This window comes from Eschrichtius robustus, chromosome 11 (genome assembly GCF_028021215.1).
Source record: "Eschrichtius robustus isolate mEscRob2 chromosome 11, mEscRob2.pri, whole genome shotgun sequence".
Classification (NCBI taxonomy): domain Eukaryota; kingdom Metazoa; phylum Chordata; class Mammalia; order Artiodactyla; family Eschrichtiidae; genus Eschrichtius; species Eschrichtius robustus.
Genome location: NC_090834.1, coordinates 65,028,766 through 65,088,367, shown reverse-complemented (window position 1 = coordinate 65,088,367; position 59,602 = coordinate 65,028,766). Strand labels below are relative to the sequence as shown.

The following is a 59,602-nucleotide window of genomic DNA, read 5'->3' as shown; positions in this document are numbered from 1 at the left end:
TCAAAATACCACATATTTAATTACAACATATGCTTGAAAAACATGAAACCGTTTTTGTGCATCAATTTAATTTGACCTCTTAAAAAACAACAAAATTTTCTTGGGTTTAAAAACAAAGCTTTGGCATATCAACACTAAGGACCATTCTGTTTGGATTAAAGAATAAAATATTAAAAGTAAAACAATACAAAAAAGGAAAAATAGGTTAAAGTTGTTGTGACATATGGATAGGATTAGACTTGAAAATCACAAAAGCCTTCTAAGAAACCATGAAGGAAAACGTGTGTAGAGTTTACAACATAAACTGAAAGATTTCTGTGAGATAATAATATCATGAATAAAATTAAAAGATAAACTGCAAACTGAGGAAAATATTTTAGGGAGACATCAGACAAAAGTTAAAATACTTTATTACTTTATGATTCCATATAAAACACTATGAAAATTGTTGAGTCCAAGAAATAATGGGCCAAGGACATGAAAAGACTATTTACAAAGAAGAAATGCAAATAGCTACTAAATATAAGAAAAATATTCAATATTATTATGACTAAATACAATTACAACAATGAGAGATACAGTTTTTACCTGGGAGATTAGCTAAGATTTTAATAGCAACATCACAATAAAAAATAATAACTAGTATTTTATTGAGCATTTAATACATGTCAGGCATTACTATAAGGGTTTTATATTATTATATTGTCCTGATAACATTATGAGGTAGACACTATTTATCTCATTTTGCAGATAAGAAAACTGAGGCAAAGAGAGGTTAAATCACTCAATTAATAAATGGCAGAATTAATTAGTTGTATAATGTATAATGATGGTGCAGAGAAAAAGACATTTTTGTACAGTTCAAGTGAGTAGGAAAGTTAGTACAATATTTCTGAGAAACAATTTTGTCAAATATATTAAATGACTCAAACATTCATATGCTTTGACCCAGTTCTCCATAGTACGGGTAAGGGAGAAATTCCTTTTTTTTACTAGTCCTTTCTCCCCATGAGGAGTAAAAATTTAATTTATAACATTTGAGGATGTTGATTGGTCCGTGATTACTACTGGGTAGGATTACTGTGCTTGAAAAGGTCATGCACATTTCTACTTCTCTTCTTCCTGGGACTGGACTGTTAAGTTGAACAAGGTCCCCCTTAAGAACTTTACTTGCTCTATTCTCTCATTTTTGAATAGTTCCTAGGTGTACTCATCATCACTTTGTTCTTGTGTATCATGTTGCCAGCCAGAAGGTAATATGATGATACAATATGGATTTAAGCCATAAGGGAGCCTTAAATGACTGTAGACTAGACCACATAGCCCAATCCATGCTTATCAGAGCACTGAACTTCAGTGACATTAGGGACTAGCTTGGTTAATAAAAAGTAGTGTCTTATTTTTCATTACTTCACGTTTCTTTTGTATAACTCTAAGGAGAGGAATGACTAAGAATAGAGTAGTATTAGGAGTTCCTGAATCCCCGAGGCCTAATATCATCTACTACTCACAAACATTATCCCAATTTCTAAATCCAATTCTAGGAGTCCATTCTAAATAAATACTCTAAATTGCAGAAAATATTCACAAGAAAAGACATTTATCACATCCTAGTCATGAAATAATGGTTAAAAACAGACATTCAGACCGATGAAACATAATAGAGAGCCCAGAAATAAACCCATACATATATGGTCAACAAGGTGCCAAGAATACATTATGGGGAAAGGATGGTTTCTTCAATAAATGGTGTCAGGAAAACTGGATATCCACATACAAAAGAATGAAATTGGACCCTTATCTCACACCATATACAAAAATTAACTCAAAATAAATTAAAACAACTCCTGGAAGAAAATATAGAGAAAAAGCTTCTGGACATTGGTCTTGGTAATGATTCCTTGGATATGACAGTAAAAGCAGAAGCAACATAAGCAAAAATAGACAAGTGAAACTACATCAAACTAAAAAGCCTCTGCATTCCAAAGGAAACAATTAACAAAATGAAAAGGTAACCTATGGAATGGGAGAAAATATTTGCAAACCATATATCAGATAAAAGGTTAATATTTGAGTCACTCCCTCTTGCAAGAGCAGGAATCACAACTAACTGCTGGGCAATCACTGACAGGAAGATACTAGAACTCACCAAGGAAGATACCCCACATCCAAAGACAAAGGAGAAGCTGCAATGAGATGGTAGGAGGGGTGCAATCACAAGATCAAGTCCTATAACCACTGGGTGGGTGACTCACAAACTGGAGAACAATTGTACCACAGAAGTCCACCCACTGGAGTGAGGGTTCTGAGCCCCACACCAGGCTTCCCAACCTGGGGGTCTGGCAATGGGAGGAGGAATTCCCAGAGAATCAGACTTTGAAGGCTTGTGGGATTTGATTGCAGGACTTCGACAGGACTGGGGGAAACAGAGGCTCCACTCTTGGAGGGCACACACAAAGTAGTGTGTGCATCAAGACCCAGGGAGAAGGAGCAGTTACCCCATAGGAGCCTGAGCCAGACCTGCCTGCTGGTGTTGGAGGGTCTCCTGCAGATGAAGGGGGTGGCTGTGTCTCACTGTGGGGACGAGGACACTGGCAGCAGAAGTTCTGGGAAGTGCTCCTTGGCATGAGCCCTCCCGGAGTCTGCCATTAGCCCCACCAAAGAGCCTGTAGCCTCCAGTGCTTGGTTGCCTCAGGCCAAACAACCACCAGGGAGGGAACTCAGCCCCACCCATCAGCAGACAAGCGGATTAAAGTTTTACTGAGCTCTGCCCACCAGAGCAACACCCAGCTCTACCCACCACCAGTCCCTCCCATCAGGAAGCTTCCACAGGCCTCTTAGCTAGCCTCATCCACCAGAAGGCAGACAGCAGAAGCTGGAAGAACTACAATCCCACAGGCTATGGAACGAAAACCACATTCACAGAAAGATAGACAGAATGAAAAGGCAGAGGACTATGTATCAGATGAAGGAACAAGATAAAACCCCAGAAAAACAATTAAATGAAGTGGAGATAGGCAACCTTCCAGAAAAAGAATTCAGAATAATGATAGTGAGGATGATCCAGGACCTTGGAAAAAGAATGGAGGCAATGATCAAGAAGATGCAAGAAATGTTTAACAAACACCTAGAAGAATTAAAGAACAAACAAACAGAGATGAACAATACAATGACTGAAATGAAAAATACACTAGAAGGAATCAATAACAGAATAACTGAAGCAGAAGAACGGATAAGTGATCTGGAAGACAGAATGATGGAATTCACTGCCACAGAACAGACTAAAGAAAAAAGAATGAAAAGAAATGAAGACAGCCTAGGAGACCTCTGCGACAACATTAAATGCAACAACATTCACATTATAAGGGTCCCAGAAGGAGAAGAGAGAGAGAAAGGACCCAAGAAAATATTTGAAGAGATTATAGTCGAAAACTTCCCTAACATGGGAAAGAAAATAGCCACCCAAGTCCAGGAAGCGCAGAGAGTCCCAGGCAGGACAAACCCAAGGAGAAACACACCGAGACACATAGTAATCAAATTGACAAAAATTAAAGACAAAGAAAAATTATTAAAAGCAAAGGAAAAATGAAAAATAACATACAAGGGAATTCCCATAAGGCTAACAGCCAATTTCTCAGCAGAAACTCTACAAGCCAGAAGGCAGTGGCATGATATATTTAAAGTGATGAAAGGGAAGAACCTACAACCAAGATTACTCTACCCAGCAAGGATCTCATTCAGATTCGACGGAGAAATCAAAAGCTTTACAGACAAGCAAAAGCTAAGAGAATTCAGCACCACCAAACCAGCTCTACAAAAAATGTTAAAGGAACTTCTCTAAGTGGGAAATACAAGAGAAGAAAAGGAGCTACAAAAACAAACCCAAAACAATTAAGAAAATGGTAATAGGAACATACATATGGAAAATTACCTTAAATGTGAGTGGAGTAAATGCTCCAACCAAAAGACACAGGCTCACTGAATGGATACAAAAACAAGACCTGTATATATGCTGTCTACAAGAGACCCACTTCAGACCTAAGACACATACAGACTGAAAGTAAGGGGATGGAAAAAGATATTCCATGCAAATGGAAATCAAAAGAAAGCTGGAGTAGCAATACTCATATCAGATAAAATGACTTTAAAATAAAGAATGTTACAAGAGACAGGGAAGGGGGCTTCCCTGGTGGCGCAGTGGTTGAGAGTCTGCCTGCCAATGCAGGGGACACGGGTTCGAGCCCTGGTCTGGGAAGATCCCACATGCCGAGGAGCGACTAGGCCCGTGAGCCACAATTACTGAGACTGCGCGTCTGGAGCCTGTGCTCCGCAACAAGAGAGGCCGCGGTAGTGAGAGGCCCGCGCACCACGATGAAGAGAGGCCCCCACTTGCCACAACTAGAGAAAGCCCTGGCACAGAAACGAAGACCCAACACAGCCATAAATAAAATAAATAATTAATTAAAAAAAAAAAAAGAGACAGGGAAGGAAACTACATAATGATCAAGGGATCAATCCAAGAAGAGGATATAACAATTATAAATATATATGCACCCAACATAGGAGCACCTCAATACATAAGGCAACTGCTAACAGCTATAAAAGAGGAAATCGACAGTAACACAATAATAGAGGGGGACTTTAACACCTCACTTACACCAATGGACAGATCATCCAGAGAGAAAATTAATAAGGAAACACAAGCTTTAAATGACACAATAGACCAGATAGATTTAATTGATATTTATAGGACATTCCATCCAAAAACAGCAGATTACACTTTCTTCTCAAGTGTGCATGGAACATTCTCCAGGATAGATAACATCTTGGGTCACAAGTCAAACCTCAGGAAATTTAAGAAAACTGAAATTATATCAAGTGTCTTTTCTGACCACAATGCTATGAGATTAGAAATCAATTACAGGGAATTGATAAAGCAGTAAAAAACACAAACACATGGAAGCTAAACAATAACAAAGAGATCACTGAAGAAATCAAAGGGCAATCAAAAAATACCTAGAGGCAAATTGCAACGAAAACACGACGATCCAAAACCTATGGGATGCAGCAAAAGCAGTTCTAAGAGGGAAGTTTATAGCAATACAAGCCTACCTCAAGAAACAACAAAAATCTCAAATAAACAATCTAACCTTACACCTACAGGAACTACAGAAAGAAGAAAAAACAAAACCCAAAGTTAGTAGAAGGAAAGAAATCATAAATATCAGAGCAGAAATAAATGAAATAGAAACAAAGAAAACAATAGCAAAGATCAATAAAACCAAAAGCTGGTTCTTTGAGAAGATAAACAAAATTGATAAACCTTTAGCCAGACTCATCACGAAAAAGAGGGAGAGGACTCAAATCAATAAAATTAGAAATGAAAAAGGAGAAGTTACAATGGATACCGCAGAAATACAACGCATCATAAAAGACTACCACAAGCAACTCTGCCAATAAAATGGACAACCTGGAAGAAATGGACAAATTCTTAGAAAGATATAACCTTCAAAGACTGAACCAGGAAGATATAGAAAGTATGAACAGAACAATCACAAGCACTGAGATTGAAACTATGATTAAAAATCTTCCAACAAACAAAAGTCCAGAACCAGATGGCTTCATAGGTGAATTCTATCAAACATTTAGAGAAGAACTAACACCAATCCTTCTCAAACTCTTCCAAAAAATTGCAGAGGAAGGAACACTCCCAAACTCATTCTCTGAGGCCACCATCACCCTGATACCAAAACCAGACAAAGATACTACAAAAAAAGAAAATTACAGACCAATATCACTGATGAGATGCAAAAATCCTCAACAAAATACTAGCAAACAGAATCCAATAACACATTAAAAGTATCATACACCATGATCAAGTGAGATTTATTCCAGGGAGGCAAGGATTCTTCAATATACACAAATCAATCAATGTGATACCCCATATTAACAAATTGAAGAATAAAAAGTATATGATCATCTCAATAGATGTAGAAAAAGCTTTTGACAAATTCAACACCATTTATGATAAAAACTTTCCAGAAAGTGGTCATAGAGGGAACCTACCTCAACATAATAAAGGCCATATATGACAAACCCACAGCAAACATCATTTTCAATGGTGAAAAACAGAAAGCATTTCCTGTAAGATCAGGAAGAAGACAAGGATGTCCACTGTCACCACTATTATTCAACATAGTTTTGGAAGTCCTAGCCACAGCAATCAGAGAAGAAAAAGAAATAAAAGGAATACAAGTTGAAGAAGATGTAAAACTGTCACTGGTTGCACATGACATGATACTATACATAGAGAATCCTAAAGATGCCACCAGAAAACTACTAGAGCTAATCAATGAATTCGGTAAAGTTGCAGGATACAAAATTAATCACAGAAATCTCTTGCATTCCTATACACTAACAACGAAAGATCAGAAAGAGAAATTAAGGAAACAATCCCATTCACCATTGCAAGAAAAAGAATAAAATACCTAGGAATAAACCTACCTAAGCAGGTAAAAGACCTGTACTCAGAAAACTATAAGACACTCATGAAAGAAATCAAAGACGACACAAACAGATGGAGAGATATACCATGTTCTTGGATTGGAAGAATCAATATTGTGAAAATGATTATACTACACAAAGCAATCTACAGAGTCAATGCAATTCCTATCAAATTACCAATGGCATTTTTTAGAGAAGTAGAACAAAAAATCTTAAAATTTGTGTGGAGACATGAAAGACCCCGAATAGCCCAAGCAATTTTGAAGGAAAAAATGGTAGATGGAGGAATCAGACTCCCTGACTTCAGACTATACTACAAAGCTACAGTAATCAAGACAATATGGTACTGGCACGAAAACAGAAATATAGATCAATAGAATAGGATAGAAAGTCCAGAGATAAACCCACGCACCTATGGTCAACTAATCTATGACAATGGAGGCAAGGATACACAATGGAGAAAAGACAGTCTCTTCAATAAGTGGTGCTGCGAAAACTGGACAGCTACATGTAAAAGAATGAAATTAGAACACTCCCTAACACCACACAGAAAAATAAACTCAAAATGGATTAAAGACCTAAATGTAAGACTGGACACTATAAAACTCTTAGAAGAAAACATAGAAAGAACACTCTTTGACATAAATCATAGCAAGATCTTTTTTGTCCTAGATCACCATGTCCTAGAGTAATGGAAAGAAAAAGAAAAAGAAACAAATGGGACCTGATGAAACTTAAAAGCTTTTGCATAGCAAAGGTAACTATAAACAAGATGAGAAAACAACCCTCAGAATGGGAGAAAATATTTGGAAACGAATCAACTGACAAAGGATTAATCTCCAAAATATATAAACAGCTCATGCAGCTCAGTATTAAAAAGACAAACAACCCAATCCAAAAATGGGCAGAAGACCTAAATAGACATTTCTCCAAAGAAGACATATAGATGGCCAAGAAGCACATGAAAAGCTGCTCAACATCCCTAATTATTAGAGGACTGCAAATCAAAACTACAATGAGGTATCACCTCACACCCGTCAAAATGGGCATCATCAGAAAATCTACAAACAACAAATGCTGGAGAGGGTGTGGAGAGAAGGGAACCCTCTTGCACTGTTGGTGGGAAAGTAAATTGATACAGCCACTATGGAGAACAGTATGGAGGTTCCTTAAAAAACTAAAAATAGAACCACCATATGCCCCAGCAATCCCATAATTCAAAAAGACACATGCACCCCAATGTTCATTGCAGCACTATTTACAATAGCCAGGTCATGGAAGCAACCTAAATGCCCACCAACAGACGAATGGATAAAGAAGATGTGGTACATGTATACAATGGAATATTACTCAGCCATAAAAAGGAACAAAATTGGGTCATTTGTAGAGATGTGGATGGACCTAGAGACTGTCATACAGAGTGAAGTAAGTCAGAAAGAGAAAAACAAATATCGTATATTAACGGATATATGTGGAATCTAGAAAAATGCTACAGATGAACTGGTTTGCAAGGCAGAAATAGAGACACAGATGTAGAGAATAAACATATGGACACCAAGTGGCAGGGGGAAAATGGCAGGGGGTGGGGGTGGGGGTGGGATGAATTGGGAGATTGGGATTGACATGTATACACCACTATGTATAAAATAGATAACAAATAGATAACTAAGAACCTGCTGTATCAAAAAATAAAATAACATTCAAATATAAAAAAAGATAAAGACGAAATTACAAAATGTAAATGGTATTTACAAACTGTAAATGGTACTGTACCATTTACAGTAAATGGTATTACCCCACCATTTTGCATGTCCTTACATTGCATTTCCACATATTTATATACATACATGCTGTATCTTGAAGATAAAGCTTGGATCCTACTAAAAAAAAGAAAAAGAAAATATATATGTATAACAGAGTCACTTTGCTGTACAGAAGAAATTAACACAACACTGTAAATCAACTATACTTCAATAAAATTTTTTTAAAAAGTTAATATTTGAAATATACAAGGAACTCATACAAGTCAATGTCGAAAAATCAAATAACACAATTAAAGCATGGAGAAAGGAACTGAATAGAAATTTCTCCAAGAAGACATACAAATGTCCAACAGGTACATGAATAAGTGCTCACCATCACTAATCATGATTGAAATGTAAATCAAAACCACAGTGATTACCTCATCCCTGTTAGGATGGCTATTATTAAAAAAACACCCAGAAGATAACAAGTGTTGGTAACAATGTAGAGAAAAGGGAACACCTGTACATTGTTGGTGGGAATGTAAATTGGTGCAGCCACTATGGAAAACAGTATGGAGGTTCCTCAAAACACTAAAAATAGAACTACCCTATGATCCAGCCATTCCACTCCTGGGTATATATCTGAAGAAAATGAAAACACTAATTTGAAAAGATAAATGTTCATAGCAGGATTATTTGCAGTATATGGAAGCAACCTAAGTATCCATCAACAGACGAATAGATAAAGAAGATGTAGTATATACACACAAAGGAATATTACTCAGCCATAAAAAGTAATAAAATTCTGCCATTTGCAACAACATGGATGGACCTAGAAGTTATTATGCTTAGTGAAATGTCAGATAGAGAAAGACAAATACTGTATGTTTTCACTTATATGTGGAATCTAAGAAATAAAACAAATGAATGAATATAACAAAACAGAAATAGACTCACAGATATAGAGAACAAACTAGTGGTTACTGAAGGGGAGAGGGAAAGAGGGAGGGGCAAGAGAGAGGTAGGAGATTAAGAGGAACCAACTACTCTGCGTGAAGTAAATAAGCTACAAGGATATATTTTACAGCACAGAGAATATAGCCAACATTTTATAGTAAATTTAATTGGAGTATAATCTATAAAAACATTGAATCACTATGTTGTACACCTGAAACTAATATAATATTGTAAATCAACTATAATTCAATACAAAATGGATAAAGAAAATGTTGGATATACATATAATGGAACATTATTCACCCTTAAAAAAGAAGGAAATCCTGCTATTTGTGACAACATGGATGAACTTAGAAGACATTATGCTAAGTTAAATAAGCCAGACACAGAAGTACAAATACTACATAATATCACTTATATGAGGAATCTAAAATAGTCAAACTCATAGAAGCAAAGAGTGGTATGGTAGTTGCCAGGGGCCACGTGGGGAGGAGGAAATGGGAAGGTATTAGTCAAATGATACTAAGTTTCAGTTATACAAGGTGAGTAGGTCCTAGAGATGTACTGTACAGCATAGTTCCTACAGTTATTCAAAGAACAATTTCCTTTCCCACAATTGTTTCTGAAATTCCACAGGGAATAACTTACCTGTTCTCAGCACTGTCAGCTTCAAAGTAAAGTCTGTCATTTTCTTTTTTCCCTTCTCTTGTTGCCTAGGTGTTATCTGAGCACCATTTCTTCTGTACCCTACAAATAATGGTTATCAATATCAATAATAATAATGATGACAATAATCTTCCTTTGGTACTTACCAAAAGTGGCTTTGCTAGTGCCTTAGGGACCAATGCTAATATATATATTCAAAATGTACAGAAAAGATTAAATAAAAAATGTCCAAAATGTTGAGAGTGGTTTACTCTGGGTATGGAATTATAGGTGGCTTATTTTTCTTCTTTTCTAATGTTTTGGTGCTTTAAAGTTGTTCTTTAAAAGGCCATATATAAATTTACAATATAGGAAAAATATAAAAATAGGAAAATCTCAACAGTATTTAACTGAGGATGCTTTAAACCAAGGTCACTTTATTGCTTCTACTTTTAGCCTTGATAAAGTAAGTGGTATAGGACTAGCCATCTTGCTAGAAGCAAATATAAAACAAGGGACTTCCCTGGTGGTCCAGTGGTTAAGACTTCGCCTTCCCACACAGGGGTTGCGGGTTCAATCCCTGGGCAGGGAGCTAAGATCCCACATGCCTCGTGGCCAAAATACCAAAACATAAAAAAAAAAAAAGAAGCAATATTGTAACAAATTCAATAAAGACTTTAAAAATGGTCCACATCAAAAAAGAATCTTAAAAAACAAACAAAAAAAACCCCAATATAAAACAAAGTATAGAACAGTCACTTTCAGACATTGGACAACAGCCAGCTCAGAATGTAATCCTGTATAAGAAGATAAGCAAAGGTGAAAATAGACTGAAACCACCCACTCTATATTGGAGAGTGGGGCAAACAGATATGAACTATGTAGGCGTGTACATTTACAAAATCTCTCTGGAAGGTAATCTGAAAATACTACAAAATTCCAAAATAAGCTTTTTTTTTTTTCTGAACAACGCTAATTTTAGGACTTTATATTTTGGAAAGCATTATAGATATGCAAAATTTTTTTTCAAAGGATATTCACATATAGAAATGTTTCCAGAAAAAAACACCTGAAGTCTAACAATAGGTGATATGTTAAATAAATTTTAGATTTCCTACTTAACATAATCTATACAGTACAGAGAAACAGGTAAAAGTGAAGATGTCTGAGTCACACAGACATGGGTTGGATCCTTTTCCCCTCGTTTCTTAGATCTGTATCTTTGGACAATTTATTTAGCTCTTGCTTGTATGTGACAGTTTCCTAATGTAGAATGAACATAACACCACAACTTCACTGTACAAATGTAAAGATTTAATTAAGAACTTAATGGAAAATAGTTTGCTCAATGTCTGGCAGCTACATTAAAAAAATGCCTGCTATGGTTATGATGATGACGATAATGATGATGATAATGCAACAACCATAAGCCATTAAAAGGTAAGTAGATCGATATTTTCCACAGAAAGATGTCTGACACACAATTGAGTTTAAAAAGTGGGTTACAAAATAACATATATGGGTGTGTGTGTGTGTGTCTCTCTCAGTGATTCCTTTAAATAACATCCTTACCACATTGATAAACTTTTAACACACAACAAAACTAAGGATCCAGGTAGAACTGTAAAGTATAGGTAAGGAATGGTTATCTCTCTATCTGTCAAAGGTAGGATTTGTATATTTAATGTACATGTGTGTGTATATGTGGGTTGGGGAAGAATGCGGTTTAATCTCCAGGCAGGAAAGGAGATACATGAGTGAAAAAGGAGCCAAATAAGATGAACCGTAGTATCATTTGTATTCCAAGAAAGGTCAGGGATAATTATTCTTTCACACTCTAAATTTTCATATAACTTTGTCAACTTGACTAATTAATTCTCTTTAATACAAAGAGAAAATAAGGAAGAAAAATGGGTAGGAAAAATAAAATAATGGGAACAAAAGTTAGAAGCAAGCAGGGAGGGGAAGCTGAACATAGAGAACAGGAATCCAGAGATGTGGAGAAAAGCAGCAGGAGGAAGGGACTACAGGAAGAGATCTATAAGTCTGGCTGTTTCCCCAAACTAAAAGGACAGGCAATGAATCTTTTATACCTCTGAGGCCCTAATAACATTGTAACCAGTATGGCTTAACCAGTATGGCTTTTCCAGGTATCTTCTCTTAATGACTTTCTCTCACGTGCACACAACTGCATACATGGGAATTATTTCTTGTCATACACACACAACAATGCTACATATACCTACTCAATCAGCTTCTCAAGCAATATCTCACACAAACACGCAGACATCTACACATCATGGATATACTCACATGAGTATTTTATATTCTTACGTACTCACTCTCATGGCCACCAAATCTGTACCATAACAAAAAGAGTCACAGAGGAGGTACTGAGCCAATTGGATACTGACCAAGGCTGGGTCATATGGGAAGCCACCATGCCTGACTTGTATGGGAAGAAGATTGGAGTATGGGGTATACAAGTGATGGCACCAGCAGTGGAGGCTAGTATCCTCCTCTGGACTAGAAGGACAGCACTGAATGTAGCTGGACCCACTCTTCTCCATCTGCTCTAACTCATCAACGGGATTGGAGGCAGCAGTTCCAGCATTCCTGGAACAGTTTACCATACAGTCTGGGTTCCTTCACATCCCCTAGACCCAAAGCATGTTCACAGGCAAGAAGCTCTTGAAGGCATTCCTCAAAGCAAGATTCCTAGTATCCTTCCAGCTTTCTGCCTGTTCAAGGGGAGGTGGTGGAACAAATGCAAGCTGGGGGAAACAGTGAAGACCAAAGGGCTGACAGCAGAGGGTAGGGGAGAATCAGGCAGAGCTGCTTTTCAATAGCAAGAGGAAAATAATGTGACCTCTCTGGAAACAGCCTCATCGATGAAGGAGAAAAGTCTGGAAGAGGATTTGGGGGCTGGGATTCTGGAGAAGAGTGGAAATAGAATTGTCTCTGGGAGTCTAGAAAGGAAAAAGTTAATGGATAAGGGCGTGAATGACAAAGTTCATCTTTCCCAACACGATGCTCACCTCTCAACCCTCAATCAGTGTTGCAAAATCCTATAGACGGAGGTCCATCACAAACTTTCTCACTCTCACCAGAGGGCAGAGATAAAGCTGAGGAGTCACTGGTGAAGGAACTGAGGATCAAGTGCCAGAGGGAGTGATTTCTATAGCCTGCATATCTACTCTAAAGGACATCACCAATTGTGGATAGGCTTCTAAGCAGTGTCTCCCAAGGTCTACACTAGAGTCATTCTATGAGTTCGACTCCATCCCAAGCCTTTCTGCCCTAATTAATTCAAAGTACAAACTCCAATTCTCTTAGGTCCCAGTTCTGAACAGAGGATTTTCCTTCCAGGGAATATTTAAAGGTGAAGTCCTGAGACTCATGTAAACAGGGCATTCCCTGGAGCTTCAAGATCCCTCAACTTTATTATCTTTCCATCCTCTGAGACACCTTAGGGCACTTTGTTGTATTTGAAATCACAGACTAAAGCCTTCAAATCATAATCACCTCTCTTAAACTTTATACCAGTCACTCAAATGATGTCAGCAGATATAGTCTCAGAGGTTCATAAGTCATCAAAACTTGTGTTTTCATTTATATGATAATTAAATAGAAATGAAAATGAACAGATATTGTATTATGCAGATGCCAACTTTCTTATTGAGTTATGCAACTTGGCTGAAGGGCTTGCATTTCGTTTCAATTTATGGTTGTTTTAGTGCCATGTGATCACCTTAAGTGGTGGAGTGTAATTTGGTTAGTGCTGTCCTAATATCAACATGACAACAGGGTGTGCTGTTACATTAAATTTGTATACTTTTTACTGAACAGAAAGTCAAAGCTTTTCTTTTGTGGAGATAATTTACAGTCAAAAGACAGTTTTGTAGAATGAAACTTTAGTTTTGTTTCACTGATGGTTAAGATTTATATTCAGGAGCTCCAGTTGAAGCTGGGGACAGGATTGTCAAAAAGATTATGGCACACCATCCAGAGTTATCCCTTGGTTTCCTAGCTCTTTCAAAATAGGTTATTTTGTCCAAGAAAAACCATCAGTTCGGCAAGGTACTTTGGCTCTTTTTCTTTTATCTTAGTGACGTTGTTTTTTTTTTTTTTCAGGGAAGAGACAACAGGAAGAGTTGTACATCCAAAGAACTAAAAAGAAAAATCTACACTATCATGAGATGGGGGAGGTGTCGCAAGAACGAAATACGACTCAAATGTTTTTGTCGATAATAAAGAGAAATTAAATTGCATAACTTTAAAGATGAATTCAATCTATTGTTTTATTACTAGAAGTGTGATATTCAAATAAAGAAGATAAGTCTTTTGATCTACTATATCCTTGCCAGATGACACTAGAAATGAATATACCATCTTATAAAGTATTGTTTTGCAACATTGAAAACATTCCAACTAAACAGCACAATCATTGTCTAACAACCTTGTAAAGGGGATTCTTGAAATGGTTGGTAGTGTTTGTGGGCAATTCCTAAGTCCTCCAATTCTGAATTATATAATTTTATAGGCTATACACACCTATATTTAGTGTGTAGTGACTTCATACTGAAAAAGAGAGACAAACTATGAGACAGACAAATCAGACACAGGTGACAGAATTCCTCCTTCCGGGACTCTCTGATGACCAACACACCCAGCAGCTGCTTTTCATCTTATTCCTGGGTGTCTACCTGGTCACTGTGCTTGGAAATCTACTTCTCATGTTCCTCGTTCAGGTTGACTCCCAGCTTCACACACCCATGTATTTTTTTCTCTGCAATTTATCTCTGGCTGACCTCTGTTTCTCTACCAACATCGTTCCTCAGGCCCTAGAGCCCTGCTATCCAGAAAGAAAGTGATTTCATTCACACGTTGTGCAGCTCAGCTTCTACTCTTCCTCAGTTTTGGGTGTACACAGTGTGCCCATTTGGCGGTGATGTCCTATGATCGGTATGTGGCTATCTGCAACACTTGGCATTACCCTAGCATCATGACTTGGAGGGTGTGTGTCCAGCTGGCTGTAGGATCATGAACCAGTGGCATTCTGGTGTCTGTGGTGGACAGCACCTTCACACTAAGGCTACCCTACCGAGGCAGCAATAATATTGCTCATTTCTTTTGTGAGGCCCCTGCACTGTTGATCCTGGCATCCACAGACACCCGCACTTCAGAGATGGCCATTTTCTTCATGGGGATTGCGACTCTCCTCATACCTGTTTCTCTAATTCTGGTATCCTATGGCCACATCATAGTGACTGTGGTCAGGATGAAGTCAGCTGCCGGGAGGCTCAAGGCATTCTCTACCTGTGGCTCCCACCTCACGGTGGCCATCTTTTTTTATGGGTCAGCAATTGTCACCTACATGACACCAAAGGCTTCCAAAGAACAGGAAAAGCTGGTTTCTGTGTTCTATGCAGTGGTGACCCCCATGCTTAATCCCCTCATCTACAGCCTGAGGAACAAGGATGTGAAGGGAACTCTGTGAAAAGTAGCCACAAGGAATTTCCCTTGCAGACTTGGAATTTTCCACTGACAGTGAGACCTTCCTGGCTGCCTACTTGTAAGACTCGCTGAGTCGGTCCCTCAGCAAGACTGGAATATGGTACAGTTTTTATCCTTGGGACTTGTCCGTGGACTCACTCTCCATCCTTTAACCAGCATTACCTTTGTAGAAGAAGAAGGACAATAATTCATGGAGCATTAGGAAGGAGAGTCTGCTTCCTTCTGGTCAGTCTTTTAGTACCAGGGGATTTAAAAAATCCCTTGAGAAACACTCCCATTTTATAAACCTGGGAACCTGTAAAATCTATCTTTTTAAAATAATACTATATATTACTATCTATCTATTCCAGATCCTACTCCAACTCCTTTATCTTTTGGTATTTCTGAATCCCTTTGCATCATCAAATAACCAATAAATTGACAAACAGTACTTAGTCACTTACTATGAGCTAGGTGTTACATGTATGTGTATGTGTACATGCAACTGCACGTGTGTTTGAGGTGGAGGGTGAAGAGCATGGGTATGGTGAAGCAGAATACATGAGCTCTGCTGTCCTTCTTCTCACACTGTTATTAGAGACATGAGCATCCATTGGGGCACATCTTTACAATGGTAAACACAGGGATTTGGAAACCAACAAGAAATAGTGACATCTAAGGGGTGGAAGAGTGAGAAGCTATAACCAATCCTAGGCCTAAAGGAGCAAAAGGAGGCAACTGGAACTTGGAGAGGGTAGCTGTATATAAAAGACCAGCAGACAGGAGCTGTGGACTTAGGTATATGGAGGTGAGGAAGCCTCATGAGCTTAAATATTTCAAGCTCATTCTCTACCTACCTTCCAATTTCCTGTTACTGTATTAAAAAAAAAAAAATCCAGGATAATCTCCCCATCTTAAGAACCTTAATTTAAACATATCTACAAAGTCCTTTTTACCATGCAAGGTAAAATACTTACAGGTTCTGGGGACTAGGATGTGGACATCTTTGGGGGGCCGTTAGTCTGCCTACCATACCAAGGTCAAGTAAAATAAATGTAAAAGCGAAAAGCTTGCTAAACATTTTATAATAGTGCCAATCTGCCTAGTTGTGTGATTGCCACCATGCAAATAGAACCGCTGATCTGCCTTTTCATTTGCAAATTCCTATGGGGATTTCAGAATGTGCTGCCCTTCTGGAGCCCTTGCTATGCGAGAGCTGAAGGATACCCTGTGTGGGAGATCGAACTGGTCCTGGTACCTCCCTGGCACACAGAGGGAGAGCTGTTTGTAGAGCTTGAGGAGAGGACATGTCTATGGAGTAAATGCTAGTTTACGCTGTTAATTGTCAATAAATTCTTATGAATAGTTTACACAAAGCTATGGTGCCCGTGTCCCAAGTCTGCTCTTTGCCAAGAATCCAGAACCGGATTATGTTGCCTGACAAAATCAAAAGAGGGGCTGTTAAATTGGTTGAGGGATATGTAAGTTTAAAAAGGACAGTTGATTTCATCCAATCACAATAACATTACCAAAAAATCTAGAAAGCAAAAAATCTTTGGGTTATTCACAGCAGTTTCCCATCATTTATCCACTTATACTTAACTTGGAATTCCTTTACACCCTTTCTGTCAAGTAACTCTCATATCCAAGGTGTATAATTTGAGATTGAGGTAGTCATCAATGCGAAGTAGTCTTTCTCCAGATGAGGCACAGACCAATTATGGTAGCAGAAAAAGTCCTCAATTGATAGCCCTCTAAACATGTGTACCTTACAAGACAGTGGAGGATTTAAAGTATCTTTTTATTTTCTTTCTTTCTCATTAGAATATAAATTCCACAAGGCAAGAAATTAGTCTGTTTTATTCACCCATGTGTCTTCAGGGTCTAAATAAGCTCTGACACATGCTGAACGCTGCATAAAAATTTGTTGAAATTTTGAATTTGAGTTTTGAAATTTTTGAAAATTTGAAAGTTTGAGTTTAAACTCAAAATTTGTTTAAAAAATGAGCGAAAGAATGAAACAAACTCTACTATTTATTATCATTACTTTATCTCATAAACAAAAAGATCTTTGAGCTACCAGTAGAGTTTTTGGACATATAGAAGAAAGCAAAGCAGAAAATTATAAAACGACACGGATGAAGAAGTTCAAGAAAAGTTAAAACAAATTAAAAAATGGCAAATTGTAGTGAAACTGTCAACCTTCGATAGGCTGCTAATTTGTGTAAACTAGTAGCATCCTCAGAGACATTGGTACCCCAGTCCCAGAGAATACTGGACCTACTGAAGTTCATTCATCACTCATGTTCTTTCATTCCCAGTGGAAAGTCCAAAATCCCAGTGGGTATACTGTGGCTCCTGGAAAGAGTAGAGACAAAAGACTTATTTGAGGAACGTGCTTTTCTTTCCTTTGTCCTTGCATTCTACCCCCTCAGTTCCATCTAAGTCAGTCATAGTTTCTGAGGGTCCTGGGTCCTGTGGATGGTCCACCTCAGTGCAGTCTTTACTTCACTATTTCTTAAGCTGTAGATGATGGGGTTCAACATGGGAGTCACCACCCTGTAGGACAGTGACAGCAGCTTCTTGCTCACAGGAGAGGTGCTGGACTGGAGTCTGAAGTATGTGAGGATGGCAGTGCTGTAGAAGAGGGAGACAACCAGGAAGTGGGAGGAACAGGTGGAGAAGCCTTTGCACTTCCCCTTGGCTGAGGGCATCCTGAAGATAGTGGAGAGGATGCAGACATAGGACCCCAGGATCAACAAGAAAGGGAAGAAGATGAATAGGACAGTGGCTGTCAGAGCCTCCGGTTCAAACAGAGAGGTATATTAGCACAGCCCAGTGCAATGACAGGGAGGTTGTCACATAAAAAATGGTTCACCTTGTTGGGGCCAGAAAAAAGGAAGCTAAAAATCCATGTGGTTTGCACAGTAGCCAATGGAAATCCTGAGAACTAGGAGGCAGCTGCCAGCTGGGCACAGGCCCTGTGACCCATGATGACTGGGTAGCGCAAAGGGTCACAGATGGCTACATAGTGGTCATATGTCATTGTGGCCAGGAGGCAGCATTCAGCAGCTCCAAAGAAGAAGAAGAAGTACATCTGGGTAGCACAGCCAAGGTAGGAGATGGTTGTGTCTTGGATGATCACGGTCCCCAGCACCTTGGGCAGAAAAACCAAGTTGAAACCTATCTCCAGGAAAGACAAGTTCCTGAGGAAGAAGTACGTAGGACTTTGGAGGGCAGAGTCCTCTGTAGTGACCAGGATTATGAGGACATTTCCCATTAGGGTAACCAGGTAAATTATCAGAAAAAGGAGAAACAACAGAGCTTGTAGCTCAGAGGACAGGGCTGAGAAGCCCACAAGAACAAACTCATTGACAATTATCCAGTTTCCCCATGTTATTCTTCTGCCCAGGATTTCATTGGGCATCCACACTCCAGGAAGGTGGAAGTCCCCGTATGTTATTTAGGCCTCTATTACACCCTTAGAAAGGGAAACTCCTGTGGCCTCATTCTTCGACCTCTTGTTATAGTTGTTGAAGGTCAAACAGCTGTACTTTCCAAAATGTAAAAAACAAGTCTGACTAAGGGATTCACAATTTTTTTTGAAGAATACTAACTTTTTTTCAGACTGAACTCAGGCACACCGTATATATCTATAATGTCTCAACTTTTCTTTGCTTGACAGAGGATGTTCAAAGTGACAGCTTCACTTTTGTCCTCCTATTCTATCTCTCTTCAGCAGTCAGTGGTGCTAAAAAGAAGCCAGGCCAACCATTTCTGAAGGGAGGGGTCTTAATGCACAGAAGGGTGGTGAGGTGAGCCAGGGCATGTTTTCTGCAAAACAAAAGGGTGGGAAGGAGAAAGTCAAGGAAAGTGAACCAACAACTACCAGTGATCCCTGAGCAGGAGACCTGAATGTGTCCTAATCTGGAGCAGCTCATACTTGGGAAGAGTTCAGCATATTAGAGACATCTTCATTTCTAAACTCAAACAATTGTAGTTTAAGCAAGAAGATGCATAATATAGAAGTTGCGGTTTATCTTGATCACTGGGCTAAATATTCTCCATGTGGCTATATGTGATCAGACAAAGGGAACACAGACTCAAGATACTGTCAGACAATAGAGAGAATCCAGCTGTGTTCTGTATACACCCTTTCATTAGCTTCCACTGGTTGACTTATGTCTTGACTCTCAAGAAATATGAAACAAATTTTACATATAAATAAAGACCAACTCAAATATTCAAGCTTGACTAATACTATTAAATCCTGTGAAAAAGAATCAGAAGGTTTCACCACTGCATCAATAACTAAGCTTCAAAACTGGGACTCTGAAAATTTTTCTGATGACTATAAACTTAAATGAAGGAATAAATCTAAATCACGTAATATGGTGACTGGCTTATAATACATGCTTAATGAATGCTAAACATTACAATTATTATGATATGAAGCTAAATCTACCTTCCAATATCTACTTCTTATCTAACCCATTGCCCAAACTCGCTGTAGCCCTTTCTTTTCAATCCCTAAGGGAAAAAAAATAATTTATTCAATAAATATTGATTATCTTTTGTGTGCCGGACACTGCTCTAGATACTGAAGATAATATGTTAGTAAATAAAACAAACAAAAATCTCTGCCTTCATACAACTCACCTTCTAATAGGGAAGACAGATTAATAACAAATTATGTAAATAGAATATATAGTATGTTAGATGGTGACAAGAATAACGGAGAAGAATAAAGCAGTAGAGAAGATAGGATTTAGGGTGTGGGGAGTGTCATAGAAGGTTTCACTGAGATGGTTTTTAAGTAAAATCCTGAGCAGGTGCAAGACATGAAGTCAAGGTAGTGAAGGAAAGAAGAAGGTAAAGAGTAAAAATAGCGAGAAAGATTTATTTTAAAATTTTTGCTGATTCCTATTCATTTTAGAAACCTCAAGCTGGCCATCACTTCTTTTATGAAAACTTTTTTTGATACCTTATTTATTTTTATAGTAAGAATGAACATTTATTGAGCACCAAGTAAGTACCAGACAGTACTCTGAGCATTTTGCAAGTGTTATGGTTGTCTCACAACTACCGGAAGGTGTAGGGACTATTATTAGTTTCACTTTACAGCCAAGGAATCTGAGGCACAGAGAAGTGGAGTAATTTTCCCAAAGTTAGGCGGCCAGCAAATGGCATCAGGATATGCATCCTGGTCAGTCTGACTCCAAGCCATGGATTTGCCTGTCAGGTGGCACTTTCACCCACTCTCTAAGAATGGGAATGAATCTAAGCTCACAGATGAGACTAAGGTGGAGCGTTTGGCATAGGATGGAAGCAAAGGAGAAAAAAGTAAGACAATTTCTAGAAGGACAGAGCATTTCTAGGTATTAGCACCACTGGAGACCTGAAATACTTTTACAGTCCTTATCTTAGAATAATCATGAATACATGTCTTCATCTCATATTCTAGGTGGTATACTCCTTGAGAGAAGAGATTGTGTTAATCAACTTTTTATCCCAACGCCTTGCAAGGTAGATGCCCAGTAAATTGTTATTGAATGAAGAATGAAGAAGATATGGAAAATAATCAGGGAAATATCTATATAGGCAGAGTGTAGGCATAGTGAGCCACATTCATAAGGAATTTAGACACAAAAGACTACATACATCAACAATACAGCCTTAGATTTAAAGAGTGATAAGAGTCATAAATTACGCTCCTCATCTTCTTCCTCCCTAACCTCCTTGCTTTTATCTACCTCATTTCAGGAAATGATACCACCTGGCTGTGTAACCCAGGAACTGGGATAAAAATCCTTTAATTCATCCCCCAAATTTGATTATTTTTCTTCCTAAACACTGATTCAGTATCACCTTCTCCATCCCTATCACCACAGCTTTCGGTTCTGGTTCTTATTTTCTTTGGCCTGGAATACTGTAGGAACCCGATTCCAGCTCATTCTCTTCAAACCATCCTTCACTTGTATGTGACCTGACAGCAACTCGGATAGGGTTATTTACCTGCTCAGTGTCTTTCAATCACTCCCTACTGTTCCTGGAATAAGTACAACCCTTGACAAGGTCTTTTTCTCTGATTTCTGCTTATTTTTCCAGTTTGAAATCCCCTACAGAGCTGATGCTCTGATCACACCAAAATACTTTCTGTTCTGTGCACACATCATATTCTCTCACCCCTCCTTGCCTTTGTGCATGTGGCTCTCTATCCTCGGAAACATCTTCCTGCAATTATGTATAATTTTTCTGCTCATCTCTCATCAGAAAAATCATTTTCTTTGTGAAGTTTCCTTGTCCTCCCTTGGCCAAATCAAGGGATTATTCTTTTACTCTCTTTTAACACTTTGTGTAAACTGCTATTGGAGCATTTTTATAATTGTGTATGTGTGCATCTATTTATGTTATATAATTATTAACATCATGAGTACAAATGTATTCATTCATCATTGTATCTTTTGCACACAGCAGAGTGCTTAACTCTAGGTGTTTAGTAATTAATGTAGCCTAAGGTTTAACTTTTTTCAAAGCAGTTTGATGATACTATTGGATCTCTAGTTGAGCCAACAGTCATATAAGATGAGTGTGTGTGTGTGTTTTATAGGTTTTATCTTCCAAGGTATATATATTTTGTTTAATTTTTTTGCTATGTGCTGAAAAGACATTTTTAAAGCTTTACTCCATTATAACAGCTTTGCATCACTCAGTGTGCCATAAATGTCCAATTCCTTCAAATATTTAATCAAAATATTTCTTAGGACAGAGCCAAATCTTAGGGGCACATCACTTAAGCTATATTCCCAAATGGTTTGACACCAATTTTTAATCTCTACTCTTTGGGCAAATAGCAAAGCTATCTCTTTTTTTCTATCAGCGACTTTAAATCATTTCAGACATGTGTTGGGTATAAATAAACACAGCTATGGGGGCTTCCCTGGTGGCGCAGTGGTTGAGAGTCTGCCTGCCGATGCAGGGAACACGGGTTCGAGCCCTGGTCCGGGAAGATCCCACATGCTGCGGAGCAACTAAGCCCATGCGCCACAACTACTGAGCCTGCGCGTCTGGAGCCTGTGCTCCGCAACGGGAGAGGCCACGACAGTGAGAGGCCCGTGCACCGCGATGAAGAGTGGCCCCCGCTCGCCGCAACTGGAGAAAGCCCTCGCACAGAAACGAAGACCCACTGCTCTACCCGGGCGATGGAGGCGCCGGCTTCGTAGCGCGCCCGCCGCCGCAGCAACAGCGCTCCTGGAGGACCCCGCCGTCGCCGGGCTCCCCGCTGCCCTTCCTGCTGCTGAACTACCCGAGCGGCGGCGGCGGCGGCGGCGGCGGCGGCAAACACCATCCTAATTATCTCATGGCTAACGAACGCATGAACCTGATGAACATGGCCAAGCTGAGTATCAAGGGCTTGATTGAATCTGCTCTGAACCTAGGGAGAACTCTGGACTCTGACTACGCACCTCTCCAGCAGTTCTTTGTGGTGATGGAGCATTGCCTGAAACACGGCTTGAAAGCTAAGAAAACTTTTCTTGGACAAAATAAATCCTTCTGGGGGCCTCTAGAACTGGTAGAAAAGCTTGTTCCAGAAGCTGCAGAGATAACAGCAAGTGTTAAAGATCTTCCAGGACTTAAGACACCAGTAGGCAGAGGAAGAGCCTGGCTTCGTTTGGCATTGATGCAAAAGAAACTTTCGGAGTATATGAAAGCTCTGATCAATAAGAAGGAACTTCTCAGTGAATTCTATGAACCCAATGCCCTCATGATGGAAGAAGAGGGAGCTATAATTGCTGGTCTGTTGGTGGGTCTGAATGTCATTGATGCCAATTTCTGTATGAAAGGAGAAGATTTGGACTCTCAGGTTGGAGTTATAGATTTTTCAATGTATCTCAAGGATGGGAACAGCAGTAAAGGTAGTGAAGGAGATGGCCAGATTACTGCAATTCTGGATCAGAAGAACTATGTAGAAGAACTCAACAGACATCTGAATGCTACTGTAAACAACCTTCAGGCAAAAGTGGATGCATTAGAAAAATCCAACACTAAACTGACAGAGGAGCTTGCAGTTGCAAACAACAGGATTATTACCTTGCAAGAAGATATGGAACGAGTTAAAGAGGAAAGCTCCTACATATTGGAATCTAATCGGAAGGGCCCTAAGCCAGACAGAACTTCAGAAGGGCAAGCACTGAGTGAAGCAAGGAAGCACTTAAAGGAGGAGACACAACTACGACTGGATGTTGAAAAAGAACTGGAGATCCAGATCAGCATGAGACAGGAGATGGAACTGGCTATGAAGATGCTGGAGAAGGATGTCTGTGAGAAGCAGGATGCCCTGGTGTCTCTGCGGCAGCAGCTGGATGATCTCAGGGCTCTTAAGCATGAACTTGCCTTTAAGTTGCAGAGTTCAGACTTAGGAGTAAAACAGAAAAGTGAACTAAACAGTCGCTTGGAAGAGAAGACTAATCAGATGGCTGCTACCATTAAACAACTTGAACAAAGATTGCGCCAGGCTGAGCGAGGCCGCCAGTCTGCTGAATTGGACAACCGGCTCTTCAAGCAGGACTTCGGAGACAAGATCAACAGTCTGCAGCTGGAAGTGGAGGAGCTCACCAGGCAGCGGAACCAGCTTGAGTTAGAACTAAAACAGGAAAGAGAAAGAAGGTTACAAAACAACAAGAGCATCCCAGGAAAGGGTTCCCAGAAGCCAGAACCCAAAACGGATGGGAAGCACAAAATTCAAGAGGAAAATGTTAAACTAAAAAAGCCCCTGGAAGAAAGCCACAGGCTGCAGTCTCACCCTGTGAATGAACAGGAACAGCCGCTGCCCTCTGAACAGCCACAGACGTGTCAGCTGTGCCAGGAAGACTGCAGCCTAACAAAGAATGTGTGTAAGAACTGCAGAGGAACCTTCTGTAATGCCTGCTCAACAAACGAACTGCCTCTTCCTTCAAGTATCAAGCCTGAGCGAGTTTGCAATCCCTGTCATGAGCATCTGATGAAACAATATTCCAGCAGCCCATTGTAAGACTGGAGGCTGAGATCTGGACCAAAATGTCTCTACCTGTGTTAGATGTCAGGATCCCCTAGAGCCCAGACTTTAGAATCAACTCAAGAATTGACAGGAATGATTTAAATAAACCGGGTCCAGGGAGAAAAGGCAGTGGTTGGCAGTGCTGGAATTCTGCTCATTTTCTCTAATGACTGTATGAATAAAAGTTACTCAGTTGAGCTTCTCTCTGCTAAATCTAAACAACCCCACTTTGGAGCGTTTGGAAGGGCTGTTCATTTTTATGAATAGTGATAATACTACTGGGGTGGATGTTATAGGAGAGAGGGTCCTTGGCAGATAAGAAAAAAAAAGGAAAACGATCATCCCTCTGTTACATTTTCAGATTCAAGAGGAAAAGATAATTGTTAACTGAGATTGAAATGACAGATGTTACATATTTTCCCAGATGCTGCTAGACACAAACATTATTTCTTCTTTACCCCCACTAACTACCTCTTCTTTAAAGTATCTCTACCAAACTGTGAACCCAAACTCAGGGAAAAGAAATTAAAGAGTAATATAAATTTTGAATGTACTTAAAACTATTATAATATATTATAGTTTTAGGACCAGAATTTTCTAGTTCTGGCCTAAATGTGTTTTTATTATCAGAATAAGGAGGAAGAACATTTGGTGTTTTTCCACTTAGTGACTTCAAAACTAAATATCTGCCCTTTTCAGAATCCCCTACTACACAACAAGCCAGCTCTTCCCCACTCCCTCTTTCCTCTCAGTCATGGAAATTATAAGGGGTTTTAAAGATAGGGTTTGACTTTTGCAAGTAGGAAGTACTGAAGCAAAGCTATGTCAGGTGTAAAGTAAAACAAATTTAATTTGTCTTGGCTGAGAATAATTAGCTTAGAATATTTATTAAATACTTTTGTGAATAAGGGATCCCTTATTCCAGGCTCAGATTCAGAACTGGTAGACAGGTTTCTTGGAAAGTAAGATACTTCAACATCTCTTAGTAACAAACCCTTTGGGGAAAAAGAGGGAAGTGCATTCAGCAGGGGAAGGAAAAGAAATGGTTTATGCTCTTTTGATTATGTTACATGTGTCTAGATTGTTTGATTCCAGTTAAGACCTAAGAAGATATGATTCTGTAAGTGGCTTAGAATTATGGGGTGGAAACATCCTGGAACCATATTTGATAAATTCTGCCTCCTGAAAAGGGTTACAGCCCAGAAAAGAGTTGTTACTGCAGAAGTCTGACCTGTTACTTGGTGAAGCTGAGTTTTAAGAGTAGTGGGGAAAAATAAAATCTAATAATTCTAAAAAAAAAAAAAAGAAACGAAGACCCAAAGCAGCCAAAAATAAATAAATTAATTAATTTTTTAAAAAATTCTATAAAAAATAAATAAACACAGTTATAGGTACTGTCATCTGCAACATATCTCTTTAACATAGTAACAAAGGTCTCATGAAAGAGTTCATCAAATGCCTTAGTGAAACGCAGATAAACCATATTAATATTCATTCTTTAACCCAAAATCTAATGTCAACTTCCTAATAAAACCTTTTCTGACCATTCCTATCCCCAACTGGATATAATTAATTACTCTCTCCCTTGTGTTCCTCCAGGATTTTAAAATACTCTTATAGCAAAGATCAATAAAACTAAAAGCTGGTTCTTTGAGAAGATAAACAAAATTGATAAACCATTAGCCAGACTTATCAAGAAAAAAAGGGAGAAGACCCAAATCAATAGAACTGGAAAATGAAAAAGGAGAAGTAACAACTGACACTGCAGAAATACAAAGGATCATGAGAGATTACTACAAGCAACTATATGCCAATAAAATGGACAACCTGGAAGAAATGGACAAATTCTTAGAAATGCACAACCTTCCAAGAATGAACCAGGAAGAAATAGAAAATATGAACAGACCAATCACAAGCACTGAAATTGAAACTGTGATTTAAAATCTTCCAACAAACAAAAGCCGAGGATCAGATGGCTTCACAGGCGAATTCTATCAAACATTTAGAGAAGAGCTAATACTTATCCTTCTCAAACTCTTCCAAAATATAGCAGAGGGAGGAACACTCCCAAACTCATACTATGAGGCCACCATCACTCTGATACCAAAGATGTCACAAAGAAAGAAAACTATAGGCCAATATCACCGATGAACATAGAAGCAAAAATGCTCAACAAAATACTAGCAAACAGAATCCAACAGCACATTAAAAGGATCATACACCATGATCAAGTGGGGTTTATCCCAGGAATGCAAGGATTCTTCAATATATGCAAATCAATCAACGTGATACACCATATTAACAAATCGAAGGAGAAAAACCATATGATCATCTCAATAGATGCAGAGAAAGCTTCTGACAAAATTCAACACCCATTTATGATAAAAACTCTGCAGAAAGTAGGCATAGAGGGAACGTACCTCAACATAAAAAAGGCCATATATGACAAACCCACAGCTAACATCATCCTCAATGGTGAAAAACTGAAACTATTTCCACTAAGATCAGGAACAAGACAAGGTTGCCCACTCTCACCACTATTATTCAACATAATTTTGGAAGTTCTAGCCAGAGCAATCAGAGAAGAAAAAGAAATAAAAGGAATACAAATAGGAGAAGAAGAAGTAAAGCTGTCACTGTTTGCAGATGACATGATACTATACTTAGAGAATCCTAAAGATGCTACCAGAAAACTATTAGAGCTAATCAATGAATTTGGTAAAGTAGCAGGATACAAAATTAATGCACAGAAATCTCTTGCATTCCTATACAATAATGATGAAAAATCTGAAAGTGAAATTAAGAAAACACTCCCATTTACCATTGCAACCAAAAGAATAAAATATCTAGGAATAAACCTACCTAAGGAGACAAAAGACCTGTATGCAGAAAATTATAAGACACTGATGAAAGAAATTAAAGATGATACAAATAGATGGAGAGATATACCATGTTCTTGGATTGGAAGAATCAACATTGTGAAAATGACTCTACTACCCAAAGCAATCTACAGATTCAATGCAATCCCTATCAAACTACCACTGGCATTTTTCAGAGAACTAGAACAAAAAATTTCACAATTTGTATGGAAACACAAAAGACCCTGAATAGCCAAAGCAACCTTGAGAAAGAAAAACGGAGCTCAGGCTCCCTAACTTCAGACTATACTACAAAGCTACAGTCATCAAGACAGTATGGTACTGGCACAGAAACAGAAATATAGATCAATGGAGCAGGATAGAAAGCCCAGAGATAAACCCACGCACATATGGTCACCTTATCTTTGATAAAGGAGGCAAGAATATACAGTGGAGGAAAGACAGCCTCTTCAATAAGTGGTGCTGGGAAAACTGGACAGCTCCATGTAAAAGAATGAAATTAGAACACTCCTTAACACCATACACAAAAATAAACTCAAAATGGATTAAAGACCTAAGGTGTCTGTAAGGCCAGACACCATCAAACTCTTAGAGGAAAACATAGGCAGAACACTCTATGACATAAATCACAGCAAGATCCTTTATGACCCACCTCCTAGAGAAATGGAAATAAAAACAAAAATAAACAAATGGGACCTAATGAAACTTAAAAGCTTTTGCACAGCAAAGGAAACCATAAACAAGACGAAAAGACAACTCTCAGAATGGGAGAAAATATTTGCAAATGAAGCAACTGACAAAGGATTAATCTCCAAAACATACAAGCAACTCATGCAGCTCAATATCAAAAAGCAAACAACCCAATCCATAAATGGGCAGAAGACCTAAATAGACATTTCTCCAAAGAAGATATACAGATTGCCAACAGACACATGAAAGAATGCTCAACATCAGTAATCATTAGAGAAATGCAAATCAAAACTACAATGAGATATCATCTCACACCGGTCAGAATGACCATCATCAAAAAATCTACAAACAATAAATGCTGGAGAGGGTGTGGAGAAAAGGGAAGCCTCTTGCACTGTTGGTGGGAATGTAAATTGATACAGCCACTATGGAGAACAGTATGGAGGTTTCTTAAAAAACTAAAAATAGAACTACCATATGCCCCAGCAATCCCACTACTGGGCATAACCCCTGAGAAAACCATAATTCAAAAAGAGTCATGTACCAAAATGTTCATTGCAGCTCTATTTACAATAGCCAGGACATGGAAGCAACCTAAGTGTCCATCAACAGATGAATGGATACAGAAGATGTGGCACATATATACAATGGAATCTTACTCAGCCATAAAAGGAAACGAAACTGAGTTATTTGTAGTGAGGTGGATGAACCTAGAAGACAGGAATAAAGATGCAGACCTACTAGAGAATGGACTTGAGGATATGTGGAGGGGGAAGGGTAAGCTGGGACAAAGTGAGAGAGTGGCATGGACATACATACACTACCAAACGTAAAATAGATAGCTAGTGGGAAGCAGCCACATAGCACAGGGAGATCAGCTCGGTGCTTTGTGACCACGTAGAGGGGTAGGATAGGGAGGGTGGGAGGGAGGGAGATGCAAGAGGTAAGAGATATGGGGAAATATGTATATGTATAACTGATTCAGTTTGTTATAAAGCAGAAACTAACACACCATTGTAAAGCAATTATACTCCAATAAAGATGTTAAAAAAAACAAAAAGATTTGGGGTTTCAGTGGCCATTTCTTTAGTGGTCGTTTTTTAATGTTTTGATTAAAAGCTTGGAGTTTTTTGTTGACTCAAAACACTCAGATGATGGAAAGCATGTCTGAAGGGCAGATTGTAATGGATGCTGTTGGAGTTCCTCCTTAATCCTCTTGATTCATTTTGCCCAGCTCAGTGCAACCTTCTGTGTCAGCTTCTGCAATCTTAACTTCTAATAGCTTGTAAGTGAGACCTTCAGAAGAATGCCCCCGGGCACTGGCGACCTGGCTTTAGTTCTCCCTCTTCCCTACAACTGGGAGTATGAAAAGGCCTCCTTCCTATGACCTGAAGCAGAACAAACTCTGTGATTTATTTATGCTCTGGAGATCCAGAAGGGAACTGGGATTTCCCCTGAAATTATTTTGCTTATCTTGTTCTCCATTCCCCTTTTACTTTTCCCACTCATTTAATGGTTTCTCCTTAATAAATCACTTGTACTTGAATCCTTGCCTCCATATCCGATTCTGGGGTAACCTGGCCTATGATGGAAGTATCTGGTCACAAGGGAAGATCAGTTACTGCATGTTTTGGTGGATGTTCCTAAAAAGTGAAAGGGGACTCATAACAGGGATATGAAGGAAAAAGCTTTAGGCTTGACTTTTCTGGAAAAAAAATCTCTCTTGTACCTCTTTTATGGATCTCCCCTAGACTTTCAGAACACCTGTACTCTACCATAGGAACTGGTCTAGCTCTAGAATCAACCCCCCACTCTTGAGTGGTATATTTCTCCACATGCAATCCACCATCAAGTCCTATCAATTTTTCCTGTAAAAGATATTTTGAATTAATTTCTACTAATACCACTCTATTACAAGTCATCATCATTTCTCAGCTAGATTATCCATTCACTTACTTATCTTGCATACACTATTGAAAAAAAGCGAAATAATTTCATTGTATGTAACTTTTAATTGGGCAAAGCAAATCAGAATAGATTGAGTAAAGTGATAGTCTTCAATATCTAAGTAAATGTCCTGAGATCTTGACATCAGGAGCTCTCTTAGCTGTTTTTAAGAGAGTTTTAAAGGTATGCCTGTACCTTAGGCTTCATCCACAGAAAGGGGCACCCCTTGCTCTGTGTAGCTTGTGGCTCCTGGAAAGTGGTACTGACTCCTGTGGCCATATAAGGGCTGCCCCACTGGTTTAGAGCATCACATCCATCTGCATTGTCTCAGCACCAAATACTCTTTTTCTAAATAAACCATCGTTGGCAATTTTATTCTACTGTTTGTGCATGTTGACTATCTACTGTGGCAATCTCCAGCCTCTCTGAGCTGCATGCCTGGACAGTCTATGTTGTCTCTCCATGTACCAGTTATTCTTTCTGTTAATGCTCTGGCTTCAAATTTGCATATATTTTGAGTGATTTGCCTTAACCTTATTTCTCCATAGTATTTTAGTGTGAGTTTTGCAGAACATAAGGTTTCCAGGAATGCCTATGTTGTAGTAAAACAGAAACATTTATGCAGCATTCATTTTCAAAGAGTTACAGGTACATTGGGGGAAGACAAACATGTAAAAATAAGTAGAGGATAGTAGACACAGAATTTAACTTGTGTATTGACAAACTTAGAATAGATGCATGTAGGATGAGCATTTATGCTGCTTGAGGAATTGCAGTAGACCATGAAAGATGAGATGGATTTGGCTAAAATGAAGGTCAAAAGAACCTTTTGAGTAGAGAAAATAGAGTACCAAGACATCACCAACTGCTAATCATCTAACCTATGAACTCAGAAGTCTAAATGAAATGCATGACTTTTCTCTGATTTACTCATGTATTCCCTCTGTATTCTTCAAAATTTATTCAAATTAAAATTTAATTATGTTTCTTTACCTATTATATAAGCAAAATTGCAAATGATTGATGACAAATATTATTGATGTGGCTGTGAGGAAACAAGAACTCTCATAAATTGCTGTTGAGAGTATAAAATGGTACAATCAATTTGGAGGGAAATGTGCCAATATAGCAACACTATGTATGTATTTACACTTGGCCCAATAAATCTAATTTCTAGATTTCCATATGTCAGATACACTGGCAAAAGCATTAAAAGGCACATGCATAAAGCTATTCTTTGTAATTGTAAAAGACTCATTAAATAAACTATGGTGTATCTACAAAGCAGAGTACTATGAAGTTATAAAAAGAATGAGGAATCTTTTTGTGGTTAAAGAAGAGCTATGCTGGAGTTAGCTGGATCCATTTTAATCCTTAATGAAAGCAGCATCATGATTGAAATTTATGATATTACTTCAACAAGGTGTAAGAACCTAAGTTAATGATTAAGAATGATCATTAAACAAATAACCACTGAAACCCCAAATCTAGAGAGAGAGCCTGTGGAAGCTCAGGTCATTCTTCCTGGGATAAATAGAATGAGGAATAAATCATTGTTGGACCTATAAAGGTATAGGTATGGGAATTATTGACCCACTTTCTTATATCCATACAATACATACGAGTGAGCTTGAAAGAACTAACACTCCCTCAAGGACATGAGAACTAAAATAAGGCAGTGAGGAGAGTTATGCATTGGGAGGACTCATAGGGTTTCCTATCTGATGAATGCAGTCAGATTTGCCCAAAGGAAGACAAAGACACAAGGTGATTTTTGATGGGTTGTGCCCTCTTTTATTATGTGTGTCCCCATGTTAGGCTTATAAGCAGTTTCATACTGTTCACAGTGTGAACACAGGAATGTGAATATCTGGAATTACTTGGCCACAGAAGTGTTAAAATGATGATAAGAAAAAGAATGTAAGTCCATAATGGGCAGGCAGAGGAGGTTTCCAGGTGGTAGTGACAGGTCTAAACTACCTCTGTGTTTTCACTGAGCTTTCCAAAGCTTTCCAATAGTCATTTCAGCAGCTGGGTTTCATCATAATGGAGATAGGCAGAGGCAGAGGAATTCTAAATATCAAACTGATTGTTCCCTATTCGAAAGACTTTAATCTTTTTCTTAATGTCTATGGGATGCAGTCTCTAAGGCCTAGGGCCTTGTAGAATGTTCGGCCAAGGGCATTCTTCACCTCATTATTTCTCAGGCTGTAGATGATGGGGTTCAATATGGGAGTCATAACAGTATAGGACAGTGATAGCACCTTCTTGCTCTCAGGAGAATTATTGGACTTAGGACGGAAATAGATGAGGCTTAAAGATACATAGAAAAGGGAGACAACAAGGAGGTGGGAGGAGCAGGTAGAGAAGGCTTTGTGCTTCCCTTTAGCTGATGGAATCTTGAGGATGGCAGCAATGATGCAAGTGTAGGAACATAGGATCAGCAAGCAGGGTATCATAACGACCAGAATGGTTCCAACAATGGCATAGATCTCAAACAGTGCTGTGTCTGCACAGACCAGCCTCAGCACAGGTGGGCTGTCACAGAAGAAGTGGTTCACCTTGTTGGTGCCACAGAATGGAAAGCTGAAGAGCCACGTGGTCTGCACAGTAGCCATGGGAATGCCTGGAAACCAGGAGGCAATAGCCAGTTTTGCCCGTGTCCAAGGGTTCATGATGACTGGGTAGTGCAAGGGATTGCAGATGGCTACATAGCGGTCATATGCCATTGTGGCCAGGAGGAAACATTCAGAAACCCCAAAGAAGAAGAAGAAATACATCTGAGTGGCACAGCCAAGAAAGGAGATGGTTGTGTCCTGAGCAATCAGGGTCCCCAGCATCTTGGGCACAATGACTAGGTTGAAGCCAATCTCTAAGAAAGACAAGTTCCTGAGGAAGAAGTACATGGGGCTGTGCAGCATGGGGTCAGCCAAGGTAACCAGAATGATGAGGCTGTTTCCCAGCAGGGTGACCAGGTAGACGATTAAAAATGTCAGGAAGAGTAATGACTGTATTTCAGCAGGTAGGGAAGAGAAACTCATGAGGATAAACTCACTAACTCTTGTCCAGTTTCCTTCAGCCATTGATATAGGAATGAATTCCAAGCTGTGGTCATAGAGAGAGATTCTTGATTGGAAGAGTCAGATTCTGGATTTGTGTTTCAGACTCCTTCTTAGTGTCAGGGAAAGAGGCAAGATCAGGATTTCAGTTGCAAGAGAAAGGGCCTTGTGTTGTCTAAGAATAAAGACACAAGGAAGAAAGGCCAGAGCCTGAGCTCTGAAACGGGCAATGGCTTAATGTTCCCCACTCTTATTCTTTGTGATCCATTTTCCACTTTGTTACCATATTTGCTAAAACAACCTGGATCATATTCACACACATCCATTTTCTGCTGCACACTTAATACCTTTTTAGCAGGGTTAAATGAAAGGTGTCCTGAGGAAATGGAGTGGAGTTAGATGGAAAACAGTATAAATTTTCCATGTATACCTATTTTGTATCCCCCTGCTTCAAAGATTCATGGTGTTTATCTTCTCCATCTACTGCCCAAAGCTGTACTTACCTTTTTTGTGTACATTTAAAGACTTCAATCCTAAGATAACTTGAGAGTGTATACAGTAGAAAAAGTCGTGTTTTTTCATGTTTTGTTTTGAGGTGACTCAAATAGGAGAAAAAGTGGCAAGGGGGTGCGTAGGAAGAATGTCTATAGAATGTAGTCGTTTTAATGCACTTTTTTCCCTCCTTCCCATGTAAGAGCTGTATAGTATTTTACATCATATAATGCCTATTCCTTCTTGCCTAATCAGATTATGAGGTAACAACCTTAGGATCTTTCTCCTCAGTCCAGCAAAGCTGTAATTGACATTTCATTGTCAGGACCCAGAATATCCACTGGCTTTCAAAATTAAGATCTGAGAGGAGTACTGTAGTACAACTAAGTAGATAGTGAGTGTGTCCCAGGAGATTCCAAATACTTCTCTTTCTAAAGTGGACAAATTGGAAAAAAGAAACATATTCCCACAAAAATTCTGTGAAAAATAAGAAGAACATTAGAGTGAATGTTTGAAAGATAATACTCATGAATAAACAATTAACTTGGACTATATTAAATAAGAGCTGGAATCTTAAATGCTATGAAAAAATTCAATATTTATTCCACTTCTGTTGAGGTACTGGCAATGTGATGATTGATTTCTCTCTGAAGCTTAGAATCTAACGGAGGAGTTATTTAAATAATCAATTATATTAAATCACAATGAAGGTCTTGATACAGTAAGTATACGGTATCTTGTTGGGGGGAATGTATAAGGAGTAGGGACACCTAATAAATTCTCTGATGGCTTTCTAAGCAATAGGGATGAAAATGAAGTTGGCTAAAGATGTGCAGAACATCTAGCATGTACTTTATTATGAAAATATAAAATTGAAATTGTGAAAATACCATAAAAAATAAAAATCACTGAGCTTTTTTTTTTAAACTGAAAGCATTCCTTAATATACACACACACAGAAAATAATGGAAATATACCAATATGTCTTGATCTTTGTGTTATTTATTTTAAAAAAATTTTAGGATAGGGAAAATTTCCTTTACGCATTCAGGCAGGAAACAAATAAAAAGAAAAAAGCAAAACCACGTAACACAATCAAAAGACATTTCAGGCTCCCTGCTAGTCCCTCCAAAACTTCCAGAAGAACATTCTTCTGTTAATCATTAGCTGACTGTCCCAGGAGGAGGAACCCTGTCTTCTAGGCTTTCTGCACCCATAGAATTGTCCTAAAGAAATAGTGTACTTGATGTGATCTACCTTGTGCATGTTCCAGTGAGGCAAGTCTTCCCTGAGTTAATTAGAGGACAGTCAAGACTTCAGGAGGTATATATTCTGTCAAAGCTGCAGAGACTGGAATTTTTCTGAGCCAGAATGCTTTACAGTCAGAACTGGAAAATAACCTGGGTAATCTCAATCTTCTTGTGGTCTCAGATCTCACTTATCTTATGACACAGAAAGTGGAAACTGAGGCTCAGGAAGGTGAAAAATGATAAGATCTTTCCAGTGTGGACATAGGAATAGAATTAGGTGTCATGACAAACCCTGCCAAACCTTGTCTAGTTGAGCAACCGAATCTGGAGAGGGGTCCCTGGTTGATTCATCCCTTGGTAAGAGCCTTGCCTGTGCCCAATAGGGAGATCTGCCTTGTTCAGCTCTGCCTGACACCTATGCTTCACACACGCCCCTGAGTGTTTGAGGAACTCTGGTTCTGCTGTCAGAAGGACCAGAAGAGGAATCAGGGAGGTCTTACTTCCTGTCCTGGATGAACAATTAACAGCTGTGAGACAGGAGGGAATGGAACAGGGCACAATCCTTAAAGAATAACACAGCCATTGAGAAAAATCGGTTATGACAAAAACTGGTTAGAACCAACCAAGCCCGAGGTGGCAGAAGATACGACTTCCAGTGGACCTTGAGCCGTACTGTATTACAATGTGCTCACTGTACTACGTTAGCATATGCTAAATGACACTCCACAGGCACTATGACAGTTCTGAGGCCGACAGTAAAATGCCAAAAAGTGGGTGATGACCCAACTCCTGGAATTCTCTGCCCCTTTTCCAAAATAGTCGGAATAATCCTCCCACTTGTTAACCTATGAAATTACTCAGCCCATAAAAGCTAGTCACCCCATATTTCAGGACCATTCTCGCCTTCTGAGTTGGACCTCATTCTGCCTATGGAATGTGTATCTCTCTCAATACACCTGCTTTCATTTTACTATAGATCACTCTTGAATTCTTTCCTGCATGAAGCAAGGACCCTCACTTGGTGGCACATCCCAGGAACTTGCCTGAGACCTGGGACATGACCATCCTCTTGTGCCCCATTTTCCTGAAACATCTTTACAAAGGAAGAGGAAGAAGGTGGTCTTCTCCCCCTCCCCACTTTTCCTTTGATTATAAAAATGTAGTCCACTTAGTTCTGGGGGCAGAGCCCTCTTGCCTGCCACAAGCATCTTATATTAATAAATCTACTTCTTACCTATCACTTTGCCTCTTGCTGAATTCCTTCTGTGCCAAAACATAAAGAAGCTGAGCTTCATTAAGTCCTGAGATGAGTTGTGATGTTGCAGCCCTAAGATTGTGGATTTGAGTTCCATATGAGGTGCAGTTGCAGTTGGACCTGAATTCAGGTCACTGCTGCCTTCTCTGTGTCAGGCATGAGTGAGCAGACTAGATGGGTTGGCCATGCTCCCGGTCCTGACTTAGGAGATATAGTCCCAGCTGTGCCTCTTTTGTCCTCAGGGCCAGGTGAAGGGCTGGCATCTGTATTTTCCCCCAGGTGTTTCTGGGCTCACCTTAGCTCCTCTTCCTTCCCTTCCTCAAGGGTACTGACCTTTCTTGACTCCACTGTCCTTTGGGACCCTAAGGAACGTCAGATGCAATTGGATGAAGTTCAAGAAAGGAAAACCATACTCTAGGAATGTAGGATTGTGTAGAGAAAAGCACACACATTTTGGATTCTGAGTGACCTAAGTTAACCCCAGCACTAGAACTCTCTGGTTTGTGATGCCTAGCAATTTTATTAAACTCTCTGAGTTTCTGTTTCCATATTGCTTAGGCAAAGATAATATGCTTATTTTACAGGGTTGGTATGATGGGGTGGGATATATTAACAAGGATGTTAATGTACTCTATTACAGCATATATATTACTATATCATGAATATCATGTTATAATAACTTTCCCAATAGCCAGTAATTGTTCAAAACAACTACTGACTAATTACTACATGACAAGCATTGTTATAGACCCTTAGAGAGAGGAATGAACAAAACAAAGTCTCCGTGCTCATAAAGCTTACATTCAAATGGGGGAAGTCAGGCACTGAACAAATAAACAATTAAGAACTTAAGACTAAGTAGTTGCTATACACAAAATCCAGGATGGAAGAAATAGAAAACTGCTGAAAGAAAGGGCTCAATTAAATAGACTTCCTTTATTACAGGATCTTTTTGTCTTTTTGTTAATAGTAGGCTGGTCATTGTTAAGGAAGTTGTACAAGCAGAAGATATAAGCCCTTGTCCAAAGGTTGATCAAGTGACTTGAGGCTACTGGCTTTTGAGAAGCCTAGAGAGCAGTACGGGATAGAGCTAGTGATTCAGGCTTTAAGAGTCATACAATTTTAGACACAGGAAAGGTTATACTGTTTCTTATTATAGTACAATTTTTAACAGTAAAATATTGTAAAAATTGTCTTAATTCCATCAATAGGCAACTGATTAAAAATTGTAGGTTTTCCACTGCAATACTACACAACTGTGAATATATTAATGTGGGATAAACTCCAAGATAAATTTTTATTTGAAAAAAAGCAGGGTGAAGGATATTGTATACACATTACACAAATTACATCTATTTAATAGAAATAAATATTATAAACCTACATATAAAATATGTAAACAGTAAATTTCTCAAAAGATACACAAGGAATTGATAATAGTTGTTGCCTTTGGGCAAGGAAAGTGGGGAAGAACAGAGGTCAACCCTGAGAGGGAGATATTTTGATTGTATATTATTTTGTACTTAATTTTATGCACATTTATTAAATTTTTAATAAAAATAAAAGACACTTGAAACAAAACAACACTTTTATTCTGGTTCCTCCCCTATTAATTTCTAGCCTTATGACCTAGAGAAAGATATTAAAATTACTCCATGTCCCAATACCTGTTGTGAAAAGGAAATGCGATTAAGTATAGAAAACATTCCAAGCCTTGGTGTATGTCATACAAAGCAGGTTTCATCAAAGTACTGTTTGACTTGAGACTTGAAGGTTTCCATCAGGGAGAGGAAGGGGCATTCCAGTTGACTGTAAGATGACCACATCACTTTGATTACTGCTATCATCACCGTTTCTGCAATTACACTTAATGTTTGTCAGATTGGCTTCCTTCTTTTCCACTAATTCACTAAACTTTCCTGCATTAGGATCTTTGCATAGGTTAATTCATTTGATTCTAATGTTTTTCCTCCTAATTTTCACCTGGTTAACTCCTACTCAATTTTCTGATACCACTTTCCGATTTTCTGTTGTTACTTCCTCAGAAAAGAGTTCCCTGACCTCCTTGTATTAGGAGTCCCATTTATTCTTCTTCAGAGAATTTTATTAGTTTACTTCATAGCAGTGGTAGCATTGTATAATTATATATTTATTTGTGAATTCTTTGTTTAATCCTCTCTTAATTGAGGGATTCTGTAAATCAGTACTTAGCAGTGAGGGTAAAGGACGATTGGGAAGAAAGAATGCAAGCCATGAGAATAGTGAGGAAGCTTATATAGTAATAATTCAGGAACAATGGCCTGGCTAGGCCAATGGCAGTGGCAATGTAAATGAGAATTGAAACAAAGGATGTGGAAGAATTTTGCCAAGGAAGAATTAGCAGGATTTAGAGACTGGTTGAATAGTTCCATGATAGCACTTATCAAAGTGTAGAACTATTACACAGTAAAGCACTTTGCATAGGAGCTCTTAGAGGGCAGCACCTTGTTCATTTTTTGTTGTACCTTCAAGATTCAGTGTGTAAATGTTCACTGATCAAGTGAAAGAATGTGGCAACAAAAGGGGGAATCAAAAAGAGGAATAAGTAACAAGCCAATGGCAATGGCAATGGCAATGGGAATTAACAGGGATGAATAAAAAGTGTTGCCAAGGAAGAATTTGCAGGAGTTGAAGACTGGTTGTATACTCCTATGATACCGATTATCAAGTTGTAGCATTAGAGCAGAGTAAAGTACCTTGAATGATGTTTTAATTTCATAATCATCTGTTTACTTCTCTGACCCATTTAGTTGGATGAGCACTAACTAAACAGCAGCACGTATGTTCACCACTGTACTCTCAGAACTCGGTATATACATGTTCCCTGATGGAATGTAAAAATAAATCAATGAAAAATTAAATAAAAAAGAAGGGTAAGTAATAAGAAAAAAATTGACTAGATGTAGTGACTGGAGAATGAGTTTGTGTTTTATTCAAAGTAACCATGAGTTCAGAATTTCATCATGTAGGCATACCACACAGGGGTTGGAGTTGACTTACCATCTGTAGGTAACCCTCCGCTAACCAGCTCAGCACGCTTTCAACAAGCTCCGATGCTTAATCCATGTTCTGCATGGTTTGGACTTTTATGCTGAGTAGGGTGCCTGAGCACTCAAGTGCACCTCTTTCTCTTTCTATGGACTCATGGGTACATCATTCATCCTTGATTGTTGGTACTCAAAGTGTCCTCATACGTTACGTTATGGGTAACATAAATTGTTTAAAACTTTGGAGTACAGCAGATAGTTATCACTTTTGGGTGAGTTGTTTATATCAGTGTATGGAAATAAACCCTCACAAACAACGTATGTTTACTAGTAAAGGGATAGTCATGTTTACATCTTTTTGTGGACATCTTGGATAACAGTTCTGGTGGGCTTTGGGGGTTAAAATTTGGGGGGCTTTTGAGGAAAACATATTTACAAGCAAAAGAACATTTTGGGGAGAAAATTAGTGGAAAATATCTTTGCTGTGTTTATTGTCACTGTTATTAGGGAGAAGGAAGCATCCTTCATAAAAGTTTATTTCATACATTAGTTTGAGAGCATTGTGCTAGATAGATACCTTGCTGCCTAAGCAGAAATGTCTTGGAGGCACGTGGAAACATGAAACACATTTGGGTGAGAGATCACTGCTAGAGGTAATGATCTGGGACTTAATCATTCATTTCGACATTTATTGAGTATTAGTGAGTGCCAGGCAAAGGAATTTGAACATAATGAGAGGTTGTCCTTATACTCACCTGATAGATATGCATGTAAAATACAATTAATTACATTATCTTAAATGCTTTAGTAGTAATATAAGACCAAGATATGTATGACAAAGGCAAGTGACCTCAGCTTTATCTAGGGGAATTAGAGAGTGTTTCTAGAAGAAAAACATTTAGAATTGTATTCCAAAGAATAAAATTAGAGCTGAATCTTGAAAGATAAGTATAAATTAACTTAGTACGGGGAGGAGGTGGTGAGACGGAGGAATTTTAGACAGAAAAAACTGTGTAAAGATACAACAGGTTAGTAATAATTTCTGCCATTTATTGAACACTTACTCTGTGCCACGTATCTTCTTCATTCAGAAAATAAAAGTAATTTTATAAGTACTTCTAGTTCTCCCAGAGAAATAGCTCATCACACAATAGATCAGATAATTTCCACTGAAGTTGATCTCAACATTGTTCTTTGTTGTGTTTTGTTTTCTTTGCTAATTTTCACTCTCCTAAGAGCTCTTTTAATCTCCGTGTAAAACATTATTTTATTTACTTATTTCATATAACTTCTTTTGAGCTTCTACCTCTGTATTTTAGAAGAAGGAATATGCAATATTTTTATTTTATTTTATTTTTTTGAATTTTTTGAATTTATTTTTTTATACAGCAGGTTCTTATTAGTTACCCATTTTATACATATTAGTGTATATATGTCAATCCCAATCTTAAAGTACATGATATTTTGGACTCATACCTAGATTAATATTCTTGCTGACACTTAAATTGCTGTGACAATTAAACAAGTTACTTGCTTTTTTGAAACAAGTATCCTATTTTAAAAATTGTGATGAAACCCGTGAGAAATAATTAATACTTTATTTAAAAATATGTAACATATTTTTCTGTCAATAAATGTTACTTAATTCACCCTGCTTCCTGGGAGGAGATAGAATTTAAGTAGATTTCTCATGTTACAATTACAGCAAACATTCTTGAGAATTCTACATAACCAATCCCCCCCTTTGAATTGAAAGAGATACTACAGAAAGATCATACAGCTCCATGAGTGGAAGTGGTTGGCTCATGTAATTTTAATTTTATTATATATTATTATGTTATTAATTTGGGTTATGAATGTGCTATATAATTATATTATATCCCATGTACAGATTATGAAATATAAGGATAGATATTTAGAGTTATTTTTATGAACTTGCATAGCTGTTAAGTACCAGACACAGGATTTGAATCCAGGTTTTTCAGACTCTAAATTGTTGAGGAGAATAAAAAAAGACTATGCTTAGAGAAACTAGAAATGCTTGGTATAAGGGGAAAGAAAATAGATCAGTGTGACAGTTGTTGACTATGCATTCAACTGCAGGGTTGGGGTATGGAAAGAACGAGATTGGAAAGATAAGCTTGAGCTGGACTATACATGGGCTTGTATGACATGCTAAGAACATAGTTTCATTGTGAAGATGAGGATGAATTGTAAGGATTTAAAGCATGATTATGACAGATCATCACATATGTATTTAGAAAGAACTCTGGAGATGGTGAGAAGGATGAATGAGAATGGGGCGTATATAAAAGTCTTCAGTATGACTGGAGGCTGGGAGACCAATTAGGAGGCACTAGTAATAATCCTGGTGGGAGATATAAGCCAATACCGAAGTTTCATCTCACAGTAGTGATTTGTTGAAACCCTGGCAATGGTGGGATCTCTAAGAGATAGTACACAAGGAAGAGAGAAGAGGGTCAACAACTGAACTCCTAGGACCAGTATAGTTTAAAAGGACTTGGAAAATAGCACAAAGAATCTGCCCTTGGGCATGTAGGGGGTAGCAAAGGAATCCATGATTATGGAAGGCAAGATGATAAAAAGTTTCAAGAGGGAAATTCCCTTTACACAAGCATCAAAGAAAACCTGAAGAGTACTTGATTTCCTCAAGTGTCTCTCTAGACCAAGAGCTGGTCCAAGCCTGGGGTCACTGGACTCTGTTGAAATTCCTCCCACCCCTGTCCCTGGTCCCTGCAGACCTCAATCTGCAGAGTCATAGTCACTGAGAGCTGGAAGGGACCCTGGAGACCCAAGAGTACAGGGCTGGAATCTCTCCCTAAAGGGAGTTAGTTCTCTCTCCCTCTCCTCAGCTCTAGCTGGGCTGAGCTCTGTTCCCCCTGGCTTCTATCCTCAGTCTCTTCCACCCCTGGGGTTGCAGACTAACCAGCCTATTAATGAGCAGTCACAGACCATGACCTCATTAAAAAGCTGTTAATGAGACACACTGCTGTTCAGGGAACACACTTGAGGGAGGCTCCCAGTGGCCTCCTCTTGGGGCCTGGAGGGAGAGCTTAGGTGAACAGACAAGATCAGATCTGGGGAGAGGGCTAATGACCTCAGGCTGCAGAGCCACACTTAATGAACTCCTGCTGGCAAGCAGGCCAGCTTTGAAGCTTAAGTCCTCACTGGCCTGCAGGCTTACAGGAGTGGGTGGGATCCAGGGAAGCAGTGACTTTCCTCTTATCAGTCAGGTCTGCTTACTGCTTTCTCTGCTGACCCATTTTGATGGAGGACTTCAAGTTCTGAGATTAAGAAGTAATTTTGTGTTGCCCTGAGTTTATGGTTCATGGACAATTGTATAAGCCTTTTGACTGGTCTCCATCCCACAGACTTTGTCCCCTAGCCACCCATTCTCCACAATACTACCAGGAAAGTCTTTCCAAACACATAGCTGATTGTTACTTCATGCTTAAAACTTTTTAATGAAGATAGTTCACAATAAGTTTCAGAGTCCTAGCATAGAAGACTCTTGAATATTTGGCCCCTGCCTATCTCCCCACCCTCATCTCCTCCAGACATCTCTCCCATGTTATTTTCATCATTATTACCACTGCTATCACCATCGTCATTATCATGATTATATCAGCATGTTGAACATTTCCACAGTGCTTCTTAAGTGTCCAACAGTGTTTTACATATATTAATTCATTTAAACCTCATAGCAATGCAATGAAATAGGTGCTGTGATTATCTGTATTTTATAGATGACACGGAGTCAAGATATGCTGTTATTTGTCCAGTGTCTTACAGCTACTCAGGAAGAGAGTCAGGATTACAACCCAGGCATTTTGGCTTCAGAGTTTACACTTTTTACACATAAGAAGACTTACTTCTGTACCCTTTGCACTTACTACTTATTTGTCTTGGAATGCCTATCTCACATACAATCTTAAACCTTGGCTCCCATTCCTTCTTATACTTCTTACTTTGCTACTACTTCTAACCATTATGCATGTATTATTACCTATTGTCCTAATGTTTATATGTCTGCTCCCCACTGGACTGAAAGTTCTTACACTTGGATTGAGCTGGGTTCAGTAACTGTTACTGCGGTTTTACCGAATCTTTCAGTATTTATTATATTACTTTAAATATACACTATATTGTATTCTCTTTGAGAAACTGGAAACTAAATTCTTGACCTCTCTCACACAGCCATGCCTCTACAGCCATATACGCTTGTCTTCCTTACTTTACCATTTCAGTGAAAGGTATCTCTAATCAACATGATTGCTCATGCAAGAAATATGAGTATAGGCCTTGACACCTTTTCAATCCTAAACCATCATCAGCTTTTACCTGATCTCCTGCCATTCCTATACTAGTCTCTCTTTACATTCTTGCCACTTAACAATAAATTATCTACCCAGTAGACATAGTTATCTTTTTTTAAAAATTGCCCCTTGCTTAATATGCTTCAATGGTGGTCCACTGCATTTAGATTAATATCTAAAATCTATCACATGGTTAAAAAGAAGTTCTGAACGGTCTGACCTCTTCTTACCTATACAGTCAATTTTTACCTCTCTTGTCCTTATTCACAAACATTGTTTTTCCTGGTTTCGGTGTCAGGGTAATACTGACCTCACATGAGTTGGGAAGTGTTCCCTCCTCATATATTTTGTAAACGGTTGTGAAGGATTGGTATTGATTCTTTTTTAAATGTTTGGTAGAATTCACCAGTGAAGCCATCTAGTCCTGGACTTTTGTTTTTTGAGGTTTTTGATTACTGATTCAATCTCCTAGCTGGTAATTGGTCTGTTCAGAGTTTCTATAGCTTCATGACTCAGTCTTGGTAGACTGTATGTTTCTGGAAATTTATCCATTTCTTCTTCTACCCATTTGTCCAATTTGTTGGCATATGAGTGCTTGTAGTAATCCCTTATGAGCCTTTGTATTTCTGTAGTATCAGTTGTAACATCTCCCCTTTCATTTCTGATTTTGAGTCCTCTCTCTTTTTTTTTCTTGGGGAGTCTAGCTAAAGATTTGCCAATTTAGTGTTTCTTTTCAAGAAACAAGTTCTTAGTTTCTTTGATCTTTTGTATTCTCTTTTTGTCTCTATTTCACTTATTTCCACTCTGATCTTTGTTATTTCCCTCCTTCTACTAACTTTGGGCTTCATCTGTTCCTCTTTTTCTAGTTCCTTGAGGTTCAAAGTTAGGTTGTTTATTTGAGACCTTTCTTGTTTCTTATTATAGCCATTTATTGCTATGAACTTTCCACTTAGAACTTCCTTTGCTGCATTCTGTAAGTTTTTTTATGTGTATTTCCATTTCCATTTGTCTCAAGGTATTTCTTAAAAATTTGTCTTTATATTTCTTTTTTGATCCATTGGTTGTTCAGTAGCATGGTGTTTAATCTCCATATATTTGTGAATTTTCCAGTTTTCTTCTTGTAATTGGTTTCTAGTTTCATACTACTGTGGTCAGAAAAGATGCCTGATATAATTTCAATATTCTTATATTTATTAAGACTTGTTTTGTGCCCTAACATATGAAGTATCCTTGAGCATGTTCCATGTGCACTTGAGAAGAATGTGTATTTTGTTGTTTTTCGATGGAATGTTCTCTATGTGTGTGTTAAGTCTATCCAGTCTATCATGTTATTTAAAGCCAGTCTTCCCTTATTGATTTTCTATCTGAGTGATCTATCCATTAATGAAGTTGGGATATTAAAGTCCCCTACTATTATTGTATAGCTGTTTATTTCTCTCTTAAGGTCTTTTAATTTTTGCTTTATATATTTTGGTATTCCTAGCTGGGTCCATAAATATTTACAAATATTGTTAGATTGAGCCCTTTATCATTATGTGATGACCTTCTTTTTCTCTTATTACATTCATCTCTGGGGAGATTCCTATAATCCAAATGTTATTCTGCTTGATGTGCCCTTTAAGTTCCTTAAGCTATCTCCATTCTTTTTCATTCTTTTTTCTTTTTGCTGCTCTGACTGAACAAATTCCACTAACCTATCTTTGAGTTCACTGATCCTTTCTTACATTTCATCTAGTCTGTTTTTGAGTTCACTGATCCTATCTTTGAGTTCACTGATCCTTTCTTACATTTCATCTAGTCTGTTTTTGAGACCCTCTAGTATATTTTCCACTTCAGTTAACGTATTCTTCAGTTCTGTGACTTCTGTTTGCTACTTTTAAAATTCTCTTTCTCTTTGTTTAAATTCTCACTTTGTTCAGCCATTGTTCTCCTGAGCCCGGTGAGCATCTTTATGACTATTATATTAAATTTTATCAGGTAAATAACTTATCTCCATTTCATAAGGTCTTCTTTTCTGAGGTTTTATCTTGCTCTTCATTTGGAACATATCCCTCTTTTTCTTCATTTTCCTTGACTCTGTGTGGGTTTTTATACATTAGATAAAACAGCCACCTCACTCAGTCTGAAGGAGTGGCATCATATAGGAGATAAAACTTATTGTTCAATGCTGCCCTAGCTCTTGGCTGTCTCTCAAACCCTTGTGATTGTCCAAGCAACCTACTTTATTGTTAGTGGGCTCCCAGTAGTTGAGGGTATGCCAAGAGCCATCAGTGTCCCAAAGGGGAGAATCCCTATTAGCACCTAGATTCAGGTTAATTGGAAGTCAGACCTGTAGGCAGCAACTTTTAAAGTATTCAAATATACATCTTTCAGGAGAAGACTGGGAGATTGAACATTTCTATCTGCTCCCTCTGCATTGAGTTTTGGAGTGATAACCAGTTCAGAACTGTTTTTTGTTTATTACCATCCCATTGAACCCATGAACACGAGTCTCACTGGCCACCAGAGCCAGGCTATCAAGGGATGTATCCTCTGGGTGGCAGTCACAAATGTCAATGTACCAGATGTGTATACAAGTTTTCTCAGAGACACTGATGGCCTGCGGGAGGAGCAGAGGGAGAAGGCATAGATGACACCTGCTAGATTCCCCAGTCTCTGGAGAGGACTATAGTCAGCCCTTCAATATGTGTTTAATTAGAAGCCTATCCCCTAAGTCACAGCTATGAAAATAAGCTTATTGTCGTCTTTCCCAGAAAGACAGGGGTGCATTTCAGTCTGCTGTCTCTGTACTGTGCCCCAGGGGGCAGTAGCCAGTTAAGAAATGTTTCTCCATTTTTTATAGTCCTAGGGACCCATGAACATAAGAACTACTGGCCAGCAGAGCCAGGCAATCCAGGGGCTTTCCCGGGGTGGCAGCCATAGCAACTGGGGCAACAGACATGCGCAGAGACTCCTTTCTGGGAGATACTGGTGACCTGGAGTGTGGTGGATGGAGAGTGTGAAGATAGTGCCTGCCCTCCAAGGTCTCTGAAGAGGATCACCGTTGGCCCTTAAAAGTGTTTTTAATTAGAAGCCTGCCCTTCAGTTCAAAGCCTTAAGATAAGCTAATAGGCTTCTTCCACAGAAAGACTGGGTGCCTTAGTCTGTTGACTCTCTGCTGTGCCCTGAGGTGTAACTGGTTAAGAACTGCTTCTTTGTTTGTTACAGTCCAATGGGACCCATGAACCTAAGCCCCACAGGCCACCAGGTAATCAAGGGGTATCTCCTGGGCATCAGTCACAAAAACCAGGGCACTAGACATGTGCACTCCTTTCTGCGAGATACGGGTGATCTGGACTGCAGCAGAGGGAGAGCTCAAAGATAGATCCTACTGGCTGAGGTCTCTGAAAAGGATTACAGTGGGCCTTTAGATGTGTGTTTAATAGGAAGCCTGCCCCTCAGGCTGCACCTATGAAGATAAGCTAACAGGCTTCTTTTACAGAAAGGCTGGGCACATTAGTCTATTGCCTTTCTGCTGTGCCTTGGGAGGTAGCCAGTTAAGAATTCCTTCTCTGTTTACTACAGTCCTATGGGACCTTAGAGCGTAAGCCTTGCTGGCCACCAGAACCAGGTGACCAAGAGGTGTCCTCTGGATGACAACCCCCAAAAATCAGGGTACCAGACAAGTACATAAGCTCCTTCTCAAGAGAAAGCTGTGAGCTGGAGTGAGGCAGAGGGAGAGTGCAAAGATGGCACCCGCTGGCCTCCGTCTGTCTTTGGAGAGAGATGTGTGTTAAATTACATGCTTGCCCCTCAGGCTGATGCTTTAAGATAAGCAAATAGGCCTACTTCACAGAAAGCCTGAGCACTTTTCAGCTGCCTCAGTGTCTCTGAGCTCTTTTCAGGGCCCTTTTTCTGGGCCTTGGGGCTGTGGGGTGGGTGAGTCTGCATGAGCCTTTTAAGAACTATTTCTCAGATTGCTATTGCCTTGTGGGTCTCATGGACACAAGCCCTGTTGGCTTTTGAAGCTAGATGTTTTGGGGGCTTGTCTCTCAGGTGCAGGTCTTAAAATGGGATGCCTGGTGTGGAGTTAAAACCCTTCACTCCTCAGGGAGAAACTTGGGGTTGTGAGTTCCCTCCCAACTGTGGTCACAGTGCTGAGGGTGGGGTTGATGGCAAGATTTTGTCTCAGCTGCTCCTAGCTTTCCTTCTTCCTTTTTTTCTTTCTTTCTTCCTCCCTTCCTTCCTTCCTTTTCTTTCTTTCTTTTTCTTTCTTTCTTCCTTTCTTGCTTTCTTGCTTGTTTTCTTGCTTTAATCTAGAGTAACAATCTCTGTCTCTTAATAGGAATATTTACTTCTGTTAAATATTTATTCTAAATATTGGAAATATTTTAATCTACAAGTATTTTTTGTCATGGTAGGCGTCATAAAGTAATACTATTCATTTATCATCAGTAACCCACAAAGTAAATTCTGTAGACATAAAGATCACTATATAATGATTCCTAATTACATTCAAGTAATTGCTTATTATTGTGAAATTTTTTCAGTATAAAAATCAACTTCTGTTAAAATAGATTAAACTTACAAATTTTGATATAGTTGGGTGTGTGTCTGCCAATTTTTTTCTTCTCTTTTGTTATTTCACCTATGGCTATAAATTATTTGTTTCTTTGTTTATGTGTTTGCTCTAGGGTTTACCATATGCATCCTTAACATGTAGCAATCTACCCTGAAGAAACATAACTGTTCATGTATAATGTAACATTATATAAAAGTGAACTTCCATTTACCTCTCTTTCTTTTGTCCTAGTGCTGTCATACATTTTACTCATACATTTTCTATGAATTACACAACACATTGTTATTATTTTCGCTATGAAAGTTGATTGCCCATTTTTACTGATTCCACCAAACACAACTAAAAAATCCTGGATATTATATATAAAACGAACATAAGACTCTGAAAGGTAGAAAAAAGAAGGCGAGTAGGTAGGAACATTGTGGACCAAGGAATGAAAAGGTAGTGGGTTCCCTGGGTTTGTTTTTGGCTTCATATATCCTAGGCCTCTTATTGGAGAAGTCAGAAATCTGAAAATCTAACACGTACAAACAAAAAAGCCCAAACCAAAATGTGCTCTCTCTAGCCAAATAACCCAGAAAGGGGGCAACCTAGCAAGACAGAAATGTTTAGATGATAACCACTCTACTTCATCCAAACACAACAGGAAAAACTGTGGTTAAATCCAGGGGAGCCTAGACTTCCACCCTCACCAGGCTGGGTGGGAGCCAGGAATTTCATCCCCACTGCCACCAGGTGTCAGTGGAGAGCCTAGACTACCACACCCATTGAACAGTAATAAGGTGCCTGTCTCTTTAATGTTTACGTTGTCAGAAGATGCCTAGTGGAGAATCAGAACTCAGAAATCAGAATCAACAAAACAGTCTAGAACAGTGGGTTCAGAAAGATCACAGGATACAAAATAAACATATATAAAAATCTAGTGTAGGGCTTCCCTGGTGGCGCAGTGGTTGAGAGTCTGCCTGCCAATCCAGGGGACACGGGTTCGAGCCCTGGTCTAGCAAGATCCCACATGCTGCGGAGCAACTAGGCCCGTGAGCCACAACTACTACTGAGCCTTGCGCGTCTGGAGCCTGTGCTCCGCAACGGGAGAGGCCGCGATAGTGAGAGGCCCGCGCACCGCGATGAAGAGTGGCCCCCCGCTCGCCGCAACTAGAGAAAGCCCTCGCACAGAAACGAAGACCCAACACAGCCAAAAATAAATATAAAATAAATTTTTAAAAAAATCAAGTGTAATTCTATGCAGTTGCAATGAACACACAGACACTGAAATTAATAACACAATATTTAGTTGGTGTACATCTAAAAATATATTTATAAGACTTGCGTGCTGAAAAATACACAATGCTGACGAAGGAAATGAATGAAGATCTAAATAAAAGGAGAAACATACTGTGTTCATGGACTGGAATGTTGAAGTAGTAATGACATCAATTCTCCCCAAATTGATATACAAGTTTAATGCAGTTTATCTCAAAATCAGAGCAAGATTTTTTTTGCCACATGAAAACTTCTGCATAAATGTTTATAGCAGCTTTATTCATAATAGCATAAACTGGAAACAACCCAGATGTTCTTCAACTGGTGCATGTTTAAACAAACTAAGTACATCCAGCATGTAGCATTACTCAGCAACACACACACACGCAAAAAAAGAACTATTGATACACACAACAAACTGAATGAATCTTCAGAGAATCATGCTAAGAAAAAAAGCCCATTTCAAGTGATTATATAATGTATGAATCCATTTATAGAACATTTCTGAAATGCCAAATTATAGAAATGGAGAACAGATAGTAGTTAACAGGGCTTAAGGAAAGGATATGGGCAGGAAAGAAATGGGTCTGCCTGTAAAAGGGCAAAATGAGGACTCTTGTGATGAAGATATTCTGTATCCGGCCTATTACCATGTGAATACCGTGTTTGTGATAATGTACTATAGTTTCATAACATGTTACTATGTGGGAAACTGGGCAAAGTGTACATGGAATCTTTCTGTAGTATTTCTTATAACTATTGAATAGTTTTTAGTTTAGTACTCTTATTTTTCTTAAGTATAATCATATATGCAAATAATATTTTGCATCTACCTTTTAAATATTTATTATTCACTTTTTTCAGGTTGTATCTTATTGACAAAAAGTACCAAAGCAACATGAAATAATGGGGATAAAGAATATTTTTGCCATCTTCTGTTTTAATAACATATCTAGTATTTTTTCCCTTGGCATATGCATTTGGTTATAAATAGGTATGGATTCCATAAGCCCTTATCTGTGATTCAAAAATCCAAGCAGCTTTGGAAACAGCATTTTTTCCTAAGTTTGGGGTCTTAACACATTGGATGAAAAATCTGTTGTGAACTGATTATTTATAGTCTTTATTTATTCTACATTGTATAGTCATACATTTTGCTATAGAGATATTGATGCGTTTGATTATAGAATACTGCTTCAGAACTCTCTGGAGGTGATAGGAAACGTATGGTGTATGCAGCATATTATCTTTCTAAAACCTGAAAAATTCAAGTGCCCCATTTTTTTTTGGATAAAGAAATTTAAACCTGTATTTTTTTTTATCTTAAGGACATATCCCCTTTATCCTCATGAGTGTTTATCAAATGGATTTAACAGTGTATATATTGAATGATTATAGCTTTTTACATTTAGCCTATTGGTGTGGTCAGTTGGCTGACAATAATCACCAAAGGCAAACTGACATCAACCTCTAAATCTAAATGAGGTTTGCAAACATTCCTCATTTAAACAATACTACCACATCAACCAAATCAATGTTAATTCAAACAGCTGCTGGGTTTGATCGTTTTTCAACTAACAGCATAGTATGGCAATAATATTTATGTACATACATATTTTCCTTTGTTCAAAATAGGGTTTATGGGACTTCCCTTGTGGCCCAGCGGTTAGGACTCAGCGCTCCCAATGCAGGGGGCCCAGGTTCAATCCCTGGTCAGGGAACTAGATCCCGCATGCTGCAACTAAAGATCCCACATGTGGCAACGAAGATCCCACGTACCACAACTAAGAGCCGGCGCAGGCAAATAAATAAATAAAAACAACAACAAAAAACAAACAAAACAGGGTTTACTACAGTGTCTATGGCGCAGGATTTCACTCAAAATCAGGTTTTTATTTTAAGAGCATTTGTAGATATTTTATGTTCTGCCCTTCTTCACTGCTACATCATTTTCTTATGGTAACTTCCTCTTGACTATCTCAGTATTTTTTTCTGTTCCTGGAGAACTGAGTTCTGTTCTTATCATGGGGTTAGTGAGGCTTATATGGACAGCACACTAATCCAGACAATGAAAACTGCCCAATCATACTCATTTTGTTCCGATTATTCAAACTTTAGGAACAGCTTCCTCCCAGTTACTGATGAGACTCTCTTAAACTCAGAATCTCAAAGAACCTTCTCTTAATCTCCAGTGTTCCCACTGATAATTCCACTCCAGCTTCAACAGACTCAGATTCAACAAATATTTCTTGAACACTAGTTAACATTTTTTGAGGAAAACTGTGTTCCAGGTGCTGTTCTAAGAAACTTCCATCCATATATTTATTTAATCTTCACAATTCTGTGAGATGGATATTAGAATTATTCCCATTTCATAGAGAAGAAAACAGAGGCACAGAGATGTTAAATAATTTTTCCAAGTCTCATAGTTGAACACAAGCAGTGTGATGGCGGAGCCCACATTATTTTAATTTTTTTTCCTTTTAAAAAATTTTAAAAAATTTTTATGCAATCTTTGGATATGTACTATTCTATTGTATATAAATACCACATCTTCTTTATCCATTAATCTGTTGATGAACACTTAGGTTGCTTCAATATCTTGGCAATTTTAAATAATGCTGCTATGAACATTGGGGTGCATGTATCTTTCAAATTAGTATTTTTGGGGTTTTTTTCGGATATATACCCAGGAATGGAAATACTGGGTCATATGGTAGTTCTATTTTCAGTTTTTTGAGAAACCTCCATACTGCTTTCCTCAGTGGCTACACCAATTTACATTCCCACCAACAGTGTACAAGTGTTCCCATTTCTCCACATCTTTGCCAACATGTGTATTTGCATTCTTTTTGATGATAGCCATTCTGAAAGGTGTGAGATGATATCTCACTGTGGTTTTGGTTTTCATTTCCCTGATGATTAACGATGTTGAGCATCTTTTCATGTGCCTGTTGGCCATCTACATTTTTTTCTTTGGAAAAGTGTCTATTCAGTTCTTCTGCCCATTTTTTAATCAGGTTGTTTAAACATCCTGGAATAGATAGTTCAGAACAAAAACTTTTAGAAGATGTGCAGAAATGGAAGATGACTGGGGACAGTTGTCTCCCAACACAGGAAGCCAAGCCTGTGCTACACACACTTGTGAAGCTATTATAATTTCAGCATTCGTGTAAATGTTGTCTCTATTAATTTTCAGGGTAGTGTTTTTTCATTTTCAATTATATATTTGAGGGTTATTATAGAGCTTTTTCTTTTTAATTGTTTACTTTTGTCAATTAAATATGTACACAATATTTTTAATGTTTTTTTTTATTGGGGTATAGTTGTTTTACAATGTTGTGTTAGTTTCTACTGTACAATGAAGTGGAGTTCCCTGTGCTATACAGCAGATTCTCATTTGTTATCTATTTTATACATATTAGTGTAATATTAGTGCATATATGTCAATCCCAATCTCCCAATTCATCCCACCCCCCAATTTCCCCGACTTGGTGTCCACACGTTTGTTCTCTACATCTGTGTCTCTATTTCTGCCTTGCAAACCAGTTCATCTGTACCATTTTTCTAGATTCCACATATGAGTTAATATATGATATTTTTCTCTTTCTGACTTAACTTCATTCTGTATGACAGTCTTGGTCCATCTGTGTGTCTGCAAATGACCCAAATTCGTTCCTTTTTATGGTTGAGTAATATTCCATTGTATATACGTACCACATCTTCTTTATCCACTCGTCTGTCGATGGACATTTAAGTTGCTTCCATGACCTGGCTACTGTAAATAGTGTTGCAATGAACATTGGGGTGCATGTGTCTTTTTGAATTATGGTTTTCTCAGGGTATATGCCCAGTAGTGGGATTGCTGGGTCATGTGATAATTCTATTTTTAGTTTTTTAAGGAACCTCCATACTGTTCTCCATAGTGGCTGTATCAATTTACATTCGGTGGAGCCCACATTATTAACCTCTACTTACACTGCTTACTAGGGACTGAGATTGTGCCAAACCTTTTCACAAATGTTGTTTTATTTAATCCTCAAAATATCTGTAGTATATGTTATTATCACTTTATGGAAAATCAACTGATATATAACAAAATCCTTGATTAAACAGAATATCAATTACAAACGTGGAACTAAACCCCAGAAACTTTCAATTCAGTGCTCCTTCTATGACATCATGGAATTAAGGGATGTTACCCATATGGGTTCAGGAGATAAAGGAAGAAACTGGGTAGCACTGTTGAGACCCTATCATGTTCCAAGCTCTGTATACATATCACTTCATTTATTCCTCTCAACAACTTTGTGAGGTATATTTTTCCCATTTTACAGGTTAGGAATCTAAGGTTCAAAAAACTTAAGTAAATTGCTTAAGATTACATAACTGAGCCAGAATATAAGCCCAGATTGGCCTGGCCTAAAGTCAAAGGCTTTCTTTTGAGCATGAATGTGGCAGGATGGAAAGAAGGAAGAAGAAGGCAAGGGAAGAAGCTACGAGGTAGTAGGGGTATTGTGACACTCTCTGCTTCATGTAACTTTTCTGATAAACTTCTATTTCCTACTTCCCAAACACACCTTTTCCTGTCTTCTTCCCCAGTCTTTTGTTTTTTCTTCTTGTATCTCTACTGGTCTCTTGGGCTCTGGATTTAGAGTCATTCTAAAACATCAGAAGGAGGAGGGCAAAATGGGGACTACAGGAGGGAGGTGCAACATAAAAGAAACTTTCCTGGTGTGGCAGTGTTCTCTGATCACAGGAGGAAGAGAAGGTGGAGTCTCTGCAGCATCTTTCTTTGTCTTGATGCTTCAACTTTCTTTCATATACACTCTCTAAGTCTTTTCCTCACCAACTGGTCATCTTGGGAGGACCCGGAGTCAAAGACATCTGAATAAAGTAAGTGGATTCTGTTATCTGCTTCATTCCTCTTCAACGGTCAAGTCTCCCACGTTTTCTTTCTGTCCAATACACCCATCTTCCTAGTCCCCTCTACACCTAATAAAACCCAAACCCTTACAGCATTTCTCATGTCTGGTCCATTCTGATACTTAGACCAATATGACTTTCTTTATCTTTTCCACTCATAGCTTGTTTTTGTATCCATTCATACTCTGCCTAGCCTCCCTACAGCTTTTATGATCTCCCATTCCTAATTCTATCCTTTCTGTATTATACTTATCTTCTCTCATTGAATCTCTTGTCAATATAGCACATTTATTTTACCCAAATATCATCCATTTTATCAACAGAAGTTCCAATTTCTTTGCTCTTACTCTAACTTCCTTACATTTTATCTTGTCCCTGTGGGTCTGCTGATTCTTCTATATTCAATGTCTGTTTTCCTTACATATTATTCCAATTCTGTCATATTTTCTGGTAACTCATTTAAGTTCTCTACTCTTGATCATTTCCACCCAACTCCTTTTTACATTTTGCTTTCTTTATATTTGATTCCTATCATTTGCAATTCATCTAGTCTGCCCATATCATTCCTTTCTCAATTTTCCCCTCCATCCATGCATCTATGCAACCATTATAATACCTTTACTATTTAGTTGCTAAAGCAGACCCTAAAATAAGAACTATTGTCAAAAGAAGAGATGGAAATACCAGTAAATAATCTATATCGGTAGAAATATGGGTAGTTTTGGAAGGTGATAACCAAGAAATTGAAATGTGAAAGATAAATAATTCCTAGGTGCAGTTTTGACAGAAAGAAGAGTATGTGCAAATCATAGAGTTAGAGAATATCACACCATGTTTAGAAAAAGGAAAACAGTGGGCAATGACTGGATTACTGTAGGACAGTTAAAAGGAAATACACATTTGACACATTATTGAGGGATTTTGTATGTGTTCCCCAAAATCAAATGCTCTTGGAGTCAAATTTCTACATAAAATTTCACTCTAGAAACAAGTGGAAATTAGATTGATAAAAGTTGAGGTTGGGGGAAAAAGACCAGGCAATAGCCTATTGAAATAAAGTCAAGAAATAACAAGGACATGACTGGTATAAAGTACTAGGGGGAAGGCAGTAGAAATAGGACAGGAGAAAGGGGACAAATTTAGGAGATAATTAAAGAGGAAGTTTAGATAAAACTTGGATTAGTTGTGAGTGGGATGTGGGGTTGGGGTGGGGAGGATAGGTATAGACGATATAGGGAAATTCTGGATCTCCAGTACAGTATATACTGCAGAGAAACTAGTATCATTCATTGTGATAGAGGAAGAACAGGCTTAGACAATTTTTTCTAGACATATTGTATTTGAGGGACCCATGTGACATCAAGGGAATTATATCCACTCTTTGCTATACAATTAAGGATGTATGTGGCCACTTTGGCATATAGTACCTCTTTTATATCTACCTGAGCAGTAGCAGCAGTGATACAGCTAGTAAATGATATATGGGCTTTCACGGGCTCTCGTGGGAACAGTAATGGGAGGAACCCATTACCAAATCAGTGCAAAGGAAAAGAAAGAAAGGACAACTAATGGTTCTATGAGGAGATGCCACACGAGTCAAGATTTGAAGGTCAAGGAGGAGTTAGGTGATACACATGCTGTATGTCAAGAGCTGCAGGTATAAGATATAATGTAGGTTGTGACAAGAGATAAGGTTTTGATGACAGCAGTAGCAGGTCATGAAGTACTTATGCCTTGTTAAATAGCTTGAACATGGTTGTGTAGACAATGTGGTACTATGGAAGTAGGTTTTAAGTAGGGTAGTGAAATGCTCAGATTTGAGCATTAGGGGAGATACTACAGGCAGTGAGACCAATTAGGAGGCTAATTTTTTTTTTCAAGTGTGCAGAACATCAAATGTGAAGGCAGAGGCAGAGAAGATTAACAGATAAGCAGAAAGGTCTGAGGCCAACAGGGTCAAATGCACAGTTAATGGCATATGAGGCAGGTATTGAGGATAAAGGATCAAAGCTAAGGTTATGAATGACAATTGTAGTTTAGAGGTTCCCATACGAAGCTAGTATATGGTGTAAGAATAGGTGTGGCAGATTAAGCTTTCAGGGATGAGAAGACAAAGATATGTCTCTACCACCAGACTATGAGCTCCTTGAAGACTTAGTACATGTGTTATTTACCTTTTTCTGTACCACAACTCTTAGCCTGTGGTCTGGGCCATATTTGATCCAGCAATACTTTTGAAATAAATAAATGGTGGGTGTGGAAAGTAAGGTTGGGAGAGATGGGAAATGTAAGCCAGGGATATGGCATCTTGTAATTGCATTAAAGTACTCTAGTACTGAGAGGAATGCCAAGGTCTCAAGTACTGAGTAATGCTCAAGTTTTGCTCACAGAGCATAAAGAGAAGAGGAACTCAGGTATAAAGTCATCTGTAGTTTTGATGTTTTCAGATTCCATATATAACTGAGACACACAGTATTTGCCTTTCTCTCTCTGGCTTATTTTACTTAACATAATGCCCTCAAGATCCAACCATCTTGTCACAAATGGCAGAATTTCCTTCTTTTTTATGGCTAAATAACAATGCATTGTATATGTATATATTTTCTTTATTCTTTCATTGATTGATGGACACTCAAGTTGTTTCCATGTCTTGGCTACTCGTAGAAACAGAAAGTAGAATGGTGGTTGTCAGAGGCTGAAGGCTGGGGAAAATGGCAGATGTTGGTCAACGGGTACCAACTTTGAGTTGTAAGGTAAGTTCTGGGGATCTAATGTAGAGCATGATGACTATAGTTAATAATACTATATTGCATATCTGAAGGTTGCTGTGAGCGTAGAGCTTTAGTGTTCTCACCGTAACAACAAAATGGTAATTGTGTGAGGTAAAGGATGTGTTAATTAATGTGGTAAAGACTTCACAATATATACTTCTATCAAATCATCACATTGCACTTATCCAATGTTATATATCAATTATATCTCAATAAAGCTGGGAAAAAATCATTAGCAAGTTGAAGCTTGATGTGTGAGCACATTCTGTCCCTGTTAATCTCAAAGGAACAGGCCTAAGACTGAAAAGTAAGGACTCTCCTGAGGGAAAGTAGTCCCCAGTTGTTCATCTGGTTCTCCCCCATTCTTTCTAATCTTTATACTCCCCATCCAATGCTATGATCATACAGGGACACCAGGGTGACAATAACCCTTTCTTCATACCAACTCCCACATGGATATGTCAGATCCACATCTGATCCAGTAGAGGCTTGAAGTTTTGAAAGGGCAAATTATATTTTTGATACCAAGGTAAACAAAGAGAGTACTCTACTAAATGTATGCTTTTGTATTGATCTTGTTACAGTCAAAGTAACTAAACAAGGAGGCTGTTGGACTGAGGTGGTTCTCATGCTTTAGTAGCCTACATGAGCAAACCAAAACTTAAGCCAGAGTCAACTGCAAATGCACTCATATCCAAAACAACAAAATTTAAGAACTAATCACAAACATCCAACTAGGCTTTCCCAAATAAGGCAACCACTCAAGCTATAGCCAATCAAATAATGTCCTTGCATTGCTTCAGCCTCTGCTCTATGAAAGCTCTGCCCCTAGCTTTTGGCAGTGGAGTGCTCCTAACCATTTTCAGTTAGGCACTGCCCGATATGAATCGATGTTACTCAAATAAACTATTGAAAATTTTAATGTCACTTGGTTTAGCTTTTAGGGATACTAAATGAAGGTGTTCTACTCTCATTCCAAGATAGTTAGCACAACCTTCAGAACTGAAGGAATTCTCAGTTCTTCAGAAATCCAGAATCCACTTCCTAATATGATTTCCACGTGGGTCCCACATCCTCCTCTTAAGTACAAGGTTATGTAGGACTTTCATTCTATAGGTGCCATGACCTCCTTGGGTTCTACTTTTTCCCTCTTCCTTGCAGGAGGAAATTGCATCCCTAGCTGAGCCCCAAAGACCCTCCGTTCTGGGTGTAAATACAGGATGTATCTTGCAGTCCCTCCTTCATGTTGCCTGAATATTTTAGAAGCTCTGAGGTTCTGGCTTCCTGCTTCCATCTCTTACTATCTGTGTGAGCTGGAACAAGTCACTTAACCTCTCTATGCGTCAGTTCCCTTAGGTGTTAAGTGGGGTTAATAACAGTACTTACTCATAGGGCTCCTCTGAAGATTAGGTGGATTAATATATACAAATTTTTCAGAAGAGTTCCTATACTAATAACACATAGTAAACACTTAATTGTGTTATATGTTACTGTTATTCCTCCACTGTGTAACTTATTTCCTCAAAACAGAGTCATAATCCAGCTCATAGACAAACTCTCACTTCAGGGCAGCCCAGACTCTTAATATTTTGGTTTTGATCTGTGTTTTTTAGGGACCAACTGGTGCTTATCAATACATACTTCTCCAAGGGCCAGAATACACTCCTGTCTTATCCCAATAGAAAGTAGTTTATTTTTGTCCACTTTTATCTTAGCTCATTCCCAGATTACAGACGAGAACAACGGCCTCAGCTCAGCGATGAATTATATGCACTACACACGTTGCATTCTACTAATACGAATGAGCAACATCGATTCATTCTACTAATTCTTCCAGCGAGAGGAAGGCTGGGTTCTTGCTGCTGCCTCCTGAGGACACTATTCTCTTCTGAAGAGCAGCAGGCATGACTGACACCATGGAGAGGAAGAACCAGAGTGGGAGAGTGAGTGAGTTTGTGTTGCTGGGCTTCCCAGCTCCTGTGCCACTGCGGGCACTGTTATTTGCCCTTTCTCTGCTGGCCTATGTGCTGGTGCTGACTGAGAACATACTCATCATTATGGCAATCAGGAACCACCCCAGCCTCCACAAACCCATGTACTTCTTTCTGGCTAACATGTCCTTCCTGGAGATTTGGTACGTTACTGTCACTGTTCCCAAGATGCTAGCTGGCTTTGTTGGGTCCAAACAGGGCCATGGGCAGCTGATCTCCTTTGAGGGCTGCATGACACAGCTCTACTTTTTCCTGGGCCTGGGATGCACTGAGTGTGTCCTCCTCGCAGTTATGGCTTATGATCGTTATGTGGCCATCTGCCATCCTCTCCACTACCCTGTCATTGTCAGTGGCCGGCTGTGTGTGCAGCTGGTAGCTGGCTCCTGGGCTGGAGGTTTTGGCATCTCCATGGTCAAGGTTTTTCTCATTTCTCACGTCTCTTACTGTGGCCCCAACACCATCAACCACTTTTTCTGTGATGTCTCCCCATTGCTCAACCTTTCATGCACTGACATGTCTACAGCAGAGCTTACAGACTTTGTCCTGGCCATTTTTATACTGCTGGGGCCACTCTCTGTCACCGGGGCCTCCTATATGGCCATCACCAGTGCTGTGATGTGCATTCCCTCAGCTGCTGGGTGCCATAAAGCCTTTTCCACCTGTGCCTCTCATCTCACTGTTGTGGTCATCTTCTATGCAGCCAGTATCTTCATCTATGCCCGCCCAAAGGCAATCTCAGCTTTTGACACCAACAAGCTGGTGTCTGTACTCTAC

General features: G+C 38.7%; 4 protein-coding genes and 1 pseudogene across 4 annotated transcripts in view; 3 read left to right on the top strand and 2 right to left on the bottom strand.

The window, feature by feature from the left end:
- Window positions 1-14,452: 14,452 nt before the first annotated feature.
- Window positions 14,453-15,399, top strand: OR2D2 (olfactory receptor family 2 subfamily D member 2). The gene is given in 2 exon segments (XM_068555723.1): window positions 14,453-14,696; window positions 14,699-15,399. Coding segments are annotated over 2 exon segments (945 nt in total).
- A 2,205-nt stretch (window positions 15,400-17,604) lies between these two features.
- OR10A4 (olfactory receptor family 10 subfamily A member 4) lies at window positions 17,605-18,774 on the bottom strand. Its single transcript, XM_068556095.1, is given in 2 exon segments — window positions 17,605-18,169; window positions 18,172-18,774. Coding segments are annotated over 2 exon segments (975 nt in total). The 3' UTR covers window positions 17,605-17,797.
- A 3,765-nt stretch (window positions 18,775-22,539) lies between these two features.
- On the top strand, window positions 22,540-25,182 carry LOC137772029 (protein RUFY3 pseudogene; annotated as a pseudogene).
- A 6,847-nt stretch (window positions 25,183-32,029) lies between these two features.
- OR10A5 (olfactory receptor family 10 subfamily A member 5) lies at window positions 32,030-32,998 on the bottom strand. The gene has a single exon (XM_068555440.1). The coding sequence runs from the start codon at window positions 32,981-32,983 to the stop codon at window positions 32,030-32,032; it is 954 nt and encodes a 317-aa protein (XP_068411541.1). The 5' UTR covers window positions 32,984-32,998.
- A 25,746-nt stretch (window positions 32,999-58,744) lies between these two features.
- The window catches only part of OR6A2 (olfactory receptor family 6 subfamily A member 2), a 993-nt gene continuing 135 nt past the window's right edge, over window positions 58,745-59,602 (top strand). The window contains exon 1 of the mRNA XM_068555765.1: window positions 58,745-59,602. This exon is cut by the window's right edge and continues 135 nt beyond it. Coding sequence (XP_068411866.1) covers window positions 58,754-59,602 — 849 coding nt within the window. The 5' untranslated portion in view covers window positions 58,745-58,753.

Bases quoted from the DNA above. Each gene is read 5' to 3' on its own strand.
- OR10A5 (XM_068555440.1), bottom strand. From the start codon at position 32,983: ATGGCTGAAGGAAACTGGACAAGAGTTAGTGAGTTTATCCTCATGAGT.